General features: G+C 37.7%; 7 protein-coding genes across 7 annotated transcripts in view; 4 read left to right on the top strand and 3 right to left on the bottom strand.

Annotated features, from left to right (window-relative positions):
* The window catches only part of LOC132551498 (uncharacterized), a 9,178-nt gene extending 11 nt beyond the window's left edge, over positions 1-9,167 (bottom strand). Inside the window, exons 1-5 of the mRNA XM_060215646.1 lie at positions 9,095-9,167; positions 3,494-3,544; positions 2,520-2,861; positions 801-885; positions 1-431 (exon numbers count right to left, since the gene is read on the bottom strand). The exon at positions 1-431 is cut by the window's left edge and continues 11 nt beyond it. Coding sequence (XP_060071629.1) covers positions 1-431; positions 801-885; positions 2,520-2,861; positions 3,494-3,544; positions 9,095-9,167 — 982 coding nt within the window. The remainder of the gene's footprint in view (positions 432-800; positions 886-2,519; positions 2,862-3,493; positions 3,545-9,094) is intronic.
* A 5,084-nt stretch (positions 9,168-14,251) lies between these two features.
* LOC132551527 (transcription initiation factor TFIID subunit 12-like) lies at positions 14,252-23,750 on the top strand. The gene is made up of 6 exons (XM_060215679.1): positions 14,252-14,300; positions 15,803-15,853; positions 16,996-17,292; positions 19,132-19,800; positions 21,204-21,282; positions 23,183-23,750. The coding sequence occupies exons 1-6, from the start codon at positions 14,252-14,254 to the stop codon at positions 23,748-23,750; spliced, it is 1,713 nt and encodes a 570-aa protein (XP_060071662.1).
* A 4,318-nt stretch (positions 23,751-28,068) lies between these two features.
* LOC132551526 (pol-RFamide neuropeptides-like) lies at positions 28,069-28,800 on the top strand. Its single transcript, XM_060215678.1, has one exon. It carries the CDS (start codon positions 28,069-28,071, stop codon positions 28,798-28,800), a length of 732 nt encoding a protein of 243 aa, XP_060071661.1.
* A 1,775-nt stretch (positions 28,801-30,575) lies between these two features.
* Positions 30,576-39,040, top strand: LOC132551517 (mucin-2-like). The gene is made up of 6 exons (XM_060215669.1): positions 30,576-30,633; positions 34,784-34,837; positions 35,140-35,475; positions 35,610-36,383; positions 38,002-38,080; positions 38,572-39,040. The coding sequence occupies exons 1-6, from the start codon at positions 30,576-30,578 to the stop codon at positions 38,990-38,992; spliced, it is 1,722 nt and encodes a 573-aa protein (XP_060071652.1). The 3' UTR covers positions 38,993-39,040.
* A 3,096-nt stretch (positions 39,041-42,136) lies between these two features.
* On the top strand, positions 42,137-43,162 carry LOC132551525 (uncharacterized). The gene has a single exon (XM_060215677.1). It carries the CDS (start codon positions 42,137-42,139, stop codon positions 43,160-43,162), a length of 1,026 nt encoding a protein of 341 aa, XP_060071660.1.
* A 13,125-nt stretch (positions 43,163-56,287) lies between these two features.
* On the bottom strand, positions 56,288-58,532 carry LOC132551524 (ubiquitin carboxyl-terminal hydrolase 16-like). The gene is made up of 4 exons (XM_060215675.1): positions 58,175-58,532; positions 57,747-57,823; positions 56,997-57,095; positions 56,288-56,641 (listed from the first exon to the last, which is right to left on the bottom strand). Exons 1-4 carry the CDS (start codon positions 58,530-58,532, stop codon positions 56,288-56,290), a joined length of 888 nt encoding a protein of 295 aa, XP_060071658.1.
* Positions 58,533-59,390: 858 nt separating this feature from the next.
* LOC132551523 (uncharacterized) lies at positions 59,391-69,620 on the bottom strand. The gene is made up of 9 exons (XM_060215674.1): positions 69,411-69,620; positions 67,429-67,545; positions 64,968-65,297; positions 64,505-64,570; positions 62,717-62,791; positions 62,205-62,297; positions 60,478-60,502; positions 59,813-59,901; positions 59,391-59,486 (listed from the first exon to the last, which is right to left on the bottom strand). The coding sequence occupies exons 1-9, from the start codon at positions 69,618-69,620 to the stop codon at positions 59,391-59,393; spliced, it is 1,101 nt and encodes a 366-aa protein (XP_060071657.1).
* Between the last annotated feature and the right edge of the window lie 2,469 nt (positions 69,621-72,089).

The following is a 72,089-nucleotide window of genomic DNA, read 5'->3' as shown; positions in this document are numbered from 1 at the left end:
AACTTTCTTTTTGTCTCAAATTTCTCTCGTTTTCTGCCAGCGCTCCAATTTCACTACATTCACTACTGCTTTTATTTCTGCTGAGGTCGGACATCTTCGAAATATCAAGAGAATTTTTAATGTTTGTTTTGTTTACAACTGCATCCAATGGCGCTTCTCGGTTTCTGCCGTTAGATCTAGAACTCGAATCAATTTCAGATGTAAAATTAGCGATTTCCTTGTCAGTTAGGTCGGGTAAATATTCGGACTCCTCGTGAACGTACACTGGGTTAGTAACACTGGTGTAACGGTTCTGGCCGTGCAGGTCCTCATTGCTGTTATAATGTGTAGTCTCCATCATTTCCGTCGGGTGTTGAAAAATGCCCATCTTTGGAAACGTGGAACCAAATTTAAGTTTCTCCCTATCCGGTTCGTGCCTTTGTTTCTTTGTCCTGTCAAAATATGATATTTTCTCATAATAGTGACGATAGGGATTAATTCTGAGAGTCATGGTTAAGGTTTCGAGCCGTTGTGATTGATGTCATCATTGCAGGGGCGGGGTCGGGAGTGGGGGTGGGGGTGGGAGTGGGGGTGGGAGTGGGGATGGGGGTGGGAGTGGGGGTGGGGGTGAGGTCGAAGGTTGAGGACTACAAAGTGGTAATTGATATCATACGGAATGATTAGAACAGAGATGTAGTGATAATAACAGAGATGTAGTGATACAAACAGAGATGTAGTGATATCTACAGAGATGTAGTGATAATTACAGAGATGTACTGATATCTACAGAGATGTAGTGATAATCAAGGGAGTATACATACCTGTAAGTGCTCACGAGTTGCTTCACCACAAGTAACAATACGAGGAGGACGAACAAACCGACAACGACTGGGATGATGATCACAACTACCGAAAAAAAAATGAACAATTAATCAAAACATAATTTTATTAATATTTTTTGTAGGACAAACTTTATTAGTGTTAGAGAAAATACTGCTGAAACCTACGATTTGCGTCAGTGTTCTCCGGCTCTTGTCCCCCGAAATTACCACCAGCTGTAGGGGGTGTCGTCTTAGAGGTAGCAGATAACGAGGACAAAGACGATGTCTCCGAAAACTGAACAGAAGTCGCTGTAGATGACGATGGCTGTGATGTTTCAGTTGTTGATTTTGTCGTTGTCGCTGTTGTTGTAGTAGCTGGTTTTGGTGTGGTTGTTGTGGGTGTGGTTGTTGTTGGTGTGGTTGTTGTGGGTGTGGTTGTTGTGGGTGTGGTTGTTGTGGGTGTGGTTGTTATGTGTGTGGTTGTTATGGGTGTGGTTGTTGTGGGTGTTGTTGTTGTTGTGGGTGTGGTTGTTGTTGGTGTGGTTGTTGTGGGTGTTGTTGTTGTTGGTGTGGTTGTTGTGGGTGTGGTTGTTGTAGTTGTTGGTAAAGTTGTGGTTTTGATTCTTGTAGTACTGGATGTTGTAGATGACGATGGTGATCCTACAGCCTGACAACTGATATCCATGATAAACCTTGGATCTAGATTAAAGAAGAAAAGACAACAATAAAGATAATTTTCAGTAGAGATACCGGCTGAGCAGGTGAAAACAGCCATTTTCTATACGTGGTATGTGGGATTGATGTTCCTGCCCGACAAAGTTAACACAAAGAAATAAAATATCTACTCATCAACATTTTCTCGTCGACAGATCTTTTATGTCATAAGTGGATGTATTAAAAATGGAGATAAAAAATGGCGAGGTAATGAAACAAATGTTGATCAAAGCAGTAACACAGCGTGTAGCTTCTGTCCACAATGGTCAGTCTGATTTCTACGAACTTAAGTGGTCAGTTTGATTTCTACGAACATTAGTTGTCAGTTTGATTTCTTCGAACTTAAGTGGTCAGTTTGATTTCTACGAACATTAGTGGTCAGTTTGAGTTTTTCGAACTTTAGTGGTCAGTTTGATTTCTACGAACTTTAGTGGTCAGTTTGATTTTTGGTCAGTTTGATTTTTTCGAGCTTTAGTGGTCAGTTTGATTTCTATGAACTTTAATGGTCAGTTTGATTTCTTCGAACTTTAATGGTCAGTTTGATTTCTACGAACTTTAGTGGTCAGTTTGATTTCTACGAACTTTAGTGGTCAGTTTGATTTCTACGAACTTTAGTGGTCAGTTTGATTTCTACGAAATTTAGTGGTCAGTTTGATTTCTTCGAAATTTAGTGGTCAGTTGAATTCTTCGGTCAGAATAATTTCTTAAGAATATAGTGGTCGATTTGAGTTCTTCGGGACTATTGGTCAGTATAATGTCTTTTGGAAGGCCTTCAATCAATTCTAAATGTAGCAATACACGAATTTTTGTATTGTTAATCACAGGATTTTGTAAGCGAGGTTGTTTTTGTATTGTTAATCACAGGATTTTGTAAGCGAGGTTATTTTTGTATTGTTAATCACAGGATTTTGTAAACGAGGTTGTTTTTGTATTGTTAATCACAGGATTTTGTAAGCGAGGTTATTTTTGTATAGTTAATCACAGAATTTTACCTGACTTACTTACCTGTATTCATCATCATGCAGTATCGGGAATCGGCGTTTTGTTCTCTGATCAGTTTCACCACTGCATTATCTCCAGTATTCATTGAAAGTGACCCGAACACTTGACATACCATGGTCAGTAATTCTGATCGGCTGTTGTTGACTTCTATCTGTGAACCACATCCGGGATCTGATACAATACCTAAACCCTGATATGCTGACATTGATAACCGGAAGTTGGACGTAGAAGGTATTGTTACCGAGCAGGAACATCTGTCAACTGTAAGACTTGCACTGTCGTAAAAGTCAAACACGACACTACTTCCGGTCACGTGAGTTGTCGTAGTTTGACACGGAAGTATAACTGAAAGTAAAGAAATGGCCATTCAATGTATAACTTATTGTCCACATCGATTCCTTAAAGAATGATCACTTTGAACACAATGTAAAGAGAGTTCCCATAACCATAGAGTCGATCTATATGTACAATATCCTCAGCGGACCAGAAACTTTTCCATCTTTGAATCAAGCCATTATGACGTTAGGGAATAAATGCCTGGCTTATTTCTCTCATATAAAACAATACATTTGTGACGGAATAAGTGACAGTAAAATCTATATTTTGTAGGGGGTTGGTTTATCCTATCGTTACAAAATCATGCATTGAAATGACACAAACCTTTTTTATCAACGTCATTTTTCATGTAACGAGAAGAAAACAGCCTGAAGCAATCATAAGTTCAATTTCTTTGGATTCAATTAAACTACCAAACAGTCCATGAAATTAACCAAATTTACTTTGACCTGGACGTGTGAATACATCCTTTACAGATTCTGTAAGGGGAGAAAACTCTTACACATATTTATTGATAAACATTAAATAAATGTAAATGAATTTAAAATTATCACCGAAGCGCGCCATTAAATACTCGCAGTATAACAAACTATTTGACATACTGTAGATATATGTGTAGATATTCAGATGTATATACTTACATGGAGTTTCCAGCAAACTGGCAAGTTCAGAACATTCCGAGCAGTCAACATCTGTAAAAGAGACATATCTATATCTTATAAACCTGGAGGCGTAGACCATTGGTAAGTTATGTTTGTAGAAGGATCTACTTTATTTTTGTGCCTTAATACAAGTAAGAACAATAAACTTCATACTCCAATCAGGATATCTTTGAGAAGGAAAATGAAAAAGTGATGAGGAGGATGTGTGTTTTATTATAATTTTATTTATTTGTTTATTATACATTCAGGCATTAAATAGTTTATTTATTGTATATATTCTCAAGTCAGTATCGGCTTTGATTTCAGAATCATATACATGTATACTGCATTAAGAAATGATTGAGAGTAGGTTAAGATGTTTAACTAATATATACTTGTGTAGTATCGGTGGATAAATGTATGTACTATCATCCCCTCACAAACACCACCGGGATGTTTCTACTTGATGTCTGTCTCTATAGCAAAGTATGTTAAACTTTCGTATTCAGGTCGATAAATATATGTACTTTTAGCATCGAAATATGTTTCAGCACATAACGAGTGACTATGATAGACGAGGTGTACACCTGAAGGACTATAATAGGCGAGGTGTACACCTGAATGACTGTAATAGGTGAGGTGTACACCTGAATGACTATAATAGGCGAGGTGTACACCTGAATGACTATAATAGGCGGGTGTAAACCTGAATGACTATAATAGGCGACGTGTACACCTGAATGACTATATTAGGCGAGGTGTACACCTGAATGACTATAATAGGCGCGGTGTACACCTGAATGACTATAATCGGCGAATGTACACCTGAAAGACTGTAATAGGTGAGGTGTACACCTGAATGACTATAATAGGTGAGGTGTACACCTGAATGACTATAATAGGTGATGTGTACACCTGAATTACTATAATAGGTGAGGTGTACACCTGAATAACTATAATAGGCGAGTGTACACATGAATGCCTGTAAAGGATATATATATCTAGGTGTACAGTAACCAAAGCAAGCAATATGATTGTAATATAATTACTTTTTAATTCATGTCTGAAGGACTATAATTTTGTACACCTGAATGACCCATTGATAATAGGCGGGTATACACCAGAAAAACTATAATAGGCGACGTGTACACCTGAATGACTATAATAGGCGAGGTGTACACCTGAATGACTGTAATCGGCGGGTGTACACCTGAATTGTGTACACCTGAATGACTATAATAGGCGAGGTGTACACCTGAATGGCTATAATAGGCGAGGTGTACACCTGAATGGCTATAATAGGCAAGGTGTACACCTGAATGACTATAATAGGCGAAGTGTACACCTGAATGCCTGTAATAGGTGAGGTGTACACCTGAATAACTATAATAGGCGAGATGTACACCTGAAGGACTATAATAGGCGAGGTGTACACCTGAATGACTATAATAGGCGGGTGTACACCTGAATGACTATAATAGGCGACGTGTACACCTGAATGACTATAATAGGCGAGGTGTACACCTGAATGACTGTAATCGGCGGGTGTACACCTGAATGACTGTAATAGGCGGGTGTACACCTGAATGACTATAATAGGCGGGTGTACACCTGAATGACTATAATCGGCGAAGTGTACACCTGAATGACTGTAATAGGTGAGATGTACACCTGAATGACTATTATAGGCGAGATGTACACCTGAATGACTATAATAGGCGAGGTGTACACCTGAATGACTATAATAGACGGGTGTACACCTGAATGACTATAATCGGCGAGGTGTACACCTGAATGACTATAATAGGCGGGTGTACACCTGAATGACTATAATCGGCTGGTGTACACCTGAATGACTATAATAGGCGAGGTGTACACCTGAATGACTATAATAGGTGGGTGTACACCTGAATGACTGTAATAAGCGGGTGTACACCTGAATGACTATAATAGGTGAGGTGTACACCTGAATAACTATAATAGGCGAGGTGTAGACATGAAGTTCTTAAAAGCGATATATATATCTAAATGTAAGTAACCAAAGCAAGCAATATGATTGTAATATAATTACTTTTTAATTCATGTCTGAGTGTTTTAATTTTGGAATGAATCCCATTGATCACATTTTAGCTTGATAAAATATACATGAAAAACCTAGATATAAAAACAGAACGCCGTTTCTTTGTGTTTAAGACTTTAAAGCTTAGTTTACCTTGTTTTAACAAAGGAGACATAAACGATGGCCTCGCCAAAGGAGAAGCATTGTAACAGTTAAATAAGATAAAAACAGTATCGGCTGGGTGATTGTATCTGTACTGTGTAGAAATTGATGTACAGGTATATGTTTCAGTCATAAAAAGGTATGATTACGAAATAACTAGGAAAAACAGTATAGAACCTGACATAGCGTGACAGCCAGCCGACAACGGGATAGTTGTTAACAAACATTTATATTCGGAATGCAGGAATTGCCGCCTTCTAATTGTACTTTGCAGTTTAAGGAATAACATCGTCATGGCAGGTAACTCGGACTAGACAAAGTGTTTACTTTACCCAGTCGTATAAATAAAGTAGGTCAGCTATGGTATTAAGTTTAATATTGAATTAAAAGATGTCTTCATAGAAAGACACGTGATAGGTTTTGTAGATTAATGTCTTCACAGACAGACAAAGTGTCACAGACTTATATAGGTACATGTCTTCACAGACAGACACAGTGTCACAGACTTATAGAGGTACATGTCTTCACAGGCAAACACAGTTTCACAGACTTATATAGGTTCATGTCTACACAGACAGACACATTATTACAGACTTATATAGTTACATGTCTTCACAGACACAGTGTCACAGACTTATACAGGTACATGTCTACACAGACAGACACAGTATCACAGACTTATATGTGTACATGTCTTTACAGACAGACACAGTATCACAGACTTATATAGGTATATGTCTTCACAGACAGACCCAGTGTTAAAGACTTATATAGGTTCATGTCTTCACAGACAGACACAGTATTACAGCATTATATAGCTACATGTCTTCCGACAGACACATTATCACAGACTTATATAGCTACATGTCTTCCGACAGACAGACAAGTGTCATGGTCTTATAGAGGAACATGTCTTCCGACAGACACATTATCACAGACTTATATAGCTACATGTGTACACAGACAGACACAGTATCACAAACTTATATAGGTACATGTCTTCACAGACAGACAAGTGTCATAGACTTATAGAGGTACATGTCTTCACAGACAGACACAGTATCACAGACTTATATAGGTACATATCTTTACAGACAGACACAGTATCACAGACGTATATAGGTACATGTCTTTACAGACAGACACAGTATCACAGACTTATATAGGTATATGTCTTCACAGACAGACTCAGTGTTAAAGACTTATATAGGTTCATGTCTTCACAGACAGACACAGTATCACAGACTTATATAGGTATATGTCTTCACAGACAGACACAGTATCAGACTTATATAGGTACATGTCTTCACAGACAGACAAGTGTCATAGACTTATAGAGGTACATGTCTTCAGACAAACACAGTATCACAGACTTATATAGCTACATATCTACACAGACAGACACAGTATCACAGACTTATGTAGGTACATGTCTTCACAGACAGTCACAGTGTTACTGACATATATAGCTTCATGTCTTCCGACAGACACAGTGTCACAGACTTATACTGGTACATGTCTTCACAGACAGACACAGTATCACAGACTTATATAGCTACATGTATTTCGACAGATACAGTATCACAGACTTATATAGGTACATATCTTTACAGGCAGACACAGTGTTACAGCATTATATAGCTACATGTCTTCCGACAGACACAGTAACACAGACTTATATAGCTACATGTCTCCACAGACAGACAAGTGTCATAGTCTTATAGAGGAACATGTCTTCACAGACAGACACAGTGTCACAGACTTATATAGGTACATGTCTTCACAGACAGACACAGTCTTACAGACTTATATAGGTACATGTCTACACAGACAGACACAGTATCACAAACTTATATAGGTACATGTCTACACAGACAGACACAGTAACACAGACTTATATAGCAACATGTCTTCACAGACAGACCCAGTGTTACAAACTTATATAGGTACATATATGTCGAGACGCTATGTAGACAACAGGTTTGTCGTGTGTCGCAACAAGAAAACCACTTACCCATGACAGCATATAATTGAAAGACAGAAATGTTAATAAAATGTTTTTGTTTCTTAAAAAGTTTGCTTTCAAAATGTCTTATATTTATTCTGATGTTCTAAAAATTACCCTATACTGACAAATTCACTTCCAGCTGTCATTAGCCGGGTGAAACATCGATCTCTACATCCGGGTTGATTATTCAGCAAGACGATTCTATTGTACAACAGTTCAATGTTTCATGGTCACGTTCTGTGTATGATGTCAGAGGAAAATGACATGTACCTGTAATTATAGGTGTTTAAAGAGAACGATGGTTCCGGCCTCTAGCCCTGAATATATAGTAATTACTTACAACAGATTCTAAACAACACTCGTTATGTGTACATTTCGTTGTGCATTTCTCTTGTTAGGGTATATGCCTACTAACTACTGTTTCTATTTAACATTACACTGCAGTGTTAGACACTGGACGGTATTTGTATTTGTAATTCAGTAGGTTTGTGTGTAAGTACAATAGACCATGTCATCAAACCGTACACATATATTATTTACACATCACACGGACCTCTCTGTTGACAAATTGAGTATTCAGAACCAGTTCATTGACAGATATTTACGTCTAACTGAATAGGTTTAAGTGTACAGAATCCAGCTGTTTAACGAACTTTTTTTATGAAGACATTTTTAATTTATAGGTTCATATCAATTTCATTCCAGATCGCTTTTGTAGCAACATTGTAGTTAATTTTTAATTCTCATATAAATTTCTGAACATCATACTGTTCTGTCGTTACTATATAACATTAAATGGAGTTCTGTTAGGGCTGCAACTCCTTATCGTCGAACCATTAAATTGGACTGTTCTTTTTTCTACAACAAGCACTTTTCTGATCACGTCGTCACTGCCAAACCGATTCGTGATGTTATCATAATCCTTCAATCTAGAGATATTTGTCTAAGAAGGTAGTACTGTTGTATTACAGGTATCGACATTTCCAAGTGTATAATGGATCCACATTAATTATGTATAGGGACTCCGACCTACGGACGGCAAACAAAAACATCAGGCAGCGCCGGATGGATATTAAAAATCGATAGAACAGATGATTGTATATGAAAGACAGCCACAAGAGGGACATTATTAAAAACAATATACCCGTGCACAATTTGTAGACTTGTCCAATATGTGAGTAATCATTTTCACATTTAAATCATCTACGTCTCGTGTAATCGTTGGGGAGACGAAAACACGGATGATACTCAGAAACCTGTATCAGATAATTATAGAAAGTACAGCTTAAAGTTTGAACAAGTTATTGTCAGCCTGACAGAAATAACCCTCGATATCTTAATATGAAGCGGACGAATCCCTAAACACCCTTACCTTTGACCCACAGGAATAAACAGGTGACAGTAAACACAGATGTCCATGTAGAGATCGTCCCTCGGACAGCCATACTAAGAAATTACTCCGGTAAAACTACTTAATGTTCCTGAGAGTACGCTTGGTGGAAATTAGTCCATCCCATTTAATATTTCATGTGGTAAGGCGTGGCATTGTACAGTCATTTTGTATGGGTGTTACTAAATGTGGTATACAAACTTGCACACGATCTCCGCTGTCCTCTATTGTTGACTTTCGTTGATTAATCAGTCGTCACGCATGAGTGCGATTCCACCATATATCTAGTATCATTGCGCATGTCTTCAATTGTTGGAAAGAAAACTATCTTCTTTCGCAACCTTAAACATAACATGAATAATTTAAGTCAGGCGTGGTTCTTTTTCATTCTTGGCCGGTTAACTGGCACTGAAATTTCGTTAATATGAAGTTTGAAGTGATATTCAAATGTCATTATTTTCCGGGGAACCATATTCGAACTGGACAGGACGTATATATATATATATAAGTATCCGGATATTTCAGAGGCTTTTTCGGTTTTTTTCGTCGTGATATTGTTATGTGCCCAGACTATTGTATAATTTGCGTTATACAAATGTTGTGTAAATATCCAAGCACCTGTGCGACGGTACGTGTCACCTGCACATGTGTGGTTCATTAAACAAATAATTCCACTTCCGTGTTGAAGCCGAAGACAAAAAAATGAGTCCAATTTGAATGCATTAATCGTTGGTTCGGATAATTCAGGCGATTTAGACGGGAGTGATATTATAGTCTACAGCACGATCAATACACCGGAAGTTTATTGCAATGTCTGAGGAGACGTTTATGACAGAAGTACTAGAAACAGATCACGTGACTTTGATGTCATAAACTAGATTTTTGTTGGTACTGTCGGATTCTGACAGGCCTCCGTAACTTTTGGGACAAAACTTTCTAATTTATAAGTATATAATTATGACTAGTTCTCACTTACTACAGAAATATACCATTAAATAACAACGTAATGCCTTTTGGATAAAATTTTTGAAAAATTCAGTACTTAAAAAGAAACATAAAATAACTATCAACAGTGGTAGTGTAATTTGTGGGAGGGGTGAACAGTCTGGTCATCGTGAGACAAGGTTTGCTGGTGGCGACATAACTGAACAACATACGGAAGGACCGCCGCACACCACCAATCAAAATCAATCAGGGCAAGGTGTATTGTTCAAAAATTAAGAGCACAACCACGAGATCATAGACCGGTCCGTTTCTCAGCTTCCTGAAATTCGTTTTTATAGAAAGCGCAATATTTGTTCACACCTACACTCCACCGTGAAAACAAAATTATCAGAGGTGCTTTTATAATTTGTCTCATGCATCATGCAGGCAGGCTTCGAACTACCGTAAAAGTGATAGATTTACCAGTCAGTAATAGACCGTGGTACCGTGAGGTTGATGTGGTACGGTCCTGTATTCAGGTAGTAGAACCGTACCTGCTGTCCACATTAAAGTTCCAATTGGACGCAGTGAAACTGTATTTCTAGATTTCCTTACGTTAGAACCCTGACATCGCTAAGTAATCCTAATGACAACGACATAATTGGAGGTCAGAGTGGTTTGGACAATTCTGTAGACACATCATGAATTTGGGTTGTAGATGTAGTATTATCAAATGTCTAATATGTTAAAGTACTTCACTGATATTTCCATCAGAATATACTTTACTGTCCTTATTTTACGCAGTTTGACGAACTTGTGATTTGTGTGGAAGAAATCCTTCAATCGACATGCTAGTGTACATCGGAGAGCAAAGGGGAACAACTCTAACAACAAGGCCTGCTGAGCGTCGAATTAATTATTCATTTGTTTGCAGTAAATGGCCAGTGAAGACAATTCAACGGGAAACACGTTTGTAGGAATTATGTAGTCAAGAAAATAGAAATGATGTACTTATGACAACGATCTATTTCTGTACAAACTGTGACAACGACTTAAACTGCAGTAAATCCGATCGAGTACTCGGAAGCGGAACTTGAGGCAGATTTTCCTATTAATGGTGTTATTTCTATATAAAATCAACATGGGTGATAGCTGGCTACTGAGGTTACTTCTAGTGAGTACAAAAAATCACTCTATTAATTATCCTTCGAAATTATCAGTAGTATAAGAAGAAGCATTCGTTACAGTATATTATAATCCTTTCTGTAGCGACTAAACGTGTGTATATGATCAAACGATAAACCTCAATGGGCATGCATTGTTTACATGAGTTTAGTAGGGGATACCGGAAACAAATACAAGATACAAGATTTTTAGAAAAATTTAAAGTCATGTTTTGAAAACGTAACTTTAGCTCAGTTGAGCAATTAGCACCAGTACAATGTACCTCATGTACACATGTACAAATATGGGCAAAAACTAAAACCTGACAGGATACAAGATACTAAATATTATCTAAAACAACAATGCAACAATGCTAGTTACCGAAACCAGCCATCACAGAAGTTTGTCAGTGTCTGCCATTAATCAAAACCTCTATTACAACAAAGGTCCCACACAACGAAGAAACTGTCATTAATTAGTGATGTTCCACCACCCAGTGGATAAACAAAAGGTCATGACCTTGGCACGACAGATGTATCCCGACCATGTCCTTCATCTAATGCGACGTTTCAATAAAACTACTTATTGTTATTTAAGATCATTTCGGTAGCAGCGCTCCTAGCGGCCGACCGTGTTATCAGCAACAAGAAACACCTGAACATCACTATACCGGAGGTACTCCATTTCGGTAGCAGCGCTCCTAGCGGCCGACCGTGTTATCAGCAACAAGAAACACCTGAACATCACTATACCGGAGGTACTCCATTTCGGTAGCAGCGCTCCTAGCGGCCGACCGTGTTATCAGCAACAAGAAACACCTGAACATCACTATACCGGAGGTACTCCATTTCGGAAGCAGCGCTCCTAGCGGCCGACCGTGTTATCAGCAACAAGAAACACCTGAACATCACTATACCGGAGGTACTCCATTTCGGTAGTAGCGCTCCTAGCGGCCGGCCGTGTTATCAGCAACAAGAAACACCTGAACATCACTATACCGAAGGTACTCCACAAGAAACAGAAGAAATGTCGGCCTGTGACGCTTGTGGTATCGTGTCCCAAGACATCCATGACTTACATGGTCACGTGAAAAGCTAGTGTCCCGAAAACGATTCTCCTCAAAGAAATTCGGAGAATGAAAATGAACCTGCGGCCAAGAAATGTTTTTTTTTTCTCATCATAGACAGGGGTATCCCACGTAATACTCTATCCTAGATTTTTCTTCACGCCTGATTTGTCTAGTTCCCTTAAGTGCGTTTTCGCGGATTTTTTTACGCATCGGTGAATTCATCCGCGTGGAGTCGTTGGTGGCACCTACACCCGTGCATTTCAACAAAAAACGTAGGTTATGTCGTTGTTAAAATTTTTGATGTCGTTAATATTCCTGATGTTGTAGATAAAATAGGATCGGCTAATGCCTCGGTTGGGATTATGTTACAGGATCTTAGCCCTCGACAAAGATACCCAGATCTCAGTTACAAGTGACAAATTTTATCAGTCTCACGAGAGTTTGGAGTCACGTGAAACAGATAGTGAAGGGCACGAGGCATTTGATTTCATGATGAATAAAACCCAGCTCTGCTAACGAATCAGATTGGAAACAAAAACACGAGAAATACGTGAATGAAGGTACGTCTGATGGTGAAGCAAACGAGAAAATGAAAGTAAAAGATATGGGTCAGTTCATTGAAAACTGCGGAGCGATTCTTCATTACACTCTCCAGCTTAAAAACGGATCCATCCACGAAAGACATGGCAGAATTAACACATGAAGGTTACCAGGATCACAGAGCGATCAAAATGGCGCTCAAAAAGAGCCGCCATATCTTAGACGAGATGCTGGAAGACGAAGAATCAGAGGACGAGTCAGATGACGAGGAGGACGAATATATTTCTGAGTATCAAGCAACAAGACTCATATTGATTTTGACTGTTAATGAAGAAGGGGGTCTACGCGGGACAAATACTTGAGAGACGTTTATTACGACCCTGATAAATGCCAGAATTTTCTCTGGACCAGATAAATTATGTAGACACGTGATGAAGGCTAGGATAAACGTCATCACAGGACGATCGACATGGCTCCTGTTAACTAAAACGAAAGAAACTTCTATCCTGTAGAGAATGGGCGATGAAGGATTCCAAGCTGCGAAAAACGAAGAAGTACAGTGTTGAATGAGATCCCTCTTGGATGGGGACATATTGGTACAGATGCTGAATATTGTAGGAAAAGGTTGTTACTGGACTTGGAAACTGCGTATAAACTGATCCGGGCCCGGCATCCGCCCGTATGATTAGATATCCGCATACCTAATATCATTTGTCTACTCAAAAGTCAGTTCTATTTGTGTATGTAGCACTTCAGATATAACCTACAGAAGTGTGTCAGTGGTAAATATCACATAAGTAGTTACAATGCCAGTTGGAAGCTTCCTCGTATATTTCTATAGAGCTGTTTTGACAGCGCTGAACTTGTGACGTCACAGATCGGCGCTAACCATATCGAAGCGATCACGTTTAGTCGAAGGTGTGCACTTCAAATAACTGGGTAACTGGGAATTGGAACTAACCACAATACCCATACTTTCTTGACCTTCAATTGTATAATATGAAGTAATTTAAGGCTATACAATGAAAACGTTCAAGAGTACATTTTAAACTACACCCCTGATTACGTTACGTATGTTTTTGTACTTTTTTTCAGATTTACAAGGATTTCTGTCTCTGAACAGTGGACTGCAATGTATAGCATGGCTGTTGCTACTATCGTCACTAGCCGGAGATCATGGGTTCGAACTCCAGACCACCCGGTCGTATTTACCTTGTCCATGGTACACTCCAAATCGAAACAAATCCGTACTCAGTGTAGGGTCTACAAGTGTATACATCTCCTTCCATGATCAACACTTCCATTTTTATTTACAAGTTAATGTCTAATACCTACGTCAAAACGAGTTTATGTGAAGTGTAACTTACCCTGTGCTATTTATAGATCATTGAGACAGGGTGCGGATGAGCACCCTCAGTTAGGTCGGCGAGTGGTACTTTAACATGGCGTCACTGCACCAACTTCTTATTCTCTCTCTAACGCTCTTGCAAGGTAAGATCTTTGAGGTTATACAACAAACACTTCTTAATGCTCTAGTGATGTTCTAGTGTGCACTATTATCTACCAATTTCGCTGCTAACATGGGCCTGGTTTTGCTATATATATTTATCTGACGTCGTGTTTTTAGTTTTAGAAAGATTTTGACGCAATGTTTTTTTTTTTTTTTATTTAATATGATTAAAATTTTGTATTAAAAGTAGATTTTTATTTGAAATGAAATTGTTTTGCTATTATGATATTAGTATACTACATATATGTATAACGCTTTGATGACTGTGTGATCACAGTGGCCGGTGTAATACTTAATTAGTTCCTGTAAACACTCGTGTGACAGGGGCGGTTTTATTTCCTCTGCTTTACTTCTTGTTCTGGTGATTTTGAGAATAATACAATAAGAAACAAAACTAAGCCACACCTGTCAGATATTTGTCGAGTCACATTCCAGCCTCGCTTTAAATATCGTAATGACGACTAATTTTTATTTTTTCGTGATCGTCATGGTATGATAGTCAGACACTCCAAACCAGTTAATCGGCTGCTCAAAACATACATGCTTTAGATAAATTATAGCAGATATGACTTCTAACTTATATGATTTATACTAACATGACATAGCTTTAATATGAAGCCTATGTATTTTGGAATGTAAATGATATTATGTTACAACGGAAATAACCTTGATAACACACGGCGTCAGACCTGAACATAGTGATCTGGGTTATACATAGGTACATGTATATACAGCAAATACCAGTTAAAGTATACCAGAATACAGTTAATATGTAGTTAATTTATCTAACACGGTTATAACTGTTTATCTATAGGTACAATGCTTATTACGTGGTATATGACGAATACCTCTTTATCTACAATAGTTAATTTATTTAACACGGTTATAACTGTTTATCTAGACGTACATGGTTTATCACGTGGTATATGACGAATGCCTCTTTATCTACAGTTAATATGTAGTTAATTTAGTTGACAAGGTTATAACTGTTTATCTACAGGTACATGATTTATCACGTGGTATATGACGAATACCTCTTTATCTATAATAGTTAATTTATTTAACAAGGTTATAACTGTTTATCTACACGTAAAAGGTTTATCACGTGGTATATGACGAATACCTCTTTATCTACAGTTAATATGTAGTTAATTTTTAACACGGTTAAACTAGTTTCTTCTACAAAATGTTGAATTTCGTAAATTCTAAAAACATCAATTAATCTTTAAGACCTTTATTACACTATACATGTATAGCACACATAGTATAAATATGTAAAACGATCCGATTGGCTAACACAGTGAAATCTGACAGGATTTCTGAAAATTGATACGCGCAAAAAATAGTACACAATTTTTTCTCCGAAACATTAATTTTTACAAGCCAAGGATAACTTGTGCGGATTTTAATACCCAATATAAAGCTAATATATCAAGAGGCGTTTAATTTGTATGATAAATGATTTCTGTAACTTGTATTTCAGTTACAGCTAACACTGACTGCCAACTTCTCGGTGGTATATACGGGTACCCTGGTAAGTATACCATATCTATATCTAGTCCACTCCTCGGTGGTTTAAACAGGTAGTAAGTATACCGTATCTATATCTAGTCCACTCCTCGGTGGTTTATACAGGTAGTAAGTATACCGTATCTAGTCCACTCCTCGGTGGTTTATACAGGTAGTAAGTATACCGTATCTAGTCCACTCCTCGGTGGTTTATACAGGTAGTAAGTATACCGTATGGTTTATACAGGTAGTAAGTATACTAGTCCACTCCTCGGTGGTTTATACAGGTAGTAAGTAAGTATACCGTATCTAGTAAGTATACCGTCTAGTCCACTCCTCGGTGGTTTATACAGGTAGTAAGTATCTACCACTACCGAATATAGTAAACCACTCCTCGGTGGTTTATATCTAGTCCACTCCTCGGTGGTTTATACAGGTAGTAAGTATACCGTATCTAGTCCACTCCTCGGTGGTTTATACAGGTAGTAAGTATACCGTATCTATATCTAGTCCACTCCTCGGTGGTTTATACAGGTAGTAAGTATACCGTATCTATATCTAGTCCACTTCTCGGTGGTTTATACAGGTAGTAAGTATACCGTATCTAGTCAACTCCTCGGTGGTTTATACAGGTAGTAAGTATACCGTATCTAGTCCACTCCTCGGTGGTTTATACAGGTAGTAAGTATACCGTATCCAGTCCACTCCTCGGTGGTTTATACAGGTAGTAAGTATACCGTATCTAGTCCACTCCTCGGTGGTTTATACAGGTAGTAAGTATACCGTATCTATATCTAGTCCACTCCTCGGTGGTTTATACAGGTAGTAAGTATACCGTATCTAGTCCACTCCTCGGTGGTTTATACAGGTAGTAAGTATACCGTATCTAGTCCACTCCTCGGTGGTTTATACAGGTAGTAAGTATACCGTATCTAGTCCACTCCTCGGTGGTTTATACAGGTAGTAAGTAGTATACCGTATCTATATCTAGTCCAGTCCTCGGTGGTTTATACAGGTAGTAAGTTCTCAGGTAAAAAAAATTGTCCCTTTCTCCATGATTTTTGCATTTTTGAAGTGGTGGGGGGCACGTACATTCAAATAAACTTTTAAAATATTTGTCCAGAGACGAATACACACTATCTTTTAATTCTATTTGATTTTCTTCAGTTTCTCAGATGTGTAGCGGAGACACCGCCACAGGCAGGAGTGTACTCATTGACATGTATAAGACAAACAACGGCAACACGTGCGGATGCACGGCTGTAGTGAACTATCTAGCAGATAATGTATTTCTTTCAATTGCGAATTTCGAAAACCTTGAACCTGCTCCATTTTGTGGCTCTTCTGTTTCGGTGGAAGTCGCTTCCGGTGGAAGTTTTTTGGGACGTTGCAATGCGGTAGGCGAAAAGATGGCGGTATCAAACGGTGACGTCATCACAGTTACTCTGAATAGACCGGCAGGGAGTGATTCCAGATACTGTTTATCATTCTATTTGATTTTCTAACTCTGTATAAGACAAGTATTACAACTTTATTATCCACTCCTTGGTGGTTTATACAGGTAGTGAATATCAATATTTTTTGTCTTCTTACTGCAGTGGTCCACTCCTCGGTGGTTTACACTTCAAAATGACTAATTCTTAAACTACGTTCTCGAAACTCCTGTTAATATCATATTCTCTAACCACATCGATGTTGCCTTCGAATAACAACACCTTAAATAGACATCAAAAGGCACGTCACATTGGAATTTTCTATATATTTAGGATAAAATCAAATATTTTTAAGAAACATGATTTGCTCTTTTTTCCCCATTTTCGTCAGATTAAGAAAGCATTGACAGGAAATTTGGCTCTATCCAGAAGAATTTTAAACATAAATATGGAAATATAGAAACTTCTTTATGTGACTTATCAAACAATGAAATCTTTTCTTAAACACGGAAGATATCTTACTTGATATCTGTTTCAATACCGTTATACCGTATGACATTGAATTTGATACCATTTTTTTAAAATTGAGTTTTACCGTCAAAACGATTTCAATTGAACTTCCGAAAAGATATGTTGGTAATGACACTATCTAATTTTAAGTTAAGTTATAATACATGAAAAGTTGATATCTTTTCTATTGACGACAAAAAGTAGTCTGAACTTCCGGGGATGATTTTCGTGTTAGCTTGCTCTTAACTAATTTGACTTCATATGAATTACAGGTATAGTGCGAAGCGATATCCGCGTGTACCTATTTCACCCGACATTTAAATATATATACATACATACATATACATATATATATACGGAGAATTCATCACATTTTCACTATATACATTGAGATATATATTTGAGTATATATATAGATTTAGAAATAAGACACGATCCATTAGGTTTTCTTTATATGCAATGGTCCAGTGGCTTTATAATAACTAAGCAGGTTTTCTATTATCGCAGTGGAGTCATGTTTCAAATATTTCTTTCACTGACATCACATTGGGTAACCAGGGGGAGCTGACTCTCCGTTTGACCTCACTGGATAACGAGTGTTTCTATGTAAACTCGACAAAGTGCCGTTTATTTATTTGACAATTTAACAGTTATTCGGTCTGTTCTACAGTTATATGTACCCCAATAAAGAAATATTGTATACGGCTTTTCTTGGTATACCCAAAACATTGTCAGCCTTAAGTCAGAGGTCCTTATAAAACAAAATAAAATATGTTCATGTCACTTTACAAAGCTATAGAATGCTGACAGAACATATTTATTGTCAAATGCACAATTTGCTGTCAAACTCTTATTAAACCCTAACATACGAAGATTGTCAACATTGTTTGGTAGACGTCTATCTGACAGTGGAAGTTGGCACAAACAAAATATCTTTGTGATAGTTGTCTCTTATTGACGATGTTAATATGAAGTGAATGACTTTTATTCAAAACAAGCACACACTTTCATACAAAAAATAAGGTTATATTTATGATCTTGTGGTTTTATACAAGTGTTAATGCTGACCTGAGGAACTGTGTTAGGCTGACGTTAGTATCTGCTGAAGCTGAACTTGTCTCAGATTAAGCGAATTATATATGAATGCAATGTAAGCATTGTAAGATGGCAGTATACAGATGATATAAATGCAATCTGGGTTACAGATTGATAGGATGTCTTCCAAATTGCATTCATATCGACTGTATATACCACCACACAGTGACAGTTAATTGTTTGAAAACATGCTGTGACTTGTGGTACATCAAAGGTTATAAGCATAATTAAGGAATGATATATCATGCCTTGTTTTATATTTCAGATGATACGTCATCGACAATTTCTGTCACGTGTCCAAGTGCAGCTACAACCACAACTCCAAAACCAACTACAACCACAACAACAACTCCAAAACCAACTACAACCACAACTCCAAAACCAACTATAACAACAACCACAACTCCAACACCAACTCCAAAACCAATTACAACAACTACGACTCTAAAACCAACTACAACCACAACCACAACTCCAAAACCAACTCCAAAACCAACTACAACAACAACCACAACTCCAAAACCAACTCCAAAACCAACTATAACAACCACAACTCCAAAACCAACTCCAAAACCAACCACAACAACAACTTCAACTCCAAAACCAACCACAACTCCAAAACCAACCACAACAACTACAACTCCAAACTCAATCCCAACAGCAACTCCAAAACCAACAACTGCGAAAGCAACACTGCGTACACTTCAGCCTTTGCCTACCACAGCCTCACCAACACCTGTTCCTACCACCACCACCACTACTACTACCACCACCACCACCAGCAGCAGCACCACAACCACCTCCACTATACGTCCCGCCTCAACCACTTCAACACAGTCACCAACAATCCCATCATCGTCAACTTCCAGGTCAGGGGCGGCGTTTAATGATGGTGATGATGGTGATGATGATTTTGAGCAAAACCAACACAACTGTGAGTGTTTCATGTGACTTAACTGAAACTTCAGCTTGTTCTTATTGTGTACGATCTGTGTATTCTGTGTCTGTCTATATATATGTGCGTGTAGTGTCAGTCCTTTTTGTGTACGATCTGTATATTCTGTGTCTGTCTATATGATGTGGTGTCCGTCCTTTTTTTGTGTACGATCTATATGTGTGTAATGTCAGTCCTTTTTGTGTACGATCTGTGTATTCTGTGTCTGTCTATATATGTGCGTGTAGTGTCAGTCCTTTTTGTGTACGATCTGTGTGTTCTGTGTCTGTCTATTAATGTGTGTGTAATGTCAGTCCTTTTTGTGTACGATCTGTGTATTCTGTGTCTGTCTATATATGTGCGTGTAGTGTCAGTCCTTTTTGTGTAAGATCTGTGTATTATGTGTCTGTCTATATATGTGTGTGTAATGTCAGTCCTTTTTGTGTACGATCTGTGGATTCTGTGTCTGTCTATATATGTGTGTAGTGTCCGTTCTTTTTGTGTATGATCTATGTATTCTGTGTCTGTCTATATATATGTGTGTGTAGTGTCCGTCCTTTTTGTGTACGATCTGTGGATTCTGTGTCTGTCTATATATATGTGTGTAGTGTCCGTCCTTTTTGTGTACGATCTGTGTATTCTGTGTCTGTCTATATATATATGTGTAGTGTCCGTACTTTTTGTGTACGATCTGTGTATTCTGTGTCTGTCTATATATATGTGTGTAATGTCAGTCCTTTTTGTGTACGATCTGTGGATTCTGTGTCTGTCTATATATATGTGTGTGTAGTGTCCGTCCTTTTTGTGTATGATCTGTGGATTCTGTGTCTGTCTCTTATATATGTTTGTAGTGTCTATCCTTTTTGTGTACGATCTGTGTATTCTGTGTCTGTCTATATATGTTTGTAGTGTCTGTCCTTTTTGTGTACGATCTGTGTATTCTGTGTCTGTCTATATATGTTTGTAGTGTCTGTCCTTTTTGTGTACGATCTGTGGATTCTGTGTCTGTCTATATATGTTTGTAGCGTCTGTCCTTTTTGTGTACGATCTGTGTATTCTGTGTCTGTCTATATATGTTTGTAGTGTCCGTCCTTTTTGTGTACGATCTGTGGATTCTGTGGTTCCAGTTCAATAGCTATTAGATCCAATTAATCTCTTCTAACCAGTTGAGATTTGTCTATCAATGTGCGTCAGGTATTAAACCAACCAAGCGATTTAAAACCTTATTAAGTTCTACCATCAATTCAAATGAGAAATACATTCAATTGTATATGTGATGTCACGTGATTGAACAGATAAAGTAGGGGAAAACATAATCATCAGTGTTGACAAGTGATTTACGATAAAATTTTACGAATTGATTGGAAGATCTTACATCCGAAGTTGTTTGGTTTTTGTTCCAGTAAAAATTATCATTCCGACAGTGACTGGGATTTTCCTGTTGTTCGTTCTACTGATTGTGTGCTTGTCTTGCTGTAACAGGTAAGAACCATACACAAAAAATAAAAATTTTACAATCCCCGAAAAGTACTAATGTGTACAAGACGTACGAAAACGACATCAATCATAGCGTGCATTTACTTAAACGTCTTTATACAATCACGTCTTATCACTAAGCAAGCTGGTCTGGAGTGAAATTCAAACGGGGTAACAATGAGCATAAAGAAAACGATCGGTCCAACAATGTGGACAGCAGGTCGAGTTTGGTATCTTCATTGTTGGGAGGGAATCGTAGGAGAAACCTTCGAATCTGCAACATAACGATCTCAAAATTGTTGAGAGGGAAATTTATCAACAACAGAGATTTACTAGGAATCTACAGTTAAAGTGCAATGTCACGTTCCCAAACAAGAACAATGTCACCAACAGGTATAATAACGAGTATCAAACATGTCCAGCTACACGTTTTACATGGTAGTAGAATCGTGAGATCATTTTTACGACAAAAACACTTCCGCATAATATTTTTCAGCCTAATTTTTGACCTTTGAATTGTGTATCGCGTCGCTAGTCCGTGACTCTAAATGTGTTTATGTTGAAGGATACAGTTGATCTCGTCAATTATAAAGTTATGTAGTGTATCAGGCCATGCAACTATTGTGTATTAAGTTATAAGAAACATTGTGATGTTTTCTAAACGGCATAGTTACTGACATGACGCTCTGTAGCACACACAAATATATCACTGCACAGATCATAAACTGAATTCATCTACTTATTAAAGAAAGAAATGTTTCATCAAAGCGACTCGGCCTGAAATATTACGTTCACACTAGATAACCACAGAATTTCAACAAACATTTAAAAGATAAATTACCTTAAGCACATCAATGGATTTTAGTTTGAAGTTCAAAATTTAAAAAATGAAAATGGATTTTCCCCTTATTTTTGATAGGACATAAATCGGAATTCATCATTTTCACATTCCAAAGAAACATACAGTAATCAAATGCTGAGTTAGTTAAAACGTCTCACCTGATGCCTGACTTGTTTGACTGAAAATCAGCACTCACCTGATGTCTGACAATCAGCACTCACCTGATGCCTCATGTTTGACAAAGTGTTGATGCCTGACATGTTTGACTGAAAGTCAGCACTCACCTGATGCCTGACATGTTTGACTGAAAGTCAGCACTCACCTGATGCCTGACATGTTTGACTGAAAGTCAGCACTCACCTGATGTCTGACATGTTTGACTGAAAGTCAGCACTCACCTGATGCCTGACATGTTTGACTGAAAGGCTACACTCACCTGATGCCTGACATGTTTGACTGAAAGGCTGCACTCACCTGATGCCTGACATGTTTGACTGAAAGCCAGCACTCACCTGATGTCTGACATTTTTGACTGAAAGGCTGCACTCACCTGATGCCTGACATGTTTGACTGAAAGGCTGCACTCACCTGATGCCTGACATGTTTGACTGAAAGGCTGCACTCACCTGATGCCTGACATCTTTGACTGAAAGTCAGCACTCACCTGATGCCTGATATGTTTGACTGAAAGGCTGCACTCACCTGATGCCTAATGCAGCAGAAGTATTCAAGTAGAAATAAGACAGTGTGTTTCTTCTTTATTTATGATCGCGATCGACGAAAGTAAAGTCGACATGATTTTCTTTTAAATGTCCGAGCAAGATAATTTTAAAATATAAGGTACGTTTTATATGTTTTCAAATTTTCGGATAATTTCTTTTTCATGCACTCCTGTTTTCAAACAAGTAGTGTCTTAACACTTGTGTGTGGCATTCATGAACAAGCCTAATCACCACGGGTATTGACAATTGTACATACTTTGTTGTGTTTGCCTGATCCAGAGAGCGCAAGTGGCAATATTCATTATTATTGTTAAAATTGTAAAATGCATTCCTTTTTTTCCAGAAGTAAGAAACCGAAAGAAGAACCTCTTTCCCGAAGGAATAATGATTATTACGTCGGCGGCTTTCACGGAGCAAAACACCCAGCTCAAGCAGGGACTGGCCACGATCACGGGAACAATAACGTCGGAATGAAAGAGAATGTATTATACGACAATTCGGAGTCCGTTCCCACTGGACCGAATTCCATCCTTGTTAAAAGTGACCCGGAAAGAATCACAAGTTTTGCTTCAGCGGAGAGACTCTACTCGGAGGGCCTTTCGCCTCCTGACAGAGGAAACCGTGTAGAAAAGGACACAACCGCCATCTTGGAGGATCCGGAAGTTCTCGACACGGACGAGAGCAAAGTAGAAAATACTACAGACGAGGATACAACAGTGGTTATCGAACATGACCCCCTTACAGGCACCGAGAACACGTCATACTATAGTGACAGCTCATTTGATAGCCCTCGCAATTCCCAAAGTACAGCGGATCAAGATGAAACTACACCCACTGACCAACAATTACCACTCTACGCAGTTGTGGACAAAACGTCTCCGGCCCGGCACGTAACACATCTGAAAATATAAACTGACTGACAATCATGACCAGTCGTTTTCACGTGAGGAATGCGGTCTTATGTCGTTACAAAATATTCTTAATTATCTGGATCTCAGTTTTTAACATGTACTCTCTACAATTGCTGCCATGATTCTTGTCGTGCTGTACTGCTTATCATGAAAGTATGAATGTTGTTGTCCATAGTTCGAATTACATATTTGTCAATATTTTCTTTGTCCTTGTCTGTTTTGAGGCTATATATCATTGATAACCGTTCCATGATCCGTTTCAGAATGTTGTGTATTATTATAATCAGTGTCGTTACGTTCCGAGTTCTGTGCTTTAAATAACTGGAGTGTGATTTGCGGGTTACGTTCAATTTCTCCAAACCGATCACCTCTGGACACCAGTTGAAATATGCATGGAGTTTTTCACCCATTATAACCAGTGATACAAGTAATACAAATCCATCTGTATTCCTTGTGTCGCTGTATATGTTATCACACATTTCCCGGATAATGAATAAAACCCACTAAAAACAAGTTTTATCATGAGCGATCAATAGACAAATGTTTAAGCCGTGGGCAGCGGTCCGTGACAACAAATCGCGTGACGAAAGTTGCTTTGTGTCTCAAAGCACACATATATCATGAGCAGACTTTGTATGCACTATATTTTCTGATAAGGATATTTGTATATATATATATATATATATATACAATATATACGATATATACTAAATCATAGTATGATTAGCGGATAACTAAAATTAAAACCATGCACACCACGTGACCCCATATGTACTGCGATGTAGAGTTAATCTTCGATACAGATTCCTAGATAACTCTTACACATACTGAATTATTTTTCTGGAATCTGTAAACTTATATATACTATATGAGTTTTAAAAACAATAACTCATGTTCAGCTTAAATGATCTTGAAAAGTTTTAATTAACACGCTCGGTTATTACAAATGTATGTTAATAAGTCACAGTAAACGTTGTCCAGAAGTCTAATCCTTCCGTCCGTTTACGTAGAAGGTAAAGCAGCTGTACAGTTAAAAATTGAACAGAATTACAACTTTTCTTGCTTTCCATACATCTTTTTGTTTTATATTTTCCCCTAATCCTTCCATTGTTTTGTATTATCTAGCCATGATGTTACTGAATATACCGTACATTTTTAAAAAAGAAAATTATTCATCAACCAATATCAATGCGTGGACATAAACACCATCAACTTAAAAAGCAACACAGATATCTTATGTTAAATTTGGAATTGTAAAGATCAAATTAAATTAGAAAGTTTAGAAAATGAAATATTGAGTTGATACAATTAACATTTCAGTGATTTCATTCTATATGGTGAACTCCCCCACAGTTATTAGAGTATGTTCAGATGTGTGAGAGCAATGCTTATACCTGTATATATGTATCATGTGCCCAGAAACTCATAAACATCCCTAAAGAGATACCTGAAAGGTGAAAGATATTGAGCATTTAGAAATGTTTGTATTATTCCAATGATAGCCAAGGCATCTTAGTTTTAGTCTATATCATATGATCTGTGTAAATCTCCGATCCGCTAATCAGCGATAGCCCTGACACTGGTATCTCTATCTCCGGTCCGAGTATCAATGATTGCCCTGACAGCAGTATCTTTATTTCCGGTCCGAGTATCCATGATAGCCCTGACACCGGTATCTTAATCTCCGGTCCGAGTATCAATGATGGCCCCGACACCGGTATCTTTATCTCCGGTCCGACTATCCATGATAGCCCTGACACCGGTATCGTTATCTCCGGTCCGAGTATACATGATATCCATGACACCGGTATCTTAATCTCCGGTCCGAGTATCAATGATTGCCCTGACACCGGTATCTTTATCTGCGGTCCGAGTATCAATGATAGCCCTGACACCGGTATCGTTATCTCCGGTCCGAGTATCAATTATATCCCTGACACCGATATCTTAATCTCCGCTCCGAGTATCAATGATGGCCCTGACACCGGTATATTTATCTCCGGTCCGAGTATCAATGATAGCCCTGACAGCAGTATCTTTATCTCCGGTCCGAGTATCCATGATTGCCCTGATACCGGTATCTTAATCTCCAGTCCGAGTAACCATGATAGCCCTGACACCGGTATCGTTATCTCCGGTCCGAGTATACATGATATCCATGACACCGGTATCGTTATCTCCGGTCCGAGTATCAATGATTGCCCTGACACCGGTATCTTTATCTCCGGTCCGAGTATCAATGATTGCCCTGACACCGGTATCGTTATCTCCGGTCCGAGTATCAATTATATCCCTGACACCGATATCTTAATCTCCGCTCCGAGTATCAATGATTGCCCTGACAGCAGTATCTTTATCTCCGGTCCGAGTATCAATGATTGCCCTGACAGCGGTATCTTTATCTCCGGTCCGAGTATCAATGATGGCCGTGACACCGGTATCTTAATCTCCGGTCCGAGTATCCATGATAGCCCTGACACCGGTATCTTAATCTCCGGTCCGAGTATCCATGATAGCCCTGACACCGGTATCTTTATCTCCGGTCCGAGTATCAATGATGGCCCTGACACCGGTATCTTAATCTCCGGTCCGAGTATCCATGATAGCCCTGACACCGGTATCTTAATCTCCGGTCCGAGTATCCATGATAGCCCTGACACCGGTATCTTTATCTCCGGTACTCGTATCATAAGATACAGTAAATATCTTGTACTCGTATCATAAGATACGGTAAATATCTTGTACTCGTATCATAAGATACGGTAAATCTCTGTACTTGTATCATCAGATATGGTATATCTCCGGTGCGCGTATCATATAGTTTATCTCCGGTACTCGTATCATAAGATACGGTAAATCTCCGGTACTCGTATCATAAGATACGGTATATCTCCGGTACTCGTATCATAAGATACGGTAAATCTCCGGTACTCGTATCTTAAGATACGGTAAATCTCTGGTACTCGTATCATAAGATACGGTAAACCTCCGGTCCGAGGTCCATTCCACGTATTAATGTTTCTGTGTTAGATGCGAGATATTTTTTTATCAGGATTAGAATCATCATATTTACCTTTGTATCTGGATTATTTGATGTAGGCAAAGATAAAGTTGATGTACACAAAGGAATGTATTTATTTTATATTTTGACATCAAATAAAACCAACACAATATTAATATGGAATGCCTAAAAACCAGCGCAAGTTGGTCAGCAAGATGCACATTTTGAACCGTCTGACCATGTCAGCACTGAAGCGTGTTTTTAAAAGTTGTTGTATATTTCCCAAGGTTTGAACAAAACATCGGCACATACGAATGTACAATATATCATCATCATCATCAGCAGCAGCAACAACACATCTTCTTCTAGAAAACAATGTATCACCATAATCAGGCGGTGATTTGGTGGCACAGTTGTAGCACACTTGTCTTTCACCTAGTCGTTCGGGGTTCGATTCCCCGAAGGGATACTGGTTTCCTCCCAAAGTTAAACCCCTCTCACGCTTACAACAAGTGTGATTTTTATAAGTTGAAATAATAAAGTTTCCATATGTAAGTAAGTCATGCACATATAATCTTACACCATGAAGGCAGACAAAGAAGAACAAAAAAAAAAGACGACAAAATAACTAAAAACACGGCATTTTCATTTCACCCGGCTGTTTAAAAGAAAGACACACATTCATATATATGTGTGTTAATTTTACAACAAGTTAATTTCTATTTGTTATTTCTAATTGTTCCATTTGTCAGCGTAAACAGAAGCTTTTATGGGATTTTTTATTTCCTATGAATTAACAATATTCAAACGTTTCTTCTGTTAAATATGAAACAATATGTCATCGCTTCTTATCACCGCATGCGAAGCAAACCCTAAACATTTTGACAAGGAAGAGGATTCCTAGTAATGCTTTTGCGCCAATGGCGAATAGCAATATGGCGGACATGGCAACAAATAGTCTCGATCATCATGATGCTTCATTTCGTGTGCAGACAACAAGAGTCTGGCTGAACGAGACAAAGGGGTCAGTATCTTACTCAGCTACAGAGATTATCTGAAAGGACGGACTAGGAAAAGCAGAAACATTAGGAATTGTTAGGAACACAATAAATGCAATATTCAAGGAAGGAAGAATTCCTTAAACTTAACGTTGAATTAAAACTGTCGCTAAATATTTTGTCATGTTTGTTTATCGCAATAAAATACATCAGTAATGATATACAGCCCGCTCCGAATGGCTTTGCCAATATTTATATTATTTCTTTTTGAGCTAATTAGACCTTTCTTACCACGATGTAACCTTTTCTTAAACGAAAAATGTTGTACGCTTCACACATCTCGTTTTGGGGAGGCGACAATGCGACAAATCTCAGCAAATACGACAATATTTACCAACGAGCTACCCCAGGTGTGTTTTCGATGTTGTCCACCAAAGAGTTACCTAGAGTGGAATTCGGACGTTTGCCTACCAACGAGTTACCGAGAGTGGAATTCGGACGTTTGTCTACTAACGAGTTACCGAGAGTGGAATTCGGACGTTTGTCTACCAACGAGTCACCGAGAGCGGAATTCGGACGTTTGTCTACCAACGAGTCACCGAGAGTGGAATTTGGACGTTTGTCCACCAACGAGTCACCGAGAGCGGAATTCGGACGTTTGTCCACCAACGAGTTACCGAGAGTGGAATTCGGACGTTTGTCTACCAACGAGTCACCGAGAGCGGAATTTGGACGTTTGTCCACCAACGAGTTACCGAGAGTGGAATTCGGACGTTTGTCTACCAACGAGTCGCCGAGAGCGGAATTCGGACGTTTGTCTACCAACGAGTCACCGATAGTGGACTTTGGACGTTTGTCCACCAACGAGTTACCGAGAGTGGAATTCGGATGTTTGTCTACCAACGAGTTACCGAGAGTGGAATTCGGACGTTCGTCTACCAACGAGTTAGCGAAGGTGGAATTCGGACGTTTGTCTACCAACGAGTTAGCGAAGGTGGAATTCGGACGTTTGTCTACCAACGAGTTACCGAGAGTGGAATTCGGATTCTGATGATACAGAGAGACAGTAGAACCAGACTCTGATAGTACAGAGAGACAGTAGAACCAGACTCTGATAGTACAGACAGATAGCAGAAACAGACTCTGATAATACAGACAGATAGTAGAACCAGACTCTGATAATACAAACAGACAGTAGAACCAGACACTGATAATACAGACAGACACTAGAACCAGACTCTGATAATACAGACAGTAGAACCAGACACTGATAATACAGACAGACACTAGAACCAGACTCTGATAATACCGACAGTAGAACCAGACACCGATAATACAGACACTAGAACCAGACTCTGATAATACAGACATGTAGTAGAACCAGTAGGCTATAATGATTCAGACGGATAGTGAAACCAGCAGAAGGTAGAGACAAATAGTAGAATCAGAAAAAAAGTGAAGGTAATGAGACAGATTGAAGAAGCAGCAGAGCTAAATTCAGTGACGAATAGTAGAACCAGCAGAAGGTAGAGACGAATAATAGAACCAGCAGAAGGCAGAGATGTATAGTAGAACCAGCAGAAAGTAGAGACAGATAGCAGAACCAGTAGAAGGCAGAGACAGATAGTATAACCAGTAGAAGGCAGAGACAGATAGTAAAACCAGTAGAAGGTAGAGATGGATAGTAGAACCAGCAGAAGGTAGAGACAGATAGTAGAACCAGTAGAAGGCAGAGACAGATAGTAAAACCAGCAGAAGGCAGAGATGGATAGTAGAACCAGCAGAAGGTAGAGACAGATAGTAGAACCAGTAGAAGGTAGAGACAGATAGTAAAACCAGTAGAAGGTAGAGATGGATAGTAGAACCAGCAGAAGGTAGAGACAGATAGTAGAACCAGTAGAAGGTAGAGACATATAGTAGAACCAGCAGAAGGTAGAGACAGATAGTAGAACCAGCAGAAGGTAGAGACAGATAGTAGAACCAGCAGAAGGTAGAGACAGATAGTAGAACCAGCAGAAGGTAGAGACAGATAGTAGAACCAGCAGAAGGTAGAGACAGATAGTAGAACCAGCAGACGGTGAATGTAGTGATGGATAGCAGAACAAATTCAACAAAAACAATTCCCTTATATCAAACATTGGTACAAAGTCACACATATGACAGACTTTTTAAATGTCTTAGACCACGCTTTAAATACCTGATGATGAAAACCAAATGATACTGAATATGATGAGGATAAAGACTTCCCTCTTACATTTTGTTTACCTCTAAATAGCGACAAAATGCCCCGTAGTCAATGCGACCTCCGTAACCAGCTGACCCTTGGGACACTCGCAGTTATATGGCCGATAGGTTGTGTTGTATAGCGCTATCAACATTGTAAAACTGTCTATGAAAAAGAAACATATATTTTACACATCGTTCGCGACCACCGTTCCTTCACTGGGGTTCGATATACAGTGGTATTACATTAAACATCGATTACTCTAGGGTCGATTACCCTAGGGTATTCTGTACCTATAAATATGGTGATATCTTTGTAGAAAGTTATCTTGCTCAAAATGGTGTATGATGCACAGAAATGTTGTTTTATATCGAATGAGACTGACGGGGAGACAATACAGGAAGGTATTCCAACCGTAGTACAGTTCTCTTCCCGGGTACCAGGATATCACCTTCCACACGAATATCGTAACAAAATTTATAAGGAATGTTTGTGAATGCCTGAACAGGTCATGTGACCGGCTGTAACGTTGTTACAAGGCTGGCCCGCCCATCCGTAGAAATTTAAACCCGGAAGGCTATTCAATTGCGCCGTCTACGAGAATGGAGCCACGAAGTTTTCTGAAATTGATGAAAATATTACTGACAATCACATATCGAGGTAAGTTTTATCGTAATATCCATCAGATAAATAATTAATGTATTGTTTACAGTGTTCTGGTTGGTCATCTTCCCCCTTAAGACTTGAAGAGTGTATCTTGGTGTTCAAACCTTAAATTCATTTCAAAATAAAACATACTACGGACAGGTTTTATATGTCATGTTGAACAAACTGTTGAACTGACTTTCTTGTCTCATTCGAACACAGATCTATAGCAAACAAACTACCTCAGGATATATATACGTGTGTACGTTTTGTAACATGCCAATAAAGATGTGAACTAAACACTTCCTTTTTGATAAATGTATTTATATATGTCACTTGAATTTAATCGAACTTTTACATTTTCTGTAAATTAAATTTTTGTAAGTGTAGAACGTGGTCATGATGTTGTAACTGTTTTTATACAGTTGTGGTAATGGAGGGTACCCGGATGTTGACACACTTGCTGGCGTTGTGTAAAATGACCTCCATATTTGTCCGTAACATAACCTGACCGCACAGAACTGTTGTAGGTATTAGGTAACTTCCACGCATTCCGCTTGGAATCGTCCGTCCGTGACGTATGAAATTGTTTAACATTTACTTTCCGAGTCATTAAAACTGAAAGGTAACACAGAGGTTAACACGATGTAACGCGGGATTTTTGATACTGTGCTGGTAATACATCGATAAAACACAATGTAACCCAGAATTGTTCATACTGTGCTGGTAATGTATGCTATAAAACACTATGTAACACGAAAGCTTGTAAATTGTCCATACTTCTCTGGTAATGTATACGATAAAACACGATGTAACCCGGAATTGTTCAAACACGATGTAACCCGAAAGCTTGTAACTTTTTCGTACTGATCTGGTAATGCATACCATAAAACACGATCAAACCCGAAAATATGCGTACACTGCTATACACAAGATAACATTTGTGATGAGATGTATATGAATTCAACCCAATTCTTTATCGTATTAAGTCATGATTCTCATTAGAAGACTTGTAGTTTATGGGTACTGTTGTATGATGAAATACGATGTGCTTTCCGTTAACCAAAATACTCGATACTTTGTATATTAACATGAGGTGAAAGGTCGATTTGTTTCGGGTTTTTTTTTTACATTTGCTTACTGTTTTCATTAGTACGTCTGATTATATTACTACTAGGTATAAAAAAAACCTGGGAAGTCAAAATTGACTATTCATGATAATTATGTTTAATTCCTTCCTTATAAGGCATGTATACCCGTAATTATATGATCTAGGTGTTTACATTGATTACGTTCTCCGTGTAACATTTGTAAATAGCCTGAAGTCACCTTAAGTTGGATTTTCATCACATCCCTCTTAATTGCAAGGAAAATTCGAGCATGGATGACTAATACATCGGTTGTATTGTTGTGTTGAATAAGATAAACAGCTGAACATGCTGATCAATATTATTACCTAGTGCGCTATAGACGTAGTAATGTGTGCCCAATAGATGGATGGTTCGTAATTAAATTAAAACATTGATTGTTTTAATGGGTTTTAATGAAGCTAGATTCTGTACCCTATATATCCAGTCATGTGATCGATACAACCGACTCAATCGGTAATCTTTCCTTCGGAGCCCTAACATTTAAGGGCTTTTAGAGTGTCAAGACCCAGGGGTACTTCAACCCACAGTCTTTCCCACAGCGATGAAATTCTCAACTCAAAGACAATGGGCGTGGTCATAGTAAACATAGGAAGACAATGGGCGTGGTCAGGGTTAACAAAAGAAGACAATGGGCGTGGTCAAGTTTGACATAGGAAGACAAAGACTTTTTGTTTGTTTCGTGTTATTGAAATATATCTTTATTTTTGTTTATTTTCTGTGTGATATGCAAAATGTTTTTATTCCCAGCAAAATGTTTCTAAGATTCTAAAGTGTGTACACGTCATGATTTAAAAAAATGGTTCCAGAAGAAAACGATCAGTTATTACTCTCAAATTTTAACTGTTAATGAAATAAGACGGAATTTAATATATGTAAATATAATGTACATATGGAACTATATTTCGTCGCGGAATCATTTATTGTAACCACGTCACTCCCGACTTTAGAAACTGGAGTAGATAATCAGCCTCTACAACCACGCCAAACTAAACTCCACAAAGCCTTCAAACGTTAATGTCGTATTGCCCATGGTTTGTATGGATAGAGGTCATGAACTTGAGAGTAAACTCTGACCTCTTAAACTACCATTTTGTTCTGGGGTTTATTACCAAATTAACCTTCCTTTATGGGAAGGACGTACAGCTTTGATAGACTAATGGTCCCGCTATTTGATTTCTTACACCGGAAGGTGGGACGTATAATGTTGTACGTTTATGTAGCAGGTAGTTTTGTCTAATCGTCCTCGCTAACAGGTAATAGGTATGTGCAATTTCTTACACAGGAAAGCAAAATGTTAAGTACATGTAGATAATTTTAGCGTATTGTAGTCACGGGAAAGTCTATTCCAACCGTACACCTGTTTTATTTGTTTAGGTCCACAATAAAAATACTTAATCACAAATACGACTAACAAACAAGTCACTGACCTAGTTACTTAGATTGGCCCCAATCTCTAGAATATTTAAACTAGGAATAAAAATCTTTCTCTTGGATATATCTGACTCCTAAGTTCCACAGGAATGGAAGATAAACTTGAGAAAAGGGTTGGGATGGGAACATGCAATGGAATTTTCGTGAGTATGCGTGTGCGCGCGCGGTCCTATCATGAAATAATTCTTTTAGGGCAAACTTCATTTATCTTATCATTTTACGTGCGATACAGCGAGGTTTTATAATTCTAAAAATGGTGTACTTTTAGTAGGGCAAAGAATGAGCGCCCTAAGAGGAATATATATTGTTAGTGGTGACAAAATAATTTTACAAGTCATAATACATATAGTCTTTTCTTCAGAATATTCACTCGTCTCTGTGTCAAATTAAAAACTCCTTTTCGTGAAGAGCAAGACTTTAAACTTTTTTGTCGAAGTTAACACAGTATGTAATACTAAACGACCAAACCTTTACTACAGTTTCAGTTACATCTGATTTCTCCAGGGTTCCGTCTTTGGGCCTATCCTGTTTCTTATTTACATTTATGATCCCTCAAAACACACGCGGTGTTGTCTCCTTGCCGGTGACAGTATGATTCAAACTGTAAATAAAAACTAAATAAAAGAGACGAGGATGTTAATAAAACTTCAGTCATATCTGACCACAGCTGATTAATTACAAATACAAGCGTACATGCATAGTTACTGAGTTTCAGTGATATCAGGTGGAAATGTCAACCTGTACGGACAATTAAATCGATAAATAGGACGAATATAACTAAATATTGCATTTCGGTGTCAAAATTTGGAACCGAATTTAGTAGAATAAAAACAAACACCATGGTCACTACATTATAATCTGGGCCCTAGTCATTACTTTATTATCTGGGCCCTGATCAATACATTATTATCCAGGCTCTGGTCACTACATTATTATCCAGGCCCTTATCACTACATTATTATCCAGGCCTTGGTCACTACATTATTATCCGGGCCCTGGTCACTACATTATTATCCGGGCCTTCGTCACTACATTATCATCCGTTCCCTGGTCACTACATTATTATCCGGGCCTGGGTCACTACATCATTATTCGAGCCTTGGTCACTATATTATTATCCGAGCCTTGGTCACTACATTATTATCCGTTCCCTGGTCACTACATCATTATCCGGGCCCTTGTCACTACATTATTATCCGTTCCCTGGTCACTACATTATTATCCCGACCCTAGTCACTACATTATAATCCGGGCCCTGGTCCCTACATTATTATCCGTTCCCTAGTCACTACATTATTATCCGGGCCCTTGTCACTACATTATTATCCGAGCCCTGGTCACTACATTATTATCCGTTCCCTGGTCACTACATTATTATCCGTTCCCTGGTCACTACATTATTATCCGAGCCCTGGTCACTACATTATCATCCGTTCCCTAGTCACTACATTATTATCCGGACCCTTGTCACTACATTATTATCCGGGCTCTGATCACTACATTATCATCCGGGTCCTGGTCACTACATTAGTATCCGGTTAATCAATCTCTGTATTAACCACTTGTCTCTGTTTTATATTCAGCTGGAGCCTTTGTAAATGACTGTAAGCTGCTTGGAGATATTGAGGGTTACCCTTGTAAGTAATTGTCTTCTTTTTTCTATTAATGCTTAACATTGACTGCTTTTACTATGCATACGATTTTTGAGCGTCCACAACACAACAAAGCCTCGTTCTCAAAGCAAGTAGACTAGGTGGATATTTATTAATCTACGGCTCATCAGCATGAACTATCTGATTCTGCTATTTTTTTAAACTAAAGCTGACATCTTTGATAATGTTCAGATGTCATGTCTCGTGTTGGTGTAACTGTATGATAACAGGCTATGTATGTTTGTCATTAATTTATTTTACTCAATTGAAGACATCTCGGGTTTCAGCGAGCAAAATATGCGCTGGAGGAATGAGTCTTGGACGAAGTGTCCTTATAGATATGTATGACACCAACGATGTCGGTCTGAGCACGTGCAGTTGCACCGCTTTAATAATTTCTCCCTCGGGAACAACATCTTTGTCACTCTCAAGTTTCCGAGATCTTGGCCCGAATTCTGGCTGTAAATCATCTCTAGAAATTCAGAGGGGAACAGGAGAGAAGATCGTCGGTCAGTGTAATTATGTAACCGGCAGTTTAACTGTACAAGACGGTGACGTCATCACGGTCATCCTGAACAGGCAGCAACAGAGTGAATCGAGATATTGTTTATCATTAACACTAGGTAAGTTGAGAAATTGTTATATACCTGGAAATCTTCATCATCTAAGGACAATTTTTGTTTGTGTATTTTGGTGGTGAATAAGCTGATCCTTGTATTTCCATATCATATTTTCCAGATTTGCTTTCTTGTTTCAGACAATTTATCATCGACAATCAACGCTACATGTTCAAATGATATAGCAGCCACGCCACCACCTACAACAACTCAATCTACCACACCTGCACCTACAACTCAATCAACCACACCTGCACCTACAACTCAATCTACCACGACTAAACCTGCAACAACTCAATCTACCATGCCTAAACCTACAACAACTCAATCAACCACACCTGCACCTACAACAACTCAATCTACCACGCCTGCACCTACAACAACTCAATCTACCACACCTAAACCCACAACTCAATCAACCACACCTGCACCTGCAACAACTCAATCTACCACACCACCACCTACAACAACTCAATCTACTACGCCACCACCTACAACAACTCAATCTACTACGCCACCACTTACAACAACTCAATCTACCACGCCTAAACCTACAACTCAATCTACCACGCCTAAACCTACAACTCAATCTACCACGCCTAAACCTACAACTCAATCTACCACGCCTAAACCTACAACTCAATCTACCACGCCTAAACCTACAACTCAATCTACCACGCCTAAACCTACAACTCAATCTACCACGCCTAAACCCACAACTCAATCTACCACAACTAAACCTACAACAACTCAATCTACCACGCCTATACCTACAACAACTCAATCTAACACACAAACGTCTACCACACCACAGCCTTTAAATAATACAGTGCCTGCCTCGTCGCCTTTTTCTACTTCCGGTACGAAGTCAGATGGAAACAACGAGGAAGGGATTGATACCAGCCACGACACCCGTAAGTTTCGAACCGACAGTTGTACAGTGACGTGACAAAAGTATCGCAACAAACATGGCCAACGTCATTCACAATTGCAAAACAAAGTTGAAATTTCAAACAATATTTTTCATATCAAAAATGTATAATACTTACCAAACTTTTAATATTTTGTTATATAACCTTTCTGGGTGATGACACTGCGAATCCATCTGGGAATTGATGCATATAAACATGTTATGTAGACCTGAGGTAGACGTCGCCAGATATCTTTCACTGCTGTGATAAGTTGATCCCTGTTTGCAATGTCATCCGATTTTTTTTTATTCGGTTTAATTTTATACATCTCTACACATTTTCAGTAATGTTTATATCTGGGGATTTGAAGGCCAATCCATACTTGGTATACAATTTGCTGTTTTCCAGGCATTGGTCACACTAGAACGATGAGGGGTCGCATTATCATCCTGATCAATCCAATCATCATTGCCAAATTCTTTTGCAACAACAGGCCACAAGTTTTCGTCCAGTAAATCTATATACATTTGTGAATTTATATTTCCATCAACCAAAGTACCAACACCATTATATGAAATACATCCCCAAAACATTACACTCATCCAGTGGGGCGCTTTCAATATATTTAAACACTCCGGGTTCCACGTTTCTGTTGATTTTCTCCATACATGTAAAATATTTTTCTTACTAATAACAACTTGTGTTTCGTCCGTAAACAGAACTTTTTGCCACCTGTGCTCAGTCCACGCTAGTTTTCCTCTACACCGCTGAACTCGTCTTTGACGGTTGACCTCTGAAATTGTGATGGACTTTCGAATTCGGCGGGGTTTTTTTTATACCTTCCCGGTGTAAAATGCTATGAACAGTTCTTGTATAGACAGGACGAGGAATTTAAAGTGTTTGTAATATCTGAAAGTCCGTCTCACCTTTTTTCTAACATGCCGATATAATCTGCGAAAACCACGGTCACTCAAAAGTTTTGGTCTACCACTTCGATGGCGAATTTCTACATCTCCGTTGTTTCAATTTTCTTTAAAATTCGTCCGACTCGTTCATTGGCACTTCCAGCCATCGTCTGCTACTTCCGCGTCTAATGTAAATACAACATGACGTCACAAAATTCCGGTGTCAAGTAAAAATATACCCCCTTAAATTTGTTCTTGACGAGTTTCATGCCGAAGGTCAAATTGTTTCTGTCCAAAAATCGCAAATGAAATGTACCAATCTATTTTTTGCAGAAAATCGGTCATGTTTGTTGCAATACTTTTGTGGCGTCACTTTACATTGTGTGCAGCGTATCTCGCGTCGGTTATTTTCCTCAGAACTAGATAATCTGTGTTTTATTGACATAATTTCCAAAATTATGTTTAAGTGTTTACTTTTTCAACATCCAGCAATTTAAATGTTCACCCATTTTTGCTTTTTTTAACAAAGAACTTATAAGAACTGTTTGTAAGCATCTTCTTTTGTTTATAGGTTACCATAGTTATGTCTCCGGAAACATCAAAGGAAAGATGACCTGTCTGTGTGTGAACATCTTCTTTTTTATACAATCGTCATGTATTTTATGTCCTATATAATTATTATCGACATTGTAATATATGAGATATATCCTTTTCAGTAAACATCATCATCCCGACGATAGTAGGGGCATTCGTACTCTTTGTTCTGGTGCTTGTCATCGTAGTACATTGTCGGAGGTAAGATCAGAAGTCATCACTTCTTCTTTAGAACTATGAGTCGTCGATGTTAAGTATTAGGACTCTTCTCCAGATTACACACGTTACCATATCCTTTAAAGCAAGTATTTCTCAAACGACATAGTAGAAGATAGTGAATGAATTTCAACTTATTTTTACAATTAATTTGAAAAAAAAATAATAATAATATCAATTGAGCACCAGTCCTAAAACAGTCACTGAAAGTTTTTTCTGTGTTCTTTTTGTTTTATATAGAACAAATGAAGGCGTGCGTATTTACTAATTAAGGATGAATGTTTTAATGTTAACTCTAGCTGTATCATTCTTATATACTAATATATATTTGACTAGGAAGCAGGGTTGTCCAGTTTTCCCCACCGATAACAATTTAATTTTCCAGATGTATCTCTGTGGTGAAATGTACTCTTTCTAAGGTGGAGGAGGGAGTTTCGTAACCAATATATTTGTACCAAACTTTTCTTCCATTTCAGTAATAGGAGATCCACTTCCTTGTCACCTAAATCCTTCTCTAACCCAGAATACAATCGTTTTACACCACCAAAGTTACCGTTCACCCATGCCAGTCACAACAGCGACAAGGAGGATATGAAGGAGATTATTACTTACGACCAGTCTAGCTTGGAGGACCAGTCGTACTCGGCTGAAAACACCCGATTGGACTCTGTACCTTATCACACCAATACATGTGATAACCCTCTGTTTGACAACACAACAAATTCAGATATCAGTTTTTCAGAAAGCAGCGCATCGGCTGTGCTCGGCGACAAACGTTCAACCGGAAGTAGTCTTCAATCTAACGAAGCAGATACCACAACATCCGGCCAGGAAGCTCCTTGTTATGCAGTTGTAAACAAACAGCGAGGAAACAAAATGACCTATGTACAGATTTAATGTTTGAGATAATGTTAAAATAATAAAATGTATATATAGTAAACCGAATACAGTCAGTGATATATTATGTATACAATGAGTACATCGAGTATAGTTGAGTTAAAAGTATCCAGTAAGACTAATAGCCTTTCAATTAGTAGGAGAGATTCAGTGTATAGCGAGTTTTTGGATGGCCTTAGGATGGTATATAGTTCAAGTGACGATATAGTGTTCCTAACGGTTACAGCTTCTAAATATATTTCGTCGCATTATCAATATTAAGTGAACATATTGACATACTGAAAGCAAAGATAAATTCGACGGATTAGGCAAAGAGATATATACAGGCTAACAAATCTGATTTTATTTCTTATAATTGATTTAATTGGATTTCAAGAGCCTGACACACACACACACACACACACACACACACACACACACACACACACAGTGAGAGAGAGAGAGAGAGAGAGAGAGAGAGAGAGAGAGAGAGAGATGGCGGCTTTTTACTTCCTTTAGCGATAGTGACGTAAAGAACCAATGTTGGTTGATATGTAGTGTTTCCTGGCTGGTCAGGTGTAATAACATTCCTATTGTATGAGGATGTGTACAGTAGGACAAGTACCGACAAAATGAAACCGATTTTATATGGGAAATTTGTGAAAACACGTTCTAACGTGACAGGTGGATTTAGTAGGCGATTAGGTAATTGGACGAAGGACGATACATGTAAGCTGTCACATGTCAGCTCGGGTTTTTGACAAAATATAGGTGTTTATGTCCTCTCAGTAACACGTGGTCACGTTCTCATACCGGTTGAATCCGTCACCAGCAATCTGTAGGCGTGCTGTCTCTTATAGGTATGAATGTTCCATATAAATGGTAGTCTCTTATAAAAACAACCGAAGCATGATAGGAAATGAGACAATGGGACTGTCCGTCCATCCATCCATCCATCCATTCATTCATTCATCCATCCATCCATCCATTCATCCATCAGATTTCTCTGTTATTAGTATGTCATTCATTCTGTAATTCATTTATTCAATTCGTAATTTATATATTCATTCTTCAACTCATTCATGCTTTCATTCTTAAAAAATAGTATTTAAATATATTAATTGACTTTGCAGTGAGCAGCATCTAAATGCAAATACAAATTATTCATTCATCCAGATATTATGAGTGTCGACTTCCTGGACCGTGTTCCAATCAGCACACAATATCAAGGAACTATTGTTGAAGACTTGTAAGATGGACAGGAAGTTTTCACAGAATATTGGAGAATCTTGATTTGGCCCATATATATCTGCTAATGATAATCTGTAATTGTTTTATCAAGTACAATCATCCTTCAGTTGTTATCTATACTGCTGCCATGTATTACATACTCGGATGTATTTCTCAGAAATATAGCTACCCCTGCTGATCTTGAAGTCTGATTACTAAAAATATATATCTTTTTTTTAAATTATTTTTTTTTACCAAAAATATATTGATATCTTCATTCCCTTTCCCACATTCTTTTCTATATTGCCTAAACAATGTGTTTCTTTCAAACATATGATTATCAAATGTTTCTGTTTTGTCCCACATTTCTTCTCTTATTCCTGTCCGAGTTCAGTCCCCTTACATTTCTAGACATTATCTTAATACTACTCACAGCCACGTAAGTGGTGCACCCAGTGTTCAGCTAGCCAACCACAGAGAAACTGCTCCCACAATCTGCCTCATATGTTGTAAAATGTTGGAAAAAAGCTATGTAATTAGGCAAATATAACAGAAATGTCTGTTTCAAAACAATCACACTACATTCATTCCCAAACACATTTAAGAGGTGTGGTTGGCCTAGCATGGTTACTATGACTACACAACATGCTCTGATTTGTCATCAAATTAAGTTTAGTTTATGCATATAGAAGTGAACAATAACAATAAAAACATAAAAAAAAAACAAACAAACAAGCAAAACCTAAAAATAAAAATTGTAAATCATTTGTTCAATCCATATCTTGTAAATATCAATCCATCTGTAAGGACATACCTATAGTGATACCTTAAAATGTCAGACTGGTTAGATATACTCACATTTCAAATTAGGCAGGACACCACTGTTTATAATTTAGCTAGAATATCAGAATAATGCATAGGAATATTCAGATGTCATATTAACCAGATTATCAAGATACTTCAACATCAACCAAGCAACGATATCAGAATATCTAAATATTGATAAGGCACAAGATATAGCGAAATAAGACATGTAAAATATCAGAATACATAGGTTTTCAAATAGACATCTAGGGTATCAAAACCTTACTTACCTGTCTATACATGGGAGACGCGTCTATTCGCAAAAGTATCGCCACCTTTTACTACTTCCTGTGTAAGAAAGTTATTTATATATATGAAATGTTATTGCTATTATTTTTTTTATGAAAAATCTGAGTGAATCAATTATGAATACAAGGTTTATTTTTTGTCTTCCTGGCACAAAGCAACCTAACCTAACCTCAGCGAAAATAAAATCCCATACAGGTACGGAAGGCAACTACTCTGAAATGATAGACCGGAACGTGATAGTTTCTACGTTCAAAGGTGACATTTTGCTCAGTTAATCAAATTAGCATATCTATTTTGGGTTAACAGTAAGTAAACATTAGATGATTCAGTGACGTCATTCCAAGTTTTAGTGTGATGTGTTTTACTGTTCCGAGTTGATACTTACCGTTCCCGACAGCTTATATTGAAGCCAACACCTAGTTCACAGGGACCGGGACACCTGGTGGTTCAGATGCTGGGAAGTGGAGATACACCCTGTCAGGTGTTGAAACTTGATCTTAATAAGGATATGGTCTCATAGGCAAATTTGTTTGGTAAATATCTTAATCTGTTGATAAATATGGGTTTATACCAGCTTTGCAACGTGTGAAAAAGAAGATGGTCACGAAGGTGAGATGACAGCCAAAGACCAACGGCAAATGAAAGCTGATTTCCATTAAATATATTTGTATATTTTACCTGCTGGGTTTTATCTAGTATACAACCAATTAATTCAAAAGATTTGGAGAAATGATCACGTGATATGCTAACTGATAAGTATATATAAAGTGATACAGGTATCTGTGCCTTACAGGAACCGGGCACTTTTCCGAATACCAGAAAATGTCGAACGCCGACGGTAGCCTTGACATCGACATGTTCTTGGTTCGATTGAACAAGAGCATACCGGAACCGGTCGCAAAATGGATGACATTTGTACTTCCGGTGCTGTCTTTAATTTCTCTGATGAGCACAATTGTCATGGTTATTATATTTCGGCGCCAAAAGAATTACACGGGACTGCAGAGGATTGTGTCTTGTATCTTGGTCCTGACAACGCTTTGTCTTGCTGTCCGTATCCCATTAAGTATAATACTTTTAGGAAACGATGGTCTCTACACTGATTACCTGGAATACAAATGGTGCGAGGTATTCACCCGACTAAACGTTGATACCCCGACAGTCATAAACATTATCAATGCCTTACTCAAGGTTGGTCTTGCTGTACAAGGACTTATCATGATGTTCGCTCCGAAAAAAGCCAAAGTGCTGATGACCTCCCGTAAAACTATATGGTTCTGTTTTTTTACCTGTATTGTGGGCGTTTGTGTGTATATACCAGCCATGTACCTAATTACATTTCTGCCTGTTCCGTGGACTTCTAAATATCGGCCGGATACCGAACGAGAGTGTTGTGTACCTTTCCCAGGCGACCACGTAATAAACATCGAGTTTTATCAGAGGGATGCTTACCTTGGTATTCTGTGTGTTGCACATGCGTTTCCTATTGCAACCATGCTGTCTGTAGGCGTTATTCTAACTGTCCGCCTGTACATGTTGAAGCGGACGAGTCAGACAGACGACGCCGTGGAACAGAAAGAACACATTCGCGCTATATCCTTGTGTATGTTTGTTTTCCCAGGTCTGGACTTGCCAACAGCTATCCAAATCCTACTGATCACCCTAACCTACGGTCTCGTGGACATCGGCGTGGACATCAACACAACCCAGGATATTGTTAGCTACTTCGGATTAGTTGAAACGATCTGTTCTGCGTTTGTTCCTGTCATTACTCTTTTCATCTTCTGCTTGTGTGACACCCGGATCAGAACCACGTTTATGCAGCTCCTCCGACGACGAAATACTTGACAATACTTTAGTATTCACATGTTTTGCAGTGAACATTTTTCAGATCTCGAGATTGGACAGTCTGCAAGGATAATCTAGACGTCCGTGCATAACAATGGTAATATTCGGACAATCTGCCATGATATTTGCACAGCTGTGTAATACAACTTCATGCCGTAAAGGCAACTACTATTGAATGTTAAGGTATATATTGTTGACTGTAAAGGTAGATATCACTGATTGTGTATATTGTATACTGGCTAACATATATGACACCTTTGTATGAACCGTGTAAACTGTGTATATAGTATACTGGCTAACATATATGACATCTTTGTATGAACCGTGTAAACTGTGTATATAGTATACTGGCTAACATATATGACATCTTTGTATGAACCGTGTAAACTGTGTATATAGTATACTGGCTAACATATATGACATCTTTGTATGAACCGTGTAAACTGTGTATATAGTATACTGGCTAACATATATGACATCTTTGTATGAACCGTGTAAACTGTGTATATAGTATACTGGCTAACATATATGACATCTTTGTATGAACCGTGTAAACTGTGTATATAGTATACTGGCTAACATATATGACATCCTTGTATGAACCGTGTAAACTGTGTATATATATACTGGCTAACATATATGACATCTTTGTATGAACCGTGTAAACTGTGTATATAGTATACTGGCTAACATATATGACATCTTTGTATGAACCGTGTAAACTGTGTATATAGTATACTGGCTAACATATATGACATCCTTGTATGAACCGTGTAAACTGTGTATATAGTATACTGGCTAACATATATGACATCCTTGTATGAACCGTGTAAACCGAGTATATTGTGGTAAATGTATGCAGGTTAAATAAGAAATAAATTGGTTTATCAACAAAATGTTTCCTGTTTTATTGATAGAAAACTAAGGCTTATTTTGGATCGTATTTGTAGCCTGTTCCAGGTGTAATCTATAAGACACCTCACATCTCCTGTGTTATCTACAGGACACCTCAAATCTCCTGTGTTATCTACAAGACACCTGATATCTCCTGTGTTATCTACAGGACACCTCACACCTACTGTGTTATCTACAAGACACCTCTCATCTCCTGTGTTATCTACGGGACACCTCACATCTCCTGTGTTATCTACAGGACACCTCACATCTCCTGTGTTATCTACGGGACACCTCACATCTCCTGTGTTATCTACGGGACACCTCACATCTCCTGTGTTATCTACGGGACACCTCACATCTCCTGTGTTATCTACGGGACACCTCTCATCTCCTTTGATATCACATCGGTACATCCTGTTCTAACATTGATGTTAAATTTATACTTAGCTCTGTATATGTTGTATTTATTTGTGTTTTCATATCTAGATATGTTTATGTTTTCTATGTGTTACTTATGTGACATGTGTCTACTTTTATGGTTCATTTTTTGTAAACGTTTGTTCTCGTGGTTACTTTTTACTTTTATATACGTTTTTAAACATCTTTGTGCACTCTTCTGTATTAAACCTTGTATCATCTCTACGTCATATTTCCGAAATAAATCACGAACTTACTATTATCCTTTATAACATCCCTTACACAGTGATAATGGCGGACCCCGCTTTCCTTGTTACAGAAATATATATATTACATAGGAATCAGACATAACACTTCAATATTGGAGCGAAAACTGTGTTTGTGTTCTGTTAATTTTTATCAGTTCAGAAACTGATGGCGAATGATACAGTCACCTAACTGATTTTCAGAGAATTTTCATTTGAAGAATTTCCAAAACACAACGGGGAAAAAATTATAATTGAGAAAATACTAGTTCGCCAATGGGGTCATATCAAATGGTTATCAAATTCCATGTTAAGCTAATATTTTATGCAATATGTTTGCTGTTTGGTCACCAAGCATTTTACCGTGCAGGTTCCAATCTCTAAACATTAGCACAGTCTTCCTAAACAGAAGTTACACGAAAATGACGTAAGGACTATGACACGTCCGTGACTATAAATATGATTCTCCAGCGTCTGTTATATCAGAAAGACTAAGTGTGAAGTTATATGATTATTTTAGCTGAAACATGAAAGCATTTAGCAACCAGCGAATCAGCAGCAAGCTAATACGTGACGTCATATGAGCTTACAGAGACAGTATATATACATGTCTCAAAGCTACTTTATGTCCAAAACTAACCAATTTGGCGACCGGTAGTCAAACCATGGACATCGATTTCTTTTTATTACGATTGAATAGGAACATACCGGAAGTCGCTGCGAAATGGATAGCGTTTGTACTTCCTGTGATTTCCTTTCTCTCGCTGATGTTTACCATTCTCATTATCATCCTGTTTCGGCGCCAGAAAGATTACATAGGTGTACAGAAACTTGTATCCTGTATCACGGTCATGACGACGCTTAGTCTCGTTGTACGTATCCCCTTGAGTATCAAGCTTTTAGGTGACAATGAAATATACACTGATTATCTGGAGTTCAAATGGTGCGAAATCTTCGCTCGAGTCAATGTTGATACACCATCCGTCATCAACATTATTACTGGCTTGCTTAAAGTTGGTCTTGCTGTACAAGGACTTATCATGATGTTTGCTCCGAAAAAGGTCGAGGTGCTTATGACTTCCTGTAAAACTGTGTGGTTCTGCTTTTTCACCTGTCTGACCGGTATATGTGTTTACATCCCGGCTATGTATTTACTTCGCTTTGTAAAGGTCGACTGGTTCTCCAGGTTAGACGAGACAGTCGAACGTGAGTGTTGCATACCATTCCCCTCTGATGTGGTTATGAATGTCGAGTTCTACCAGAGAAACGTTTACCTTGGTATGTTTTTGGTCACTCACGTTTTCCCTATCGTCACCATGGTAACGGTTGGTATCCTCCTGAAAGTTCGGTTGTACATATTGAAACGCGTCAGTCAATCAGACGCCGTGGCGACTTACCAACAAAAGGAAATCATCCGTGCAATATCCTTGTGTATGTTTACCTTCAGTGGTTTGGCACTCGTGGGTTGTACTTCGAATCTTATCATCACTCTTACATATGCGCAAGTTGACATCGGAATACCGTTTGATGAAGTTAATTTCCTCGTCAGTTACCTGAACATGGGCGACACGTTCTGTTTGTGTATGCTACCACCTACTGTCCTGGCTGTCTTCTGCTACTGTGACACCCGTTTTAGAGTCACCTTCATGCACTTCATAGGTCGACGGAGAAACTAAGGAAAGACCGTCTGTCATGGTATTGAATTCGATATCTTCTTAGAAAAAGTGTTTTTCACATTCGCAGTCCAATCCTTTTCAATCTCTGTCGCTGAATAACATCGTATAGGGAACACTTGAAGCAAACATAAACAACTCTAAATTACGGAATCGTATTTTCAGTGGCCGCCGTCGAAAAAGGCAAAAAACAGGCTTGATGTAATGATGATGATGGTGATGATGATGATGTAAGAATTGGCCATTATGATGATGATGATGATGATGATGTAATAATGTTGATGATGATGATGATGATGATGATGATGATGATGATGATGATGATGATGATGATGATGATGATGATGTAAGAATTGGCCATGATGATGATGATGATGATGATGATGATGATGATGATGATGATGATGATGTAATGATGATGATGATGGTGATGATGATGATGATGATGATGATGATGATGATGATGATGATGATGATGATGTAATGATGATGGTGATGACGATGATAGATGTAAGAATTGGCCAGGATGATGATGATGATGATGATGATGATGATGATGATGATGATGATGATGATGTAAGAATTGGCCATGATGATGATGATGATGATGATGATGATGATGATGATGATGTAATGTAATGATGATGATGGTGATGACGATGATAGATGTAAGAATGGGCCAGGATGATGGTGATGATGATGGTGATGATGATGATGATGATGTAATGATGATGGTGATGACGATGATAGATGTAAGAATGGGCCAGGATGATGATGATGATGATGATGATGATGATGATGATGATGATGATGATGATGATGATGTAAGAATTGGCCATGATGATGTTAGTTGTATGTGTATGTATGTGTGTACATATGATGATGGCGATATTGATGATGATGCCACTCTTTTTATTAATAATACGAAGACATGTTTTTCCAGTCCTGTACTGTGCTGACAACACTGACGGACCGTCACATCAGAGACAAAAGACATGTTTGTTCTGTTCTTACTGACAACATTGACAGACCGTCACATCAGAGACAGAAGACATGTTTGTCCTGTACTTACTGACTGACAACTCTAACGGACCGTCACATCAGAGACAGAAGTCATGTTTGTCCTGTACTTACTGACAACACTGACGGACCGTCACATCAGAGATAGAAGACATGTTTGTCCTGTACTTACTGACTGACAACACTGCCTGACCGTCACATCAGAGACAAAAGACATGTTTGTCCTGTACTGAGTGACAACACTAACGGACCGTCACATCAGAGACAGAAGTCATGTTTGTCCTGTACTTACTGACAACACTGACGGACAACTCTACGGACCGTCACATCAGAGACAGAAGACATGTTGGTCCTGTACTGACTGACAACAGTGACGGACCGTCACATCAGAGACAGAAGACATGTTGGTCCTGTACTGACTGACAACAGTGACGGACCGTCACATCAGAGACAGAAGACATGTTTGTCCTGTACTGACTGACAACAGTGACGGACCGTCACATCAGAGACAGAAGACATGTTGGTCCTGTACTGACTGACAACAGTGACGGACCGTCACATCAGAGACAGAAGACATGTTGGTCCTGTACTGACTGACAACACTGACGGACCGTCACATCAGAGACAGAAGACATGTTTGTCCTGTACTGACTGACAACACTAACGGACCGTCACATCAGAGACAGAAGTCATGTTTGTCCTGTACTTACTGACTGACAACACTGCCTGACCGTCACATCAGAGACAAAAGACATGTTTGTCCTGTACTGACTGACAACAGTGACGGACCGTCACATCAGAGACAGAAGACATGTTTGTCCTGTACTGACTGACAACAGTGACGGACCGTCACATCAGAGACAGAAGACATGTTTGTCCTGTACTGTTTGTCCTGTACTGACTGACAACTCTAACGGACCGTCACATCAGAGACAGAAGTCATGTTTGTCCTGTACTGACTGACAACACTGCCGGACCGTCACATCAGAGACGGAAGTCATGTTTGTCCAGTACTGACTGACAACTCTAACGGACTGTCACATCAGAGACAGAAGTCATGTTTGTCCTGTACTTACTGACAACACTGACGGACCGTCACATCAGAGATAGAAGACATGTTTGTCCTGTACTTACTGACAACACTGACGGACCGTCACATCAGAGATAGAAGACATGTTTGTCCTGTACTGACTGACAACACTGACGGACCGTCACATCAGAGATAGAAGACATGTTTGTCCTGTACTGACTGACAACACTGACGGACCGTCACATCAGAGACAGAAGACATGTTTGTCCTGTACTTACTGACAACACTGACGGACCGTCACATCAGAGATAGAAGACATGTTTGTCCTGTACTGACTGACAACACTGACGGACCGTCACATCAGAGACAGAAGACATGTTTGTCCTGTACTGACTGACAACAGTGACGGACCGTCACATCAGAGACAGAAGACATGTTTGTCCTGTACTGACTGACAACACTGACGGACCGTCACATCAGAGACAGAAGTCATGTTTGTTCTGTTCTTACTGACAACATTGACAGACCGTCACATCAGAGATAGAAGACATGTTTGTACTGTACTGACTGACAACACTGCCACACCGTCACATCAGAGACAGAAGTCATGTTTGTCCTGTACTGACTGACAACTCTAACGGACCGTCACATCAGAGACAGAAGTCATGTTTGTCCTGTACTGACTGACAACTCTAACGGACCGTCACATCAGAGACAGAAGACATGTTTGTCCTGTACTTACTGACAACATTGACGGACCGTCACATCAGAGACAGAAGACATGTTTGTACTGTATTGACTGACAACACTGACAGACCGTCACATCAGAGATAGAAGACATGTTTGTCCTGTACTGACTGACAACACTGACAGACCGTCACATCAGAGATAGAAGACATGTTTGTCCTGTACTGACTGACAACAGTGACGGACCGTCACATCAGAGACAGAAGACATGTTTGTCCTGTACTGACTGACAACAGTGACGGACCGTCACATCAGAGACAGAAGACATGTTTGTCCTGTACTGACTGACAACACTGACGGACCGTCACATCAGAGATAGAAGACATGTTTGTCCTGTACTGACTGACAACACTGACGGACCGTCACATCAGAGACAAAAGACATGTTTGTCCTGTACTGACTGACAACAGTGACGGACCGTCACATCAGAGACAGAAGACATGTTGGTCCTGTACTGACTGACAACACTGCCAGACCGTCACATCAGAGACGGAAGTCATGTTTGTCCAGTACTGACTGACAACTCTAACGGACCGTCACATCAGAGACAGAAGTCATGTTTGTCCTGTACTGACTGACAACACTAACAGACCGTCACATCAGAGACAGAAGACATGTTTGTCCTGTACTGACTGACAACACTAACGGACGTCACATCAGAGACAGAAGACATGTTTGTACTGTACTGACTGACAACACTGACGGACGTCACATCAGAGACAGAAGACATGTTTGTACTGTACTGACTGACAACACTGCCGGACCGTCACATCAGAGACAAAAGACATGTTTGTCCTGTACTGAGTGACAACACTAACGGACCGTCACATCAGAGACAGAAGACATGTTTGTCCTGTACTGACTGACAACACTAACGGACCGTCACATCAGAGACAGAAGACATGTTTGTCCTGTACTTACTGACTGACAACACTAACGGACCGTCACATCAGAGACAGAAGACATGTTTGTCCTGTACTGACTGACAACAATGACAGACCGTCACATCAGAGACAGAAGACATGTTTGTCCAGTACTGACTGACAACACTAACGGACCGTCACATCAGAGACAAAAGACATGTTTGTACTGTAGTACACGGGACTGACAACACTGGGCGGACGTCACATCAGAGACAGAACACATGGTCTGGGCCTGAGTAACTGTAACACGGGACTGAGTAACACGGGACTGAGTAACACGGGGTCTGAGTAACACGGGCCTGAGTAACACGGGACTGAGTAACATGGGCCTGAGTAACACGGGACTGAGTAACACAGGGTCTGAGTAACACGGGCCTGAGTAACACGGGCCTGAGTAACACGGGACTGAGTAACATGGGCCTGAGTAACACGGGACTGAGTAACATGGGACTGAGTAACACGGGGCCTGAGTAACAAGCAGCAAGGTTCGTAAACTCAATCATTATTGTAAATCTATAGTATATATATATATATATGTCTCACTGGCCGTTGTTCTTGATATTATTGATGGCAAGGATTGATTATAACTGAACCACACTGGCATTTTTAAATTCGTGTTACATATTTATAAAAGTTTTAACAAAGCCGGTTTGGTGTAATATATGGCATACTACACCACTCAATTTTCTGTTACGGAATTTGAAATTGTTTAGAAATATTTTAAGGTTTGAAATTCTGTGATATATAGTGCCCCATCTTCACTGGAGCCTTTGTATATTACAGAATGTATTAATTAACTGAGGAACACTGAGGACAGATTATTATTGTATTGGTAATATTTAAAATTCTTCAATAATAAATGTGACATCAAAATGTCTTTGTCTATCTCTTGTGTTTTTTCCTGTTTCCACAGTCGATCTATGGAGTTTTGCACGTGATCGTGTTATTGTGTTACTTTAAGATAATAGAACATGTAGGTGTCGCTCAGTACCGATATATCTACACAATCTGATAATTTCCGGTCTTTAGTCTCTACAAGAGAATACCGATATATCTACACAATCTGATAATTTCCGGTCTTTAGTCTCTACAAGGGAATACCGAGATGTCCGCAAATTCTAAATTCAAACTCATAATCGATGATTCGATGGCAATATTTACATAGAAACCCATGAAAAGAGATACGACCAGGAGTCACGGAAGAGTACGAGTCTTCAGTTTCACCAACGATGCCCGCCTTACAAATCTTTATCAATCCAAGTAAGCAATGCCATGTTTTAATATGTGAAGAAAATGTATTGGCCTGTACCTTTCTTATTACATACTTTTATAACTATAATACACAAACAAACATCTTGATGACATAGACCGCACATAATGGTATCCTGTTAGACACCGTAAAAAAGGGAATTATAATTTCCTATACAAATTTAGAATCAGAAATAGTGAGCTATATAATAACTAGTCCTACAACTGATTAAATTCACAATTTTAATTCATACATAAGATTGTTTAAGAGAAACGTTTAGTAGACTGTGCCACGATTCAATAACATATTACACGAGTCAGACACGATACCACAACAGAAAACACGATACCACAACAGAAAACACGATACCACAACAGAAAACAGGATACCACAACAGAAAACACGATACCACAACAGAAAACACGATACCACAACAGAAAAACACGATACCAGTACTATTTTTTCAGATAAATAAGCATTGTTTGACGTGTTATAATAATGACTTTACGCTTAACAACGAGACGGAACCATATCAAATTATTCTATTTCGTGCAATTCTTTTCTAGGAATTGTTTTACAAAACTGTTTTTTCTTTTAAATCTGAGCTGAAATCACACCGTTAAGATTTGATAGAAAACCTATGTATTAATCTCCTCTTCTGAAGTCTCCAATCAGAATTAACCAGTGGATTTGAACTCTATGAACTGTTGACGAAAAGTGCAAAGTTGAATTGTCAATTTATAAAATATCGTTTGTTTAAAAAATATTGGTAATTTTCCAGCTATGCATCTACATTTCTCTTGGTTTTCACACTTTCACTTAAAGAAGTTAATCAGCACGAGAATATTGATCACATTTATCTATTAGGCAAACGAACTCGATCTATTTCATTTGTCAATACAACTAAACATTTAAATTTCGTGTTACTAAAGGCGAAGTGTTACCTAGTATTAACTACAGATTAATCTTCTATAAGGGTGGGCACTCTGATCTGTCAGACAGATACATGTAAAAATGGAAAATGTATGACAATTTTAACAACGTGACCAAAATTTGTAATGTGAAGTGAGTGTGTCGGATTTATGTTCTGAATATGTTTGTTATTGCTTTTAAACTAACTTTTAAATTCACATACTTACAAATCTTGTAACAGGAAGGTGATGTGTTTTGGAATAAACTATTTGATTTGTGACTGGAGTATTTATATATTTCAACGACTCGTTATAATTTGTATTGTTACACCTGGAACCTGTTTTGTCTGTGTGATGTAATGTGGGCGTGTATGTAGTAATCTTGGTACTCTGTCGATTATGTCGAGTGTTGATCGTGTTCACTGAATGTTAATCTCCCGAACATGATGAGGTGAGAAGATTAACCATACCTCGCCCATCAATATTCTCACAATTTAACACCTGGTGTCAGATTTCTCCTGCTAAGTACATGCCACCGTTCTATTGTGACACACGTATGTTCCCCTACACATCGATCGTACAGTTAAAACATTTAATAATGATATAGACGGAGTATGGCGGTCAGTACAGCTTTTCCACATTGAATCAAATCAAATCGCATATATCATATCATACAACTTATCAATAAATTTCTTTATATTTGATTCTCATTTTCTTAATTTGTCTCCTGATTTAAGTAGTTTGGTCCCTGACAGGTCTGATGACGTCTCCTGATTTTGTAGTTTGGTCCCTGACAGGTCTGATGACGTCTCCTGATTTTGTAGTTTGGTCCCTGACAGGTCTGATGACGTCTCCTGATTTTGTAGTTTGGTTCCTGACAAACCAGTCTTATCTTGAATTGTTATTCATCATTAAACATATACAGCATCTTTGAATTTGCCTTTAAGATGTTTTTGTTATCAATTTCCGGTCATACTCTATCGATTTTGTATCAAACATAGTTCCGTGTCCATTCTTCTGAAGACTTCAATATCTCCATTGTTAATTTTGTTAAAGGTACAACACGGTTAAAACTGTTTGTGCTATTTGTTGGTTGTGGGTGTATTATAATTGTCCTGTTACGTTTCTATGCAATCCCGATGTCCAGTTTGATCATACAGTTAATTCGGGAAAACCCTCTCAAATGTAGAACTGATAAGATAGTTTTGAAAACGAGACAGTTCATTTTTAATGATTACATGTGATGGCGGAAGATATGGATTGACACCGTACATAAACACCTGTTTTTCGATACCTGAATTCGGTATGGACAAATAGACGTTGTTTTATAACTCAAATTAATAGTCAACGTTTCTGTTTGCTTTCTCGTTTGATATGTACCTATCTATCACGGTATGCCTCTTCAGTAAAATTCTGATTTTAACTTTCTACACATTTGGCCATTCTTTGATCTGCGGTTGACATTCTAACATTTTTTCAACCGCGACCGATTCATGTGGTAAGCCAATCTTGTTTACTGATGGGGTGTGTTGTGCGCATGCGTAATCATATATAATGCAAATATTTATATATACAGGCAGTTGATCAGGATTTTTGTTTATAATTGAAATGTATCAATTGACATGTTTATGGGCGTATTTCAGCAAAAACCAAAAGGTAATACACTTGATACGTGCAATAATGTTAAATACAGGAAAAAATCATTTTACCGTGATGTCCCAGTAAATTAAAAAAATATGGACGACGTTTTATCAAAATTTCGAGATAACGAAGATATTCTCACTTCCCTTTCGGAATCTTACTTTTCCCGGAGTATCAGGAATATAAGGTAGGATTTTGATACCTTAATCAAACAATTGTTACACACAATGAAATAAATAGATACGCGTTATTCAGTCCTTCACGTAATCGACATTTTCCGTGATTTATCGACATTTCCCGGCAGTACTTTTAACATAGTCTGTAGGTTAATTAAAAACCAACACACATTTTCTGATTAAGATAGCTGGCTGTGGCGGTAGCTGTATCCGGTGTCGGTAGCTATATCCGGTGTCGGTTTGAAGATTAGCCTCTAGCTCTAGATAGTTTGTAAGTAATAGTTCTACTTCCGGTCCTCTATTAATCAATAAAACTCACTCGTAATTTTAATGTAACATCTTAGACACTGTTTCAGTGAATTTAATACAGTCATCTTAAAATTATTCGTTTGTATGAAAAACATGATACGATTTTTCTTCTTCATTTTAGAAAAAGTTTATTGATAAATATATTTATTGCATTAGACAGCAGGCCGGAAGCCAGTAGAAGTCTTCTCATAATCTCCAATGGTCCAGATTGAATGGAGTGCGACTTTTTACAATAATTATTATTTGCAAAACATGTTCAAAGGGAAACAACTCTTCTAAAATGTTAAATACGAAATTGGCAGCATTGAAGAACCAATGTTATTGATTAACCATTTACCTATTTGATACACTTTTAATGCTAATTACAAAGGGTTTGGACCAGAGATTCCATAGCATGAAAACAGGGTTTCTCCTCAAGGTGAGCACTACAAGTAAAGGGGATAGGTGTTTGAAGTATAGACATAGGATTATCCTTATTGATTTTACAAATATTACATACAACAAAAATTTAGTGTTGTTTCCCACATAATGATAATTTATTTTAACAGGAAGTTTGAAATTACTTTTAAAGATGACAACATTCACCATTATACACATAAACTTGAATTCTGAAACGTCAATCAGTGAAAATGATAGCGATATAGTAACAAATACAATGACTATGGGAAGGTTGGAAACTTTGTTTGTTTCTTCCTGCCTTATCTACAGCCTTGTTTACATAAATTGTCTAATTAATTTTGATTAAACCTTTTTGTATTACACACCTGACAAAGGGGACAGATTTTAGTTCGTAGTGAATATTGTCAAACTGTAAGAGAGAAAGCGCCAATGTGTTTCTTTCAGCTAGATATCTTGTGGAAATCTAAGAGGAAATGACGCACTGTCTCAAGTGAGGTACCAGAGCCATAGAAAGGGTTATCACTCAGATGATCCTAATGAAGATCATGATTTAGCGAGGTCGTAGAGTTTCTTAATTTTTTTACGCAGGAATTTTTTTATTTGGAAAACACAGATAACATACTTTGGGAAACTAGTGGAGCTTTGCTGTTGGGAACAACCAACCAATTGAAAAAGAGACTTTTGACTTATGAAATGGCCCCTGTGTAGATTGAGCCACAGATCATTAAATGGCCCCTGTGTAGATTGAGCCACAGAAAAAAGTTTGGCCACCACTGATTGGCCAGTAAATTATGAAGTTCCAAAACAGGTATACATCCTGATAGGTAATAATTCATAAATGATGTTGATATAAATTTGGAAAGTCTGATTTGAGTCTTAGTTCAATATTCAAGTTCATATAATTAAAAGATGAAAAATTCAGAATTTTGAGAATTTTCACTGTGAAATTCATCCAGTTTCAAAATGGCCCCCTGGAACTCAACCCGAGCCCCCAATTCTTCATTTTCAGCATACCTACTGATAATTGTACGGTAACTTAAAAGATATTAATTCTCTGTTGAATCTTTCGGCAAAAAACCGTACTGGTGTGCAGTGATAATATCACAGTCTACAAGACGAATGTAAAGATATTTAAACATTTATGCCCCAGGGTCCTATGTTTATCCTCGTAAGAAAATAACATTTTCCTTGTAAACAACAACATGTAAATTACTATTTAAATAGATACAGAAATGTAATTTGATGTAAGCTGTCGTATACACTCAAATCGTACAAAAATACATCCTGCACTGTTATCCATGACGTAACTGTTATGGCAATATTCAGTTGGCAATTATTTCAAAAGGGCTATAAATATACCAGTAGATAGCCACAGTTGTAGATAAATTTCTTGCTAAGGCCCGGAATGTACACGTAAATGATAATTATATATTCTATTTTGATTGTGTTAAACGTCACCTGTATCTTGTCAGTAATATAAAGGATTTCCTAACAACACCTCTCATACATGAGAATAAAAGCATTCCTGTCAAGCGTCGCCGCACGTTCAGTACATTTCTGAACCATTGTGTCACTAACGTAATACCATTCCTCATCAATGGTGTTCTGTGGTGGTTCTGAAGGTGACATATTACATCTGTGAGAACTGTCCTCCCAAAACTTCCTAATGTCATCTTCAATTCGTTCCGGATCAATCCACGCAGTCAGGAGAAAGCTTTCACGGATAGCTGATGCATTCTGGGAGCTGGTTCTGACGTAGGCAGTGTAATGGCCGCCGTAAATCGACCCACTGTGACTGACGACTCCGAACAACTTAAACCAAGTTAAGGTCGTATTCCCGGACTGGATTAAAGATATGTTGGAGTGTATAAGTAAATAAGATGATACTTGATTTATCAATGTAATTTTTAGCAATCACATGGGCCAATGATTCCCTGTAACAACATTTTTGGAAGACAAAGTCTTCATTTACCAGAAATATTGAAAATCCGTACAGAATTTAAACGAAAATACTTTGTCTATCAAAATATTTTCGATACAAATGAAATAAAGACTTCATGAATCGATATATCAGGGTTTTTTTTTCTAATCGTAAAGTTATGTTTTTTCAGAACAAGTACGACGGAAGTGATACACCCTAGCCAAAAACTGCTAGAGCCGAAAACAATTAACACGCTGGTTAGTACAGTAAAATTACCTCATATTTCTGAAGAGCGGAAGAACAAAACGGTGCGACATTAAGGTACTTGGGATATGTGACCATCTTATCTATCTTCCGTAAACCTCCAAATCCGTCCTGTAACGGAAGTAATCAAGTGATACCAACTTTCGATCAAAGAATGATAATTTAAATCATGGTAGAAAGAGCTAAATCCTTTTGGCGCTTTAAATCGTGGTAGAAAAAAAAACTAAATCCTTTCTATACTATAAATAGTGATATAAAAAGCTAAATCCTTGTGGTGCTTTAAATCGTGGTAGAAAAAACTAAATCCTTTCTAAACTATAAATCGTGATATAAAAAGCTAAATCCTTGTGGCGCTTTAAATCTTGGTAGAAAAAAACTAAATCTTTTCTATACTATAAATCGTGGTATAAAAAAACTATATCCTTGTGGCGCTTTAAATCGCGGCAGAAAAAAACTTAATATTTTCTATACTATACATCGTGGTATAAAAAGCTAAATCTTTTCTTTATTTAAATCGTGGTAGAAAAAAAGCTAAATCCTTTCTATACTATCAATTGTGGTAGAGAAAGCTAAATCCTTTGGATACAAATAACTGTGGTAGAAAAATCTAAATTTTTTCTTACTTTGAATTATGATATAAACATCGAAGTTCTTTTTCAAACTAACCTTATCGTACTGTAGTTATCACTAGATAAATTGATGAACTCCAGATTGTGAAAACAAAATTAATGGATTTACGAGTAAAATGTATTGTTAACTTACTTTTTCTATTTTGTTGATGTGGGCAACAAATATCGGAGGAAGGCCGATTATCATCAGCTTCTTGTGCGTTTTTTTGCCTATGAAAAGAATTAAATTACTAATACCATATTGGAAATATTTTTCATTTGTATGTATACACCAGTACAACATGTTTTCACTATAATTATCGTTATTTCTTACTTGTTGATGTTGATATCATTTGTAATACAGACAGGCTTTTGCGCGAATGTTGAAGATAAATAGATTAGTTGAAATTTATTATCACAAGTAAAATGACTATTATGTTCAAATAAAATGTGGTTTCACAAAAGTGACAAGAAACAGTCGGAAATAATGATAAGCAAAACATGTTTAAAGGAACTTTTAGCATCAATACATTGTATCTGTATTCATGATTATATTGAATCACATGGAAAATATAACATTACCGCGTGCTGTTGGTGAATGGCAAATACGGCATCCGATCACTTCTTCATCCCAGATCTCCTCTTCTGTTAACTCATGCAGTCCTCTTTCGAGGTCAGTCGGGTCCTTCCTCATCATTTCCAAAGGCTGGTGTGGTATTATTTTCAATTGTTTTTCTTCGCAAGAATGCTCAGGAAAGACGCCTTGTAGTTGATTGTATCTTTCATTTCCAGGACTTTCAAGTCGTAGATCGGCGATATCCGTGGTCCCTTCACAAGTACTTCGAACATTTGTTCCTTTATTCATCATCTCCATCTTCTCAGCTGTAGAGTACATTGTTCCAGTACGTATTGCCTGATCGTCTGCTGAATCTACTTCCATTGATGTAATCTTACCTCTAACGTCACCTGTTTCTGTAAATTCCATTCCTTCTTCACGATTTTGTGTTCTTGTAAGTTTCTCTTCGTTTCCTGTACACCATGTTTCGTTCGTTGGACAATCGTTTGCTTCACTGGCATTCGTTGTTTTCCCGTCAATTGTTCCACTCTGTTCCCCTAGATTCCATTTGTCCAATTCAATCTTTTGTCCCTCTGTGCGTTCATAACTTTCATATTGTCCCTGTTTCAGAAAAATGAAAGTAATGAAGGAACGATTCAGCATGGTTAACGTTGTCGATTAAAGTTTATAAGGTTAACGTTGTCAGTTGTATTTCTTTTCTTAGCATCACAAATCTATTATCGATGTTTAAGAAGATTAACTCTGTATTGATATAAGAAAACTGTACCTACATGTATGGATAATGATACTTGAGCTCCAGCGTTACCATTGTCCAGATGTTCAATGATATCCTGATAGACATCTTGTTCAATAGATTTCCTTTGCATATCTATGCCTGTCATTGATTCAGTTTTCTGTAAACGTACATACAATTGTTATGACAAGGTAAGGAAACTAACATTTTTATGACGCCCGATCAGTCAGCATGCACGTACAGTTCTTGATTTGATCAAATCCTATTAAATTAATCAATTTTCAATGTATGGCCACGGAGCGTAATGTTAACACTCTTATTCAAGAATGTGTTTTCGTGTATACCGACTTTTACAACCTTTTTTTGCGGACATTTGAGATGAGAATCTATAAGTTATCCGGGTACTTAAGTGTGAAAAGTATGTTCGAGATTGCTTACAAAACACGCGACGTTCATTTAATATTATAAGATATGCAAAGAATAACCGTTTAGTAACAACTTCTACGTGTATTAATGTGTACCGGTTGTGGAAGGTCAGGTACTGGGACGCTGACACTGGTAAATCGCTGGAACGTCAGCTCCACCTGCAAAAGAACATTAGAAAAACACCTAGCTTCAATTATTCATAACCCGCCTGACTGTCACGTTATTTGTATTAGATTATGTAATATTATGCACAAATGAAGATCTACATTCTTTTATTTTCCATAAATCACAACTTTGTGCTCTCTATTCACTCTAAGGACGTGGATTTTGCATGCAAAGTTTTGTCATTTATACCGACCGTAAATACCATACCAAGAACCATGTCGTACAAATGTAAACGAATGAATAGATTTTAATTCCAAGATATCCTCATGGAGTTTTATGTATGAAACTATTCCGTATATAAAAGTAAAAATAGACTCACGTGTTCACAGGACTCGTAAAACCACACTGTGACGAACGTGCCTCCTACAAGTCTCGATACTTTCGATTTGCACATCAGGATTTCATTTTCTACAACAGCAATTGAATGGCATTGTGTATAACAATGTATCCTTGAAAAAACATGACAACATAATCATAATCCAAACTATAATTCAATAAAACCAGAACAAAATATGATCAAAAGAAAGATTTTACATGGAGACTCTTGGAAAAGTACAGGGAAAGTAAGACCATGTGTTCCGGAAAACTGAGCGTCTTCTGCTTCATCGACGACATCCGCCATGTAAACGTTGGTCAATTCAAGTAAAGTCACATTCTCATGTGAAAACAAGGTATACAACAATGGAACCAACAGGCAAACTGAAGAGCATCAAACACCTCCAGCTTCATATCACACAACGAAATAGAATGTATCCCAATGTTTATCTAATAGTTTGGTGCTGTAGTAGGAACGCGCTTGTCTATCACTCGACAGCCAGACACTTCGCTCGCAATAGTAAATGATGAAGTGGATCTATCTAGATATACAGTAATCATACATTAAATTACCTTAGTCGTCTTTTACTGTTGAATTATTAACACATGATCAGGTAATAACTGATAAGGTATTTGAAATCGGTATCGAAGAAAATGAAACATATTTACCTGTCAACTTCCTTGAGCCAGCCTGCTGCAATAGATAAGAGATTCATAAGATGGGTTTTACTCTCATCTTCAATTAAAAAAATTGTCAGGATATATATGATAACCAAAAATATAAAATATTCAGCTGAAAAGTATTTAAATCATCATTACATTTAAAAACATTGTAAAATATTGCACGAAAAACACTCTGATAAATAGCAAATTTCATACGAATAATGTTATAGTTTAGTCCACTAATAAATTTAACATCATCATGAAACTATTTAGCGGTTCCCCGACAAGTCAGTGATGCTAGGGGCCTGAATTCTGAAGCCCGAGAATCGACTGAGGATATGGCAGAGTCCGGATGGAATGATGTACCGATGACCTAATTCAATCAGTTCCGTAATTACCATATATCTTCCTGGACTATGGTTGGAAGGCAGAAATCTACAAGGATACTGGGAAAATAGATAAAGTGTCAACTGCATATGGAGAAATATTTGCAGTTGTAAGGTTCTTGTTAAACATTATAATAAAAAAACTTTGTTTATTTTACAATAGGTTTTTCCAACCCATATTAATCACTCTTGTTGGCCCGGATGGAAGCGCGCGAGGTGTCTGAGAGCGTTACCACTGCGCCACCCGACCACCCTCGCCACCCGACCACCCTGTTTAACATTGTGGTAGAATAACGTTTGAAATGCCATGCTTTTCATCACCCATTTCTATTTTCGATGAAATATTTTTTTTTAATTTTCAGCAGTTTTCAGACTTTGGGTTTTAGAATTTTCGGCAGTTTTCAGATCTAGAGTTTTTAGAATTTTCGGCAGTTTTCAGATCTAGAGTTTTTAGAATTTTCAGCAGTTTTCAGACTTTGGGTTTTAGAATTTTCGGCAGTTTTCAGATCTAGAGTTTTTAGAATTTTCGGCAGTTTTCAGATCTAGAGTTTTTAGAATTTTCAGCAGTTTTCAGACTTTGGGTTTTAGAATTTTCGGCAGTTTTCAGACCTTTGGTTTCTAGAATTTTCAGCAATTTTCAGACGTAGTTTATAACTATCTCACACAGACGACGACACTTCAATATCAATGGCTTGTCATCCTCGTGTTATACCGAGCCTTATGTATAGTACCTTGAAAGACAATACTCTCGCCTCATCTTCCAATCCGCTAATCAGGGTGTTGTACATCTCGAAACTGTCTTGTTGTTGATGCCCATTAAACTGGTCATTGCTTAAAATAACAATATAATACCCCGCGATATATATATATATATCTTCTAAAACATAAGGATAGATGATAATTTTACAGCATTATATATCTTAATAAAACTATTTTATACTTTTACCATTTGATCATTGTACACACCACATTATTTTATATAGACAAATATAACATGGACAAGTTCCTACACCGTTATCATACTAACGGTTTACACTACTATTGACGACAACTTCAGGTGCTGGTAACTGATGTGTATATTTTGTGAGTTTATTGACAGATAAATGCTGAAAAGTGGCACACTTTAGATATACTTGTTATCAGTTTAACCTTACTTGATCTTGAAATATTTATTTATTTTTTATTTTGTAGCATCCAGGTTTTAGAACGGCTATACTATCCGGAAGATCAGATATCACTTTTTAACTTCTCGTAAATGACTAAACGTATAATTATGACTTGCTTCAATAAACATGCTTACAGTTTCCTGGCCCTCTGTAGGATAGTACGTGGGATATCGTGATGTACCATCCGAGCACTGTTTGATGAGTTTGATGAGTGAACCTTGTTGAGAAGCAGAAACAGCCCTGCCGATAGATTGGCATGGCTTAAATCGTCTTTCTATTAAATACAATCAATATGATAAGCCATCTTATCTACAGATCAATATTTTTTTAAATTTGTTTTGTCTACGGTTTCCACGTAAATACAAGCAAAAAGCAGTTTACATTCAAAACACAAAAGACGATGCCCGCAGTTTCTAACAACAAAACCGAAACACTCAGTCAAAAGACACATTCAGCAGATACTTCCTTATAAAACAGTACATGGTATCAGTTTTTTTTTTAAATTTCAAAACACCATCATCATCATCATCATCGTCGTCGTCGTCGTCATCATCATCATCGTCACCATCATCATCATCATCCGGCTTTGATAATAATTTGATAATGATGACCACTGTCATCATGTACCATCATTATCAGCATTATGCACCATAAATCAATTAATTTTGATATTTTTTCTAAATAAATATTTACCATTTCCTTGTCCTCTACTGATTTCGTGACTTGCTCTGCGAGCTGTTGTCCTATCAATGGTGTCCAGCTCAACACCTACAAAATGCGATAGAAATAGGTGTAAAGTTTGGCTTTCTGATTATGAAAATGATCATCTTGATTCATCGTCGATAAAAACTTTCAACAAAGTTTATCGAGCATGGTATCCGCTTTAAAAAATGTCTTCATAGTCAATACGAAATAAAAAATGATGATGTTCTTCATTACATCCGAGTTTGCTAACAAAAATCGCATATCTGTATAACTGGTTGGTTTGGTGTCGTTATTTTCCAGTGATGACAAGTCATAGGCGGTTGAAAAATTTCGCCGTCATCAAGCAATGCCGACAGGATATATATTTCATGCTATCACTGATATGAATGGTTCTCCAACCAAATTTCCTCTTCTCATCTACGTTTCGGTCATTCTTCACACCACTTATCTACGTTTTCAGATTTATTTACTTAGTTTTGTATTATTTGTAAACATGTCATTTATCGCGAAGATTGACTTAAATCGTCCACATATATGACGAATGCAGAGATAACAGCATTAAAGAGAAGCATACCATCACCATGCTATAAAAAACGAAGACTCCGCATGTTTTACAAATTTACATCTAATATCAATCTTGTTAGCCCAGATGAAGACCTTACAGTGAATTCGGAATACCCAAGGAAATCCACGTGGTCGTGCAGATGCCTCCATACATTTTTTACGTCCGATCGAGAAATCGAAGCCTGGTATACTAGATAAAAGGCGAGCGGAATACTGCGCCAGTACAGCGATCAAACAACCAATGATATAAGATCAAAAATGATTAAAGTCTGATTGTACGAAACGTAATACCACCTGTAGAAGCGAATTCAGGTAACACGTGTTGCCCAGGTTTGGTATTCCCTGCAAAGTTAAATGAGCAATTTTGGTTACAAGTATCATTGACAAACATTAATGAAATCAGTTTTAGTGGAATCAACGTTTGTGAGGTAAAATACTTATTCATAGAAAAGACACATGCAATGGTATTTCATGACTTTTATGTCAAAGGAAAGATACTTCTAAATCAGCTGCTTACATCGACCATTTTATCACAACGAAACCAACAGAAACAGCTGTATGATAAGTGTGCTGATTACAATGCCCTTTTGCGAATTTTCAATTTCTGGATAGCGACACCCTGCATTCCCAAACTTACGTGTTTACATGTCTTAGTTTATTCGATATTCAAGTACTTGTTCCCGATAACACGATGGTAACTGATAAATAAACCTCATGACACAGATTTCGAGAGATGAAGGCCGAATATGATTATGTAGGAGTTTTACGGTCGTCATAGTGATCTCATAGGGAAAATTATTTTTCCTTTTATGATATGAAGTCAGACGCGTTTAATGATCGATATTTTGCATGGTGGTTCCATGTTATTTACCTTGTTCTCAATTGGTAACATGACATTACTACTAGGATTGACAAAGAATTACATGGCAGGGGTCGTTGATGAAGCAGAAGACACTTACTCTTCCGGAACATGTGATCTAATTTTCCTTGTACTTTTTCAGGAGTCTCTTTATAAATCTGTTGTGTTTATATGTAGATCTATTGACATCGCATTGGAATTAGGATTATATTGACAAGACGTTATTTTCTTTGTTTTTGTTTTAATATTTCATGATCGGCATTGCCAAGAAAGTCATGTTTCCATTTGTATTTATACAAGCTTACAAGTCTCATATAAAGTAAAAAAAAAACTTTGACTATAGAATCACTTACTGCTGGTATACATTGAGGTTTGTTATATCCAAGTTCCATCCATTTCCTGACTTCTGCACGGAATTTCTGAGATATCAAAAAATATTGGTTTAAATAAACAGTAATCCACAAACAGTACGCATTTCAAAAATCGTGTTAAAGATACACATATGAATAGAAAGTTTCAATGTATTGTAAATCTGTTGGCTCTTCCAGCAAACGTTAGTGGTGCTCTTGGCCTAAAGTGTTGAAAGCCAGAAAGATGGAGATAACACTTAGCTATAGTTAAAAGAAATCTATAACTTTCTATATTAGATTACTGCAAGAGAATGTCATTGTATATACAATACCACTATCACGCTGAATTATAATATGACTCGTGTAATATACAAATGACCATTAATAACTACTAAGCGTCAGGGAACTTTGGAGAGTGATTTTCAGATGATATCAAAACAATATCTGTATCATTAACTTTACTCACTCTGTACATTTCCTGTTTTCTTTTCTGTCTTTCCTCCTGTTTTCTTCTCTCTGCCTGTTGTTTACTTTCCTCCTGTTTTCTTCTCTCTGCCTGTTGTTTACTTTCCTCCTGTTTTCTTCTCTCTGCCTGTTGTTTACTTTCCTCCTGTTTTCTTCTCTCTGCCTGTTGTTTACCTTCCTCCTGTTTTCTTCTCTCTGCCTGTTGTTTACTTTCCTCCTCTTTTCTTCTCTCTGCCTGTTGTTTACTTTCCTCCTCTTTTCTTCTCTTGGCCTGTTTTTCACTTTCCACTGCCCATTTCCTTTTCACGGCCGAATTTTGCCTTTCCCCTTCCTGTTTTATTGCGACGAAATGTATGAAATTAACGTTTGAATAAAAGCAAAATGATGAAGCTATACATTTCATATCGATACAGGTAAACATTCAATACACGTTTCTTTAAAGAAGTCTTTGTACCTTACAACCGGCTTCTTCCCTTTTAACTTCGCCATCTTCACACGTCAGGTCATGTTTTCTCTTCCTTTTCTGTATGTCGATTTCAATATGAAAACATGTATTTCTCTCAGCGGTGTTCTATTTCAGCCCAAAATCAGATATAAGAATGAAATGTATAACTTGTAACTAGTTAAGACAGGAAAAAAATTGTTGAATGATAATATTTCATGAGAGTGTATTCACAGAAGTCATACACTATATATAAGATATAATAACAAATTCTAGACAGAAACAAATCTAAAACAACGTTGATATGTGGTTAATTAATAGACTGATACATCAGTCTGTACAATATCATTTCTTGTGTATATTTTACAATTTTGTTACGAGAGTTACTAATTGAATAAAACTCTTAGTTGGGAATGATGATGATAGTCGTTGGCTCATCTTTCTGAATCTTGCATGAAACTTTTCTCAGACATATAAAACATGTTACATTTGTACTGCAGTAAGAAACGACATTTGATCTGAACGGGGAACTAGATATCATTATACGCATGAACCTTTGATGCCATCGTTTGGCAAAAATATGTTGGTGATTATTATAGGAATATAAATTAAATTCAATAAAGCGTGAAAAATCTTAATTCCAGCATTGTCTTCGGGTCCTCCTGTAACATATATATCTTATTCACCTACTTTTGATATCAAATATTAACATAATTTACTGTTTCTCGACGTCGGTTTGGGGGCTTAGTTAAAAAAATTGTTATTATTAAAAAATCATGTTATTCTGTCGCTTTTAGATGTATTGCTACACTACGACAATAAAGAAAATACTAGCACATCAACAGAGTATTAATTCAAACTCGAATTCGGTTAAATCAGGCATATATGACAGTTTACACAAAGAAAATTTGACAAGGTGTTTCGAAAAGGTAAGTGTGTTCAATCTTGATAAATCCAAGTTAACAATGTTATGTTCCCAAATGTTATGCAACAAAGGAATTACAAGGCATACTACAGGGCAGCAATTTCTTCCGACACCTGGTGGGGAAATACGAAGGACAAGGTCTATGACATTCTTTCTACTGAAAGAAAATACGTAACCAATATCAATGTATCAGAGAGAAGACAGAAATTCAATTATCAAAGAACTTCTATGATTGGTCAAATATGTGATAAAATGAAATTTGAAACAAGTTACCGTGTCAGGTTCTGCGGTCGTCTGCCTTTTCCCTCCTTGGTTTTGCATACCGATGTCCTGTTTTAAGTGGAAGCGTCAACTATATTACACGCTAACACGATAATGTTATACACTATGCTTAACCAAAGTATGAACAAGTCATTGAAGCGAAATGCGATCACGTTATGGGTGTATACACGTTACGCATGAATGACCTCTTTTGAAATGTAAATTTATTCAATAAATTTATCACATCGATTTTAGATACGTAGTCAATGTCAGTGTAACTGGGTTTGTTACATACTGTTACATACGTAGTCAATGTCAGTGTAACTTGGTTTGTTACGTATTGTTACATACGTAGTCAATGTCAGTGTAACTGGGTTTGTTACGTATTGTTACATACGTAGTCAATGTCAGTGTAACTGGGTTTGTTACGTTTTGTTACATACGTTAGTCAATGACAGTGTAACTGGGTTTGTTACGTATTGTTACATACGTAGTCAGTGTCAGTGTAACTGGGTTTGTTACGTATTGTTACATACGTAGTCAGTGTCAGTGTAACTGGGTTTGTTACGTATTGTTACCTACGTAGTCAGTGTCGGTGTAACTGGGTTTGTTACCTACGTAGTCAATGTCAGTGTAACTTGGTTTGTTACGTATTGTTACATACGTAGTCAATGTCAGTGTAACTGGGTTTGTTACCTACGTAGTCAATGTCGGTGTAACTGGGTTTGTTACGTATTGTTACCTACGTAGTCAATGACAGTGTAACTGGGTTTGTTACGTATTGTTACATAATCGATAATATTGCCATATTTCAATTAAAATGAATGACTCTACCCGATGTTTCTCGCTGATTTCATCATCCTCTTCCTTATGTGCCTGTTTATGTTTCTTAGTCTGTTCTCCATTACCCTCTTTGGCCTGTGTGTATTTCTCGTCATTACTGTTTGGAATCTATTCAACCATAATAACGTGTTAATAAATTAACAATGAAAAAAAAATTGTGAATGGGATAAGACAAGTATCACCAAACTTAGACAAGTAACACCAATCTTAGACAAGTAACACCAATCTTAGATAAGTTACATACCTCAGACAAGTAACACCAAACTTAGACAAGTAACACAAACCTTAGACAAGTAACACCAAACTTAGACAAGTAACACAAACCTTAGACAAGTAACACCAACCTTAAACAAGTAACACCAAACTTAGACAAGTAACACCTACCTTAGACAAGTAACACCAAGCTTAGACAAGTAACACCTACCTTAGACAAGTAACACCAAATTTAGACAAGTAACACAAACCTTAGACAAGTAACACCAACCTTAGACAAGTAACACCAAACTTAGACAAGTAACACCAAACTTAGACAAGTAACACCTACCTTAGACAAGTAACACCAAGCTTAGACAAGTAACACAAACCTTAGACAAGTAACACCAAACTTAGACAAGTAACACAAACCTTAGACAAGTAACACCAACCTTAGACAAGTAACACCAACCTTAGACAAGTAACACCAAACTTAGACAAGTAACACCTACCTTAGACAAGTAACACAAACCTTAGACAAGTAACACCAACCTTAGACAAGTAACACCAAACGTAGACAAGTAACACCAAACTTAGACAAGTAACACCAAACTTAGACAAGTAACACCAATCTTAAATAAGTTACATACCTTAGACAAGTAACACCGATCTTAGATAAGTAACACCAATCTTAGATAAGTAACACAAACTTAAACAAGTAACACCAATCTTAGAATAGTAACACCAAACTTAGACAAGTAACACCTAACTTAGACAAGTAACACCAAACTTAGACAAGTAACACCAATCTTAGATAAGTAACACCAATCTTAGATAAGTAACACCAATCTTAGATAAGTAACACCTACCTTAGACAAGTAACACCAAACTTAGACAAGTAACACAAACTTAAACAAGTAACACCAATCTTAGAATAGTAACACCAAACTTAGACAAGTAACACAAACCTTAGACAAGTAACACCAACCTTAGAAAAGTTACACCAACCTTAGACTTTGAGGACTGTTTGTCACTGGTCCCATTCTGTGTGTTCCAAGCAGAATTTCGTTTTCGTTTCTAAAAATGAGGGGTGTGTGCGGTACGTTATTAGTTTTACAGTAATGAAAACAGTCCGTAATATTTTATTTTAAGTAAGCAGAAAGTATATACAAACAATTTCCCTCCGCATTTTTGGTGTAGCATAAAGCAACAAGTTATCAGCAAGTCATTGGTCCATTTGATAGATTATGTGTAGGATATACTTTTGTGAGGTCCAAAAAGAAAGCGAAAGTTGAAAGGTCCCAAAACGAAAACGAAAGTTGAAAGGTCGCAAAACGAAAGCGGAAGTTGAAATGATCAGAATCAATTTTTTGACCTCTCATACATGACTAATAGTTCAACATTATACGGTATTACGTTGATCATTTACCATAAGGTCGTATTTCATCTACTCAGCAAAATCAATGAATAAAGTCTATTTACCTGTAGAAATGATGAAATATCGATAAAAAATGCAGAATTGACTAAAGTGAAATAGTATATTACTAATGGAATGATTTCTTTCTCCACGACAGGATGACACGTCATCATTTCTCATATATTTATACCTATGTTTTCAACTTTCGTTTCTCGTTACGTTATCTTGACTGTGTTATCTTAAAATTTCCATTCGACCACATATATCAAATATATACAAATATAAAAATAAACGGAACAACATTATTATTGGACCAGTATCCTTAATATCATCATGATTTATAAAACAATGTTTTAGTACTTACTTTCGAAAATTCTCCGTTTTCTTTGCAACAAAAGTACACAATCACCAGCAATAGCACCACGACACCTAGTAGACATAAGTTAAAATCCTTCTGTGGTATAGAGGTATCTGTAGGCCTGGTTACTGTATTGTTATCATAGAAACTGCTTGGTGGTGCCACAGTCTGAACATTTTGATAAAAGGTGTTCGGAAAGATGAAATCGTCATTCATGTCGCACTGAAGTGTCTTATAATCTTTTTTAACGAACCATGAATAAAAATCACTCGTCCACCTTTCTATCCAAGTCCAGACTTCGATTAAAACAGTGGCGAAACTGCACAATGGCGATATCAACGTCTGTGGAATATTCACAATCCAGTTAAAATCACGTGGTATTAGAAGACTCTCCCAGGCACGTAAACTCACGAGACTGTACCCAGGTAGACCATAAAAGGAAGGAACGTGCTCATCATTGCTCGCTATGAAAGTTATTAGCAGAATAATCCGACACAAGAAGGCGAGTATAGTTGACACCATCACTGCACGTAAACCAAAAGTGAAAGTAGAATATCCACGTCTTCACAATCCAGTTATAAATAGATTTAAGGTCAGAGTTAATCTTATTTACTCAATGAATTACTTTTAAACGTTCTGTTACCTTGAAATAAAGATCAAGGCATATACAAATATCAGGGTTCAATAAGTACTAAACTCTGACATCTTTAAAATCTTGTCCCGATTACTGATTATGTCGTGTTTCACACGAAGCACTAATACTGTCACTAATATTTGTTTTCATCATCCTCGTTAGTTTTTGGCTTATTTAACCTCAACATATTCATTATTCAAACGATTCCATAGAAGGTACAACAAAATCTATAACAACGGATTGGAGAGAAATTTTGTCTATAAATAGAATTTTTTAACAAAACAGCGAAACCTACGTGTCACACTAAATATATCTCATATACACCCGGTACACATGTCACTGTATACGTGTCACCCTAAATACGTCTCACATACACACACCCGGTACACATGTCACTCTATACGTGTCACCCTAAATACGTCTCACACACACTCGGTACACATGTCACTGTATACGTGTCACACTAAACACGTCTCACACACACCCGGTACACATGTCACTGTACACGTGTCACACTAAACACGTCTCACACACACCCGGTACACATGTCACTGTATACGTGTCACACTAATTACATCTCACACACACCCGGTACACATGTCACTGTATACGTGTCACACTAATTACATCTCACACACACCCGGTACACATGTCACTGTATCCGTGTCACTCTAAATACGTCTCACAAACACGCGGTACACATGTCACTGTATACGTGTCACACTAAATACGTGTCTCACATACACCCGGTACACATGTCACTTTATATGTGTCACACTAAATACGTGTCTTACATACACCCGGTACACACGTCACTGTATATGTGTCACACTAAATACGTCTCACATACACACACCCGGGACACATGTCACTCTATACGTGTCACACTAAATACGTCTCACATACACACACCCGGTACACATGTCACTGTATACGTGTCACACTAAATACGTCTCACATACACACACCCGGTACACATGTCACTGTATATGTGTCACACTAAATACGTCTCACACACACTCGGTACACGTGTCACTATATACGTGTCACACTAAATACGTCTCACACACACTCGGTACACATGTCACTGTATATGTGTCACACTAAACACGTATATACAGATATAAGATAACGTGATGATGTTCAAGGAAATTTCAATGTTTCGAGAAAATCTTGGGTTTTTAAATCGTCTGCATTATACTGGCATTTTTCATTGGCAAATTAAGCAGATTTTTTTTATTGTAAATACGTGTACAGAAGACGTGTACAGCCGATCTCGGACTAAAATGCCGGTCGTAGTTTTTTCACTTATCTCAGATAGACATCGCTTTGAGCGCATAATGTTTAATTTTTGCGAGCCTTGCTATATGAGGCAAGTCCAGATTCTTTAAAATGACTTAAAATGCGCGTGTACATACATTGTATGTATGGGAGAAAGTTGGTCTTATTCCCAAACAGACTTGTACCAAACTGGATAGAATGTACTGGAGTCATTTGCAATGTTAGTAAGCACATTCTAACTAGTCTCGTGTGCCAAATAAAAGTACCGGGCGGAATAAAAGTACAGGGCGGACAATTCTTTGGGAATTCATAAAAGTAAAGGGGATTAAAAGTACAGCATCTTCAAAATGAAATGAAATGTTGGTAACACCCTATCAGCACGATTTCGGCCAAGGACAGATTGGGCGATTCCATTTCCGGTTATGTTCCGAGGGGACGTTCGTCGCAACACGGTGAAAATATGATCTCGCGTTTTGAAGTAAGCAGTGATAGACAGTTGATAATCACACATCACGGGAATATCAAACAAATGTGTTTTCCATTCACGAATTTTGAGATTCCGCTTCGGTCGAACTGAAAATGCGATGCAATGTTGAGCCTAGTCGTCTTCGTTTTACCGACGGTGGACGATACCATCAGGTCACCAGTTACGGGGGTTCGCAATAGAGTTTTCCTTGGGACAGAACATTGTTTTTTTTCAATCGTGGCGCGGTAGGCGAAGCTCGCCAGCGAGCTGATTTTTTTACAAGATTTTTCAGAAAACGTACAGA

This window comes from Ylistrum balloti, unplaced genomic scaffold (assembly GCF_031769215.1).
Source record: "Ylistrum balloti isolate Yb309-2 unplaced genomic scaffold, AGI_CSIRO_Ybal_v1 Utg370204, whole genome shotgun sequence".
Taxonomy (NCBI): Eukaryota; Metazoa; Mollusca; class Bivalvia; order Pectinida; family Pectinidae; genus Ylistrum; species Ylistrum balloti.
Note: the sequence above shows the minus strand (reverse complement) of the source record. Positions and strands in the feature narration are given on the sequence as shown.

Bases quoted from the DNA above. Each gene is read 5' to 3' on its own strand.
- LOC132551526 (XM_060215678.1), top strand. From the start codon at position 28,069: ATGTTGTACGCTTCACACATCTCGTTTTGGGGAGGCGACAATGCGACA.
- LOC132551525 (XM_060215677.1), top strand. From the start codon at position 42,137: ATGTCGAACGCCGACGGTAGCCTTGACATCGACATGTTCTTGGTTCGA.
- LOC132551517 (XM_060215669.1), top strand. From the start codon at position 30,576: ATGGAGCCACGAAGTTTTCTGAAATTGATGAAAATATTACTGACAATC. The intron at 30,634-34,783 runs GTAAGTTTTATC...TTTTATATTCAG, and splicing joins ACTGACAATCACATATCGAG to CTGGAGCCTTTGTAAATGAC. The intron at 34,838-35,139 runs GTAAGTAATTGT...CTCGGGTTTCAG, and splicing joins AGATATTGAGGGTTACCCTT to CGAGCAAAATATGCGCTGGA.
- LOC132551527 (XM_060215679.1), top strand. From the start codon at position 14,252: ATGGCGTCACTGCACCAACTTCTTATTCTCTCTCTAACGCTCTTGCAA. The intron at 19,801-21,203 runs GTGAGTGTTTCA...TTTTTGTTCCAG, and splicing joins TGAGCAAAACCAACACAACT to TAAAAATTATCATTCCGACA. The intron at 21,283-23,182 runs GTAAGAACCATA...CTTTTTTTCCAG, and splicing joins TGCTTGTCTTGCTGTAACAG to AAGTAAGAAACCGAAAGAAG.
- LOC132551523 (XM_060215674.1), bottom strand. From the start codon at position 69,620: ATGAATGACGATTTCATCTTTCCGAACACCTTTTATCAAAATGTTCAG. The intron at 67,546-69,410 runs GTAAGTACTAAA...ATGGTTGAATAG, and splicing joins AAAACGGAGAATTTTCGAAA to ATTCCAAACAGTAATGACGA. The intron at 59,902-60,477 runs GTAAATATGTTT...TTGCTGTTGTAG, and splicing joins TGGCTCAAGGAAGTTGACAG to AAAATGAAATCCTGATGTGC.
- LOC132551524 (XM_060215675.1), bottom strand. From the start codon at position 58,532: ATGGAAGTAGATTCAGCAGACGATCAGGCAATACGTACTGGAACAATG. The intron at 57,824-58,174 runs GTAATGTTATAT...TTCTTTTCATAG, and splicing joins CCATTCACCAACAGCACGCG to GCAAAAAAACGCACAAGAAG. The intron at 57,096-57,746 runs GTAAGTTAACAA...CTTCCGTTACAG, and splicing joins ACATCAACAAAATAGAAAAA to GACGGATTTGGAGGTTTACG.